Below are 72,089 nucleotides of genomic sequence, written 5' to 3'. Positions count from 1 at the left end.
TCTTGTGTGTTTTGTGTATCTAGTACTAAAGTCTCTACTTGTCTGTCCTATGTAAATTAATTTGCAATCCAATCATGTCAACTGGTAAATACCAGATAAGTTGTTTTCTGCTGTGCTTGTACTGGTTGCCCTTAGTTTCCTATGTATTGAGTTGTCTGTCCTGTAGGTTATTTTTATCCCTTGTTTTTTTAGTGTTTTGCCTGTTTTTCTCAAGGTGGATCGCCTCCAAAAACAAATATATTGACACAGCAAACACAGACAGATGAGCTTCAACATCAAGATGATTATGTTATTCAAAACAAAAATTCCAAGATAAGAACAAGTTATGTTACTGTCTATAGGGGTGCAGAATGCGGCTCAGGCCACTTCCTGATGGGTGCAAAGTTGAGTATCTTCCAAGGGCCAAAGACACATTACAGAGGCAAATATTCCCACGAGAACAGTGGATACTACGAAATACAACTTAGATAGCTTGAAACAAGAATCGGCACAATTTCTTTGTAAATTACTGTTGTCCAACAAACTGAAGCACTTAGAAGAAGGAACGGCGAAGCATACAAATCCAAAAACACAAACTTCATTTTTTTATTTCTTTGTACTGGCTACCGGTTTTAAGTAAAAATTTGTCAATGGAATAGAAGGAGTTGTCCAGGAAACGTGATTTTAAATTAGATTAGAAAATCGCTTTGTTGCCTGTCAGACTTTTATATTATTTGTCAAATGATCAATTTTTTTTGTTATTGCCTATTGGAATCCTGTCTGAACCTCTGACAGCTGTAGCAATGGGTTATGAAGATTATTTTTCCCTCTTGTATTGTATTTTTATTATTTATTTACACGTCAAGTTCCGTCGGACCAAATTAAGGAGCAAATCTTCAAGGTCATGGAACGTGTCAGTATATGAAATTACAACATAAAGGTAATAACAGATAAAAATAAAATGTTTATCAACCTGGAAAAAAATCAGTCCATGAGTTTTAGTGAACGCAATCAACAATACAACAAGAAACAGCTTAAGTTTTCAACGAACTCATCAACAGACTAGGAGTGACCCATGAGGAAACTCTTCAGTTTCGATTTGAAAGTGAGTGGATTACTGCTAAGATTTTGATATCCTGTGGCAGCTTATTGAAAATGGACACAGTAGCATACTGCACACCTTTCTGCACAAGAGTTAAGGAAGTCCGATCCAAAAGCAGGTTTCACTTCTGCCGAGTATTAACTGAGTGAAAGCTGCTTATTCTTGGAAATAAGCTGATATTGTTAACAAGAAACTTTATGTTTTCCTTTATTGCAGCTTGAATATCAATGGGGGTAGGCTGAGCCGTGTCTCATTCCTTTCTCAAGCACTGCTTATTTTTCATATCCTTCATCTCATAGAACTGCAGTCTGGTCTTCTACAAGTTGTAGATAACCTATCGCTCCCTGTAAGGTATCCCTTCTGCCGTCAGAATGTTAAAGAATGTATTCGATTTTCAATTATCAAAACTTTCCAAAATAAACACGGATCTGAATTTCATTTAACCTGGCTCCTAAGATAAGACACACGGCCCACGTCCTTGCTTGTTCTTCTTGGGTTGGTGCAATCGTAGCGTTTTCCCGTAAGTTTAATAAATTTCCAGGCACCAACAGAGATTTAAGTCGTTGATAATATTTTTTCCTTGACTATCTACGACAGTGTGCCAAGGCTGCGATAACTTTTCGATTTCCCGACTGTAGAAATCACTTGGTTTTGAGGCGAAAAAGTCACCGAGCCATGTTCGGAGCTCATTTTCATCCGGAAAGAAAGTACCTAGCAGGTGCTTCGATAGAGAACGGAAAAGGAGAAAATTTGGGGGCGCAAAATCATGTGAATAAGGTGGGTGTGGAACGACTTCCCAACCCAATTCCTGTATAGTGTTTTTTGTCAGTCTAGCAGAATGCAGATGGGCGTTATCACGGAGTAGCATAACTTCACGCAGTCTTCCTGATCATTGTTCTTGGATTGCATTCTAAAGATGTCACAGGTGTTGACAATAAATGCCAGCAGTGATGGTTACACCTCCGGGAAACAATTCGTAGTACACCATACCATCGCTGTTCCGCCAGATGCTTAACATTACCTTTTGTGGATGTGCACACGCATTTGCACAGTGAGTTGCTGCTTTGTTTGGGCTCAATCATTCCTTTCTTTTCCTTATGTTAGCATAAAGACGCCATTTCTCGCCACCTCTAACGATAGAGGATAGAAATGGTCGGTGTTGTTAACGAAGCAATTGATGACGAGCAAGCAGAGATATACATGTCGCCAACTGCTGTTTTTTGTGATTTTGACGTGGAGCATGTGGTACACATATACCCGATTTTTTATCTTTCCATACTGCAAACAAAGGTCGCACGATGGTGGAATGATCACAGTTCATCACATTTGCCACTTCTCGAGTACACTCATGTGGATCATTGTGGATTAATGCGTCTAAATGATCTTCATCAAACCGCAAAGATCTTCCTGAACATGGAGAGTCACTAACGTCAAAACGACCCTCCATAAAACGAGAAAACTATTTTCGTACCGTCCTCCGTGCAGTTGAATTATCCCCATACAATGCGCAAGTATTTCTGCTTGCCTCCGCTGCTATCACCCCTCTAATGCACTCAAGCAGATTAATATGTCGGAAATGTTTCGATTTCTTCACTTGACACGTCGTTTTCTGGGCGTCCACAGCTCCACTCACTGTCTCCAAATCACAAAATGACAATATGTAAACTCAGATAGGAACAGTTCACTACAAATAAAAAAAATTAAAATCGATAAATAAACCCATAGCATCCGGAATACCGACATGTGAAACGAAAACGCTACAAACTTATCCACCAAACAAACATTTCTCTTGAATGCAACTTTATTTTCCCAAAATTTCGGTTTCTATCCTTTTTTTCGTTTTTCTGTAAATAATTCGTGTCAGTACTTTGTAACCATAGCTTATAAACTGGCAATTCGATAATATTCACACCAGTCAGAACTTGCTTTGTTTCGAACTGGGAACTGTTAACACATTCAGATAATTCCGAAATGAAGTTATGGAGTAATAAGAGGACGCCATATACAACAGAAAATTTGTTTTAGCCCTTCAGTAGAAAATAAATTAATAATCATTCTTGCAACTTTTCTATCATTATGTTCAGAGAAAGAGAAAATGGAAGATTTGACTCGTCGCCATTGATCCACACAATTCTCCCTCTAAAGGGGTTGGAGAAGTTCTTTGGAACTGGAGTCATGGCATCGTTTTTGAAATATGTCTGGTTTTTTTTTCACCTGTCGTATATATATTGCAGACCACGTGCAACAGTTTCGTCATTGCTGGCTACCCTAAGGATCTCACAAGCTCTGAGGAAATGTTATCTACGCAGATGATCTATTTTGCCTTAAGCCGTTCAGTTCTCTGTCGGAGTTTCTCGCAGTTTTATAGCTTCTACCTTACCTTCTACTTTCTTTTCACTTTCTAGAATATTGTACTAAAGATCATTTCCATTGTATAGGTCTTCTATAAATATCTTCCGTAATTCAGCTTTCCCTTCTTCGCTTAGAAATGACGTACCTTCTGAGCTCTTGATATCAGTATATATGCTTTTCTTCTCTACAATAGTCTCTTCAGTTTTCCTGTAAGCAGCGTCTATCTTTCAACTAATTATGCATGCATCTATAGCCTTGCATTTGTCCTTTAGACAAGCGTGATTAGCCATTTTGCACTATCTGTCAATCTCATTTTTAGACGCCTATATTGCTTTTCGCCGGTTTCTGTTACTGTATTTGCAGATTTACTCTTTTCGTCAGTTAAATGCAATATCTCCTGTGTTATCCAAGGATTTCTTTCAAGGTGTTGCCTTTTTACCCATTTGATCATCTGTTCACTTCACTATTTCATCTCTTAATGTTGCCCATTCGTCTACTATTGTATTGTTTTTCTTTTTTCAGTCAATCGTTGTTTAGTGGTCCCTAAGAAACTCTCAACATCTTCTGGATCTTTCATTCTATGTAGGTCTTGTCTCTTCAATTTTCTAATTTTTCGTAGTTTCTTCAGTTTCAATCTGCAGTTTATAAAAATAAATTACTTTCAGGATTCTGAAAATCTCTTAGAGTTTAAAATCTTACCATTATGTAATCTGAAACCCACCAGTGTCTCCAGTGATTTTCACGTATAAAAGCTTATTAAATGATTCTTGAACCAAGTGTTAGCAAGAATTAGAATTTGTTCTGTAGATAATTCCAACGGCCCCCTTGCCCATTCGTTCGTTTTTGACAGACTATGTGCTTCAAATATTAATCCTTCTCTTCCTTGTCCTTCTGTCGAATTACACTCATGATTCCCAGGTAAATTGTCGTCTACTTTACCTATTTGAATATTTTCTTTGATGTCATCATAAATTCTTTCACTCTCTTCATCTGGGTAGGTAACTGGCATATAATCTTGTACTACTGTAGCGTGTGTTGGCTTCGTGTGCAATTTGGGTATAATAGTGCGGTCACTAAGTTTTGTTTTTATTCTAATTTTAGACTAGTTCCGAAGCACCAAACCGAGGAGCAAATCTCGATGGCCATGGAACGAGTCAGGACATGAAATTGACAACAGAAAAGAATAGTTAAAATAAAATTCACACGAAGCCTGAGTTTGTATTAGTATTATCAACAATACAACAGAGGAATGAGCTCAATTTTTTTCCCGTGAGTTCTTCGGTGGAATAGAAAGACTGAGCCCTGATGAAATTCTTTATCTCAGAGTTCAAAGTGCGAGGATTACTGGTGTTTTGGAAGCAGGGAGTTGGGTCCAAAATAATTACACGCACTTTCGTTTGACTGAGTGTACAACGCCAGGTCACTTTTATTGCTCATCAGGTTGTAGGGAAGCAGCCTACTCACGCTGTAGTAAATTCACAGCAGTCTTTCTATTGTGTGCCAGCCAGTCTGCTGTAACTAGCTCTGACGTCATAAATGTTGCACAATACTTTAAAAATCAAGCAAATAACCTAAAACTTTTCTAGCATGTCAGGAGTAATACTAAATTAATATGTGTTAAATATCAGTTCGATAACTTTAGCCATTTTCGAAATTTGGACGTTTTTCTGTAAAAATCATTGGCGCAACAGAAAAGAGCTAGAGACTTCAAAATTTATATTTAAATTCATCTTTCATAATAATTTAATAAAAACAGTACTTTGGATTTCACAAATTAAGATTTTAGTGGAAATTCATGATTTTCTGGTTTTCGTCTCAAAACTTAAGGAAGCAAGATAGATTAAGTAGGCTAATAAATAAGGCTAGGATGTTTAGATTTAAATAGGTTGGAGATCCGCTATGACTATGAAGATGTGAAAAGTTTCATTTGAATACCTATAAAATTATAGAGATAGCGTATCTCCAAAGTGCCAGTTCAGAGCTCGTCTACTGCGTGCAGTGTAATTAAATTAATTCTCTCGCTCAAAATATTTAACTTAGCCACGTCAAAATTTTATTATCAATACTTACCTGCGTGCTGAATGCACATTTAAATTAAGAGCTTCATCGGCCATCAGCAAGAGAAGCTATGATTTATTAGGTAACTTAATGTGGTGCATTACTAGCCCAGCGGCTAGTCGGGAGAGCCGATTTGATCAGGCGTTCCCTCAGCCGTCCGCACCGCGGCTTTATATATAAGAACGCTGCGCGAGGAAGCAAGGCCCCAGTTCTCTCCAGACGCCAAATAAAACACGCCGCGCCACATATGGTGCATCGGCCGGGAAATAAACTGAGTAAAAGAGAAAGTGATTTTTAAACATTTGGATTCGCGAGTGAAATGCGACACGCAGCTGAGTATAGAACAGTGAATGTGTTACGTGTGTATGTGGACGACGTAATTGGATTAACAACGCATCTGGATTGACGGAGCTGGCACTGAGTCTAGCGGTGCTGCCGGCATCGCGAGAAACCAGTTTCGCCGCACCGCAGTCGTCCGCTGGAGCAGCTGGAACCGCACCTGCAATTGCGGGCCACGCAAACACACAACAGCCGTCGGAGTGCCGTCTGCAGTTCAACGTGCCACGTCGCATCAGTAATCCTGGTACGCCGCGCAGACAACGTTGTGCAGAAGGAACTAAGTTAAGTGAAAAGCTGTTAAAAATTTTACTAACCTGCACTAAAAGACTGTCGGCGATGGAACCGCCAAAAGGAACTATTAGGTGAATTTGAGGAACCACCTGTACAACCTAGAATAAGCCACCCTATAATAATAGTGAATATGTTGGGTATCAATGTACGTTGTCTCTTAGACAGTGGAAGTGAGGTGAGTGCGATATCTCAGTCCTTCTTTGATGCATTACCTGGTAAAGACCAACTTACAGTAATGAGGGTATCAGGACTAAGAATAATTGGTGCTACTGGCAAGGTGTCAAAAGCGGTAAAGCAAGAAGCTTTGCTGCCCTTTAACATTAATGGTAATTTAATTGATCATCCATGTTTAATTGTAAACAATCTCAGTATTGAGGTTTTAATTGGCATAGATTTCTTGTCAAAATATCAGAGTGTTGTTGACTTTGAATGAAGCCAGTTAACAATGGTCTTGCCAATAACCGGAGTATTTACAGTTCCTTATAGTGATAAACATGTAGTAAGCAATGATGACAATTGGGAGCTGCCTATACGAGTTCTGAAAAACAAGAGATATTGGGACGAAAGTGTTAATCTTAGTAACAGTAAGCTAAACACAGAAGAAGAAGATGCAATTATTTTGGACAAAATAGAATCTAAATTGCAGGAAATCGATAAAATTGCAGCTAATCAGAAGGAAGAACTGAGACAGGTTCTAAAAAGGCATCATAAAGTATTTTCAGATCGTCGTGGCGCGGTCAAAGGTTATGAATGAATGCTGTAGGGAGGAGGTTGTTCTGTAACCTCTACACAGTGTGGCAGCTGTGCAGTCCCAGCTGTGTGAGATCTTCTTTCCTTTTCAGGTCTCACTCACTCATCATCTTTCCTATCTACAAAAATTTCGACCCCTTCTTTCCATTACGAAAATTTTCTGAAACTAATGAATGCTGTAGGGAGGAGGTTGTTCTGTAACCTCTACACAGTGTGGCAGCTGTGCAGTCCCAGCTGTGTGAGATCTTCTTTCCCATTTCAGGTCTCACTCACTCTTCATCTTTTCTATCCACCTAAAATTTCGACCCCTTCTTTCCATTACGAAAATTTGCTGAAACCAATGAATGCTGTAGGGAGGAGGTTGTTCTGTAACCTCTACACAGTGTGGCAGCTGTGCAGTCCCAGCTGTGTAAGATCTTCTTTCCTTTTCAGGTCTCACTCATTCTTCATCTTTCCTATCTACAAAAATTTCGACCCCTTCTTTCCATTATGAAAATTTTCTGAAGCTAATGAATGCTGTAGGGAGGAGGTTGTTCTGTAACCTCTACACAGTGTGGCAGCTGTGCAGTCCCAGCTGTGTGAGATCTTCTTTCCACTTCAGGTCTCACTCATTCTTCATCTTTCCTATCTACAAAAATTTCGACCTCTTCTTTCCAACACATGAAAAATTTCCGTCATGGCTATCAAGCCATGAGTTCTGTAACTATTCTATCCACCGATTAGTGAAGAAAATACCTAATGTGACAAACCTAATAGTGACGTAAACAATAGAGAAGTATGACTTAATTAAGATACAAATGTATTTGAGTAACAAGTATGTATAGAACCCTGGTAATATAGTAAGTATAAAGTGTTGTTTTATTGGAAATGGTCCACCAACAGTATTTTAAAAAGATGTACAAATTCATGTACAAGCAGGATCTGAAATGGTGGTGAAACCTAGTGTATGCATTAGAGCTAACTAATAAATAGTAAGAAAGAGATTGCTTAGTGTTATGGAAAATTATGCAGATAAGTTGTAAGAATAAACTCATCTTTTGTAGCCAGGAATGGCAGTGTAATAGAATTGAGCAGTGTTTGTGGTTGAGACGTGAAGGACACGTCCCTGAAGTATTTATAAGGTTGGAGCTGGCCGTTATTTGGTGTAGTGTGTGACAGGACACACCTACACGTATTGAGGTTATGAGTTGGAGGCGTGAATGCGACCACAGGTACCCTTATGTTAGATGAGACAGAGCAGCTCATGGTGTCCTATAGGTTTAAGGAATTTAGCATTACGCTCGTCCATAATTACTTGATGCACTTTAGTGGTAGGTCGAGAGAGACTACCTGTGGTTTCAGCGTCCGATCGAGTGGAAATGGATTGCCACGTGAGCAAGCTGATCAGCTGCAAAACACTAGAGATATGAAATAAATGTGCTATCCTGTGCTTTAAATTTTAATAGAGTGAGTATTACTTAAGTTCATACACTAGCCAAATAAATAAGTAACATAATGGCAGACGTGAAACATTATTTTAGCTCAGCATAAATACACTTCAAGTAAGTAAGTACCTAATTGCAGATGTGGAACTGACACAACAGCAGAGGACCAATAAGTGGAGTTATTAGTCAACTAAACGTAGTGTGTTTTGAACACTCAGAACTCTACTATTACCACAAGTTACTCACATGTACAAAGAAGCTGAGAATACAACTACTAATCAAATATACTCATACTATCTCTGAGAATAAGGTAATAAAGGATGAGTCAGCTAAGTGAATAAAATACAGATTTGTCAGGAATGTACCGAGCATTGGTTCAGTGTTCCGGCCCAGAAATAATAAATTGATGTTAAATATGATTTATGATTGTATGCCTTGAGCATAAATTTTCTCTATTACGTGACTGACGGCGTTTTGAGCCATTTGTTTACCAATTTTATGACAATTAAGTAACCACGAGAATAAAATTTAAAAAAAAATTCTGTTAACTTTGTTCCAGCAAAATATTGAAAGATAAAATGTATATATCCCCATTTCATTGTGACCCACCCTTAGATATTAAGTGAACAGAGTCTGAGGCACTCTTTTTGTTTGTTCTACAGGACAAAGCAGATAATGGCAGCCTGGTAGTTGCGTGAAAGCGTGGAGTGACTTGGACACAACTCACAGTGACCCCTCCCCTTTCCCCTTGTAATTTAGAGTGAACGTGAAGGACGCACACCATAGCAACTTCCCCTCCTCTACCCTTGTGAATGGAAGTGTAGGACGCCAGCCAAAGCGGCTACAACCACATGTGTAAAAATTATTTGTGAAAATTTTCTTTCAGGTTTAGAAAAGACTGCTAAGAGATAATCATCTGTTTATGTATCATATTATTTTCTTTGAATTTGTGTATGTAAAAATGTATTTAATGGATTTAAGATTTTCATAATTTTACATATTTTTATGTGTTTGTTTGTTTAAGGCAATATGTGTGCCAAAGTGTTTCATGGACTTTGCTTAAAAATTTGAGTAATAATGTTGCTTAAGAGGCAGTGAACATGCCCGCAATTTAAATAATTAATGTAGGTAATCAGTTTTCTTTTAATGTTTCTACATGTTTACATTTCAATTTTTAAATTTTCAGAGGAAGTTAAGCTGTACTCTTGCTTCCCCTTTTGTAATTAATTTTTTTTTCATTCATTAACATTCATAAACAAAAAATTTAAGTAGAGGGTGATGTAGGGAAGCAGCCTACTCACGTTGTAGTAAATTCACACCAGTCTTTCTATTGTGTGCCAGCCAGTCTGCTGTAACTAGCTCTGACGTCATAAATGTTGCGCAATACTTTAAAAATCAAGCAAATAACCTAAAACTTTTCTAGCATGTCAGGAGTAATACTAAATTAATATGTGTTAAATATCAGTTCGATAACTTTAGCCATTTTCGAAATTTGGACGTTTTTCTGTAAAAATCATTGGCGCAACAGAAAAGAGCTAGAGACTTCAAAATTTATATTTAAATTCATCTTTCATAATAATTTAATAAAAACAGTACTTTGGATTTCACAAATTAAGATTTTAGTGGAAATTCATGATTTTCTGGTTTTCGTCTCAAAACTTAAGGAAGCAAGATAGATTAAGTAGGCTAATAAATAAGGCTAGGATGTTTAGATTTAAATAGGTTGGAGATCCGCTATGACTATGAAGATGTGAAAAGTTTCATTTGAATACCTATAAAATTATAGAGATAGCGTATCTCCAAAGTGCCAGTTCAGAGCTCGTCTACTGCGTGCAGTGTAATTAAATTAATTCTCTCGCCCAAAATATTTAACTTAGCCACGTCAAAATTTTATTATCAATACTTACCTGCGTGCTAAATGCACATTTAAATTAAGAGCTTCATCGGCCATCAGCAAGAGAAACTATGATTTATTAGGTAACTTAATGTGGTGCATTACTAGCCCAGCGGCTAGTCGGGAGAGCCGATTTGATCAGGCGTTCCCTCAGCCGTCCGCACCGCGGTTGTATATATAAGAACGCTGCGCGAGGAAGCAAGGCCCCAGTTCTCTCCAGACGCCAAATAAAACACGCCGCCCCACAAGGTTACACAGTAGTAATCAAATGTATAAAAAGTATAAGTAGTACAAAGCACCGACTCACAGGAATAATCTGCTAAAATCTGGATTACCGACATGGCCATTTACGGACCTAGACTTGCTGCAACAAAATCTTATCTAAAAACAGTTTATCCCCAATAACTAAATAAAAGGATTCCAGCCCTTAACTTCCATAGTACAGTTTCTGATAATCAAAGACTTAAGAGGATGTGAGTCTGCAGGCTTTCGTGGCCATTGTCACTAAAGCTAAAATCTTCTGGGTTGTTAGGCCGCGTCATATTTCCTGTAAAATAAACGACGTTTCGACCCCTCTGCTGCAGACTAGAATGTATGTATTCCGTGTTTTTCTTTTGCAGAAGCAGTATTGCATTAGAGTTCTTCGGCACAGACTGTGCCTTCATATTCACATCACTTAGACAGTGGTTTCATTAGCCTGCAACAGGGCTACTTTACACACTAGAAACAATAATATTTTATCAGCTTAACTAATAATATGCAATCACCGGTAAAGAAGTCAGCAGCGACAGGCTGGCACGGAAACTGTAGAAAAACAAGTCTATTAGTCTGGCGCCTCATGAGGATGAAATCTAGTGTTAATTTTAAAATACCACAGACACATTGTGGAAGAGTGTTCACTATTAACTTCAGCATATTGTCTCCGAGCAACAAACAGTACACGGAAATTCACGAGGGAGAGACCGTGGCAAACAGTGGTGAACAGTTCCTGGAGGCTTCTTCAGTAACCTCTCAGCTGTGCGCTATCAGTACCACGTCAGTCCACTTTCAGAAGTTGCAGGCCGCCGCACCGACGAATTCACTATGTCTGTCTTTTCAGTTCTGTCTGCCCTGTTCAATGGCTGTGCCTCGACACTCGCCGTCTTTTACTATTGTGGATATGTGGAATTGCTAACGGGTTTGTATTTCATATTAATCTAGATTTGCATTTGGAATTCAGGTGAAGTGCATTTTATTCTTTTGCTCTCTGCCATCGAGCCCAACTCTTTGGCAATCGCCAGTAAGACGACCAAACAGTACAATTATTTCATTCTTATTGAATATTAGTGAAAATGGAGGCTGTACAATACAGCACCGCTTTCTGCGTAAGAGAGACCAATGCCAGAGTTTGCAGACTCTGAACGGGGATGGACAAGAGACTAATGAACCTACACCACAAATTGCTCGAACTGCTATTTTCCGCGTGAATGGAAATATTCACCCCAGAATATAATGCCGTACGTCATAAGCAAATGAAAAGAAGCAAAGTAAACTAGTTTACTTGTTGGACTATCAATTATTGCAGATACTTTTCTAATAGTAGACAAGCCACATTAAGTTTCTGAAAGAAGTTCTGAACGCCGATTTTCCAATACTGCATACCAACTACCTAGGAACCCAAGAAATTGGGTTGTTCAGATTCACTAATCATGTTTCGATTCTAAGTAATCAAGAGTACTGTGTTTTCACTGAGACAAGATAAGTCACGAACATTTCTCAGGGCTAGTCTAAAATCACTTTTAGCACACAGTAAGATTATTCACGGACCAGGATTGCATTACAAATTATCACCAGGGTCATTTAAGATGAAGTATAGTTCAGAATTGTTTTCTTTTGTCATACATTCCTACTCTTACAGAATGGTATTAAATTTTCGCGTGTGTGCCATTTGCTGTTCGGAATTTTTATTGCTCAGTTTGATAGTAAATTTGCAGGGCATTTTAACAGGAACATTTTGAACGTCTATTCTTCCAAAGTTCAGTTTGTAGTTTTATGCAGGATTTTCAATCTCTTTTAATAATGAAATTCGCCAAACAGCTGAGTAATTGAGATGTTATTTTATTTTGGCTACCAGTTTCGGAAATTCATTATGCCACCATCAGGCTCCAATGTACCTCCCAAAAATAATAGATACTGGCATTGTTGTTGCTGTTGTTGTTGTGATCTTCAGTCCTGAGACTGATTTGATGCAGCTCTCCACGCTAATCTATCCTGTGCAAGCTTCTTCATCTCCCAGTACCTACTCCAACCTATATCCTTCTGAATCTGCTTAGTGTATTCATCTCTTGGTCTCCCTCTACGATTTTTACCCTCCACGCTGCCCTCCAATGCTAAATTTGTGATCCCTTGATGCCTCAGGACATGTCCTACCAACCGATCCCTAGTCAGGTTGTGCCACAAACTTCTCTTCTCCCCAATCCTATTCAATACCTCCTCATTAGTTACGTGATCTACCCACCTACTCCTCAACATTCTTCTGTAGCACCACAATTCGAAAGCTTCTATTCTCTTCTTGTCCAAATTATTTATTGTCCATGTTTCACTTCGATACATGGCTACACTCCAAATACTTCCAGAAACGACTTCCTGACACTTAAATCTATACTCGATGTTAACAAATTTCTCTTCTTCAGAAACGCTTTCCTTGCCATTGCCAGTCTACATTTTATATCCTCTCTACTTCGACCATCATCAGTTATTTTGCTCCCCAAATAGCAAAATTCCTTTACTACTTTAAGTGTCTCATTTCCTAATCTAATTCCCTCGGCATCACCCGACTTAATTCGACTACATTCCATTATCCTCGTTTTGCTTTTGTTGATGTTCATCTTATATCCTCCTTTGAAGACACTGTCCATTCCGTTCAACTGCTCTTCCAAGTCCTTTGCTGTCTCTGACACAATTACAAGATCATTGGCGAACCACAAAGTTTTTATTTCTTCTCCCTGGAATTTAATACCTACTCCAAATTTTTCTTTTCTTTCCTTTACTGCTTCCTCAATATACAGATTGATTTACATCGGGGACAGGCTACAACCCTGTCTCACTCCCTTCCCAACCACTGCTTCCCTTTCATGTCCCTCGACTCTTATAATAGCCATCTGGTTTCTGTGCAAATTGTAAATAGTCCTTCGCTCCCTGTATTTTACCCCTGCCACCTTTGGAATTTGAAAGATAGTATTCCAGTCAACATTCTCTAAGTCTACAAATGCTAGAAACGTATGTTTGCCTTTCCTTCATCTTTCTTCTAAGATAATTCGTAAGGTCAGTATTGCCTCACGTGTTCCAAAATTTCTACGGAATCCAAACTGATCTTCCGCGAGGTCCGCTTCTACCAGTTTTTCCATTCGTCTGTGAAGAATTCGCGTTAGTATTTTGCAGCTGTGACTTATTAAACTGATAGTTCGGTAATTTTCACATCTGTCAACACCTGCTTTCTTTGGGATTGAAATTATTATATTCTTCTTGAAGTCTGAGGGTATTTCGCCTGTCTCATACATCTTGCTCACTACATGATAGAGTTTTGTGATGACTGGCTCTCCCAAGGCCGTCAGTAATTCTAATGGAATGTTGTCTACTCCTGGGGCCTTGTTTCGACTCAAGGCTTTCAGTGCTCTGTCAAACTCTTCACGCAGTATCATATCTCCCATTTCATCTTCATCTACATCCTCTTCCATTTCCATAATATTGTCCTCAAGTACATCGCCCTTGTATAGACCCTCTATATACTCCTTCCACCTTTCTGCTTTACCCTCTTTGCTTAGAACTGGGTTTCCATCTGAGCTCTTGATATTCATACAAGTGGCTCTCTTTTCGCCAAAGGTCTCTTTAATTTTCCTGTAGGCAGTATCTATCTTACCCCTAGTGAGATAAGCCTCTACATCCTTACATTTGTCCTCCAGCCATGCCTGCTTAGCCATTTTGCACTTCCTGTCGATCTCATTTTTGAGACGTTTGTATTCCTTTTTGCCTGCTTCATTTACTGCATTTTTATATTTTCTCCTTTCATCAATTAAATTCAATATTTCTTCTGTTACCTGGGGATTTCTACTAGCCCTCGTCTTTTTACCTACTTGATCGTCTGCTGCCTTCACTACTTCATCCCTCAGAGCTACCCATTCTTCTTCTACTGTATTTCTTTCCCCCATTCCTGTCAATTGTTCCCTTATGCTGTCCCTGAAACTCTGTACAACCTCTGATTTAGTCAGTTAATCCAGGTCCCATCTCTTTAAATTCCCACCTTTTGCTGGCATACTGGGGCCATATGTTTCTGGACGTCGTGGATTCGTAGCTCAAGTGCTTCCTTCGAAGACTTGACTGCAACTCTGTTAGTTCCATGTAATCGTACTGTGACGTCACACGTTTTAACGCTGTTCCTTCCACTGCAAACACAGAGTCGCACAAGATAACTTCTTTAGTAAACAATTTTATGTTTCTTTTAAATTATTTTTGCTGAATGACTATTGGAATGCAGTTACAGAAATTGAGATGGATTTAGCGACGCTTTCTAACAGATATCGTTACTGTAAGCATGCCACCTGCATTGATCAGTTATAAGAACAGCCACATTAGTGTACAATCAAAAACAAAAATGTAGAATGGGATATCTGTATTCAAAATTAAACAAATATAACAGTTACAAAAGGAAATATCAGAAGAATATTTCTAGAGTCGTCACGTAGCAGTGGATCTTGAAATCTTGTAAGTAGATTTTCGGAGAATAATTGGTGCCCATGCCAACGAAGGTTTTTGAACATTTTCGTGACACTTACTCGTGAGTGAAATAAACCTGTGACTGTTCATGCTGCCCTTCTTTGTACCGCTTCAGTGTCTCCACTGCCATGGGTTGCACTTGAGCAATATTCTAAGGTAATAGATGCCTGACATTTGTAAGACGCCCGTGTATACGGACTGTAATCTCCCAGTCAGTGAACTGAAGGCTGCGACCTGCTTTACAACATTTCAGCAAATGTGAGCGTTCCTCTTTATATCCGTACAAATTGTTACATACAGAAAATTAAGTACTAACTCCGGGTTGCAGCCCTACCCTTTCTTTCTTTTCATCACACATGTCCACAATACCACCAGATAAACACCCAGCTTCATAAGCACCAATCATGGTTGTTCAAGTTCTGACAGTACAGCTGATACATGCTTTGGAGGAAGCACATGTCGGTCGCCTCATTCAAGATTGCTGACAAGACATCAGTGTGGGCATCCCATGTAAGCACCACCATGAATAACCACAGCCAGCCAATATGCTGTACGATGTCTACTTTGACACGCACACCTTATTTACCTATTTACATATGCAGTCAATATTAACAATCATTTAGAAGATGTGTTACAAGCTGTAGGTAATGTAATGCACCTATATAGCATTATATAACTATACCAATGTAGTACTGAGGTTAATTTCCTTCAGATAGACCTTCACTGCAATTAGTTCATGGTCTGTGATTTATTACTTTACTTTCATTTTCATGTTAATTACATTTCATTGTTTAAATTTTTTCTATGAAATGTGACATGTAAATCGTAATCTGATATGTAAACGTCTGAAGACCTAAAATCATGTTCGTCTCATCCAAGATGTGGACTCTGTGTGCAAGTTATGAATCGAGGTGTGCGTCGCATTCAGACGTCTCCGTGCACGCTATGAATGGAGGCACGTCACACCTGCATCTGACACAGTGGCTGCTGCCGACCACAAGTTCGTCGCCGATGTTCAGTCTGTGCTCTCCGAAGGAGCACTGGTCGCCTGTAACTGTAAGAGAGAGCAACCATATATGTATTCTTGCTCGCCATTTATAGATCTGTAGTTGGTGTTGCCACCAGCGCGCACGCACTCACACACACACACACACACACACACACACACACACACACACACACACACACAAAGATACAACCACTATGGTTGTCAGGGACACATAATACTTAATACCAACACATAATGCTGGTAAATTAACACTACTGATGACGGTGCGATTGATTTCATGTTATCTAGTGTGCATACTAGTGAATTTAATGGCTGTTATATGAATCGACGTTACCAAGTGCTTATGTAAGTGTAGTTACTGCAAAACTAAAACTGACTTTTTTTGCTGAATGCAGTAAAATTTAAACGTATGAGCAAATCCCAAGAGGAAACAATAAATAAAATCATGTGGTTCTGTTTCTACGACAACTTTTCTATAGTCACTAACTTAAAGAATGTACGACGGGCGTTCAGCTTTCAACGTAACATATCTATATCTACACCTACATAGATACCCTGCAAATCACACTTAAGTGCCTGGCAGAGTGTTCATCAAACCACCTTCACAATAATTGTCTATTATTCCAACCTCGAACAGCGCGTAGAAAGAACGAACACCTATATCTTTCCGCGCTACCTCTGATTTCCCTTATTTTATTATGATGATCGTTTCTCCCTATGAAGGTCGGGGTCAACAGAATATGTTCACGTTCGGAGGAGAAAGTTGGTGATTGAAATTTCGTCAGAAAATACCACCGGAACGAGAAACGCCTTGGTTTTAGTGACGTCCACCCCAAATCCTCTATCATGCCAGTGAAATTCTCTCCCCTATATCACGATAATATAAAACGTGCTGCCTTTCTTTGAACTTTGTCGATGCACTCCGTTAAACCTATGTGGTAGGGCTCCCCGACCGCGCATCAGCATTCCAGAAAAGGACGGGCAAGCGTAGTGCAGGCAGTCTCTTTAGTAGATCTGTTACATTTTCTAAGTGTTCTCCTGATAAAACGCAGTCTTCGGTTTGCTTCGCCACAACATTGGTATGTGTTCTTTCCAATTTCAGTTGATCGTAATTTTGATTCCTACATATGTAGTTGAATTTACTGCCATAGAATTTGAATGATTTATCGTGTAAGCTATGATTAACGGTTTCCTTTTAGCACTCACGTGGATAATGTCACTGTTTTCATTATTTAGGGTGAAAAAAATGGTTTAAATGGCTCTGAGCACTATGGGACTTAACATCTGAGGTCATCAGTCCCCTAGACTTAGAACTACTTGAACCTAACTAACCTAAGGACATCACACACATCCATGCCCGAGGCAGAATTCGGAACTGCGACCGTAGCAGCAGCGCGGTTCCGGACTGAAGCGCCTAGAACTGCTCGGCCACAACGGCCGGCTATTTAGGGTCAACTGCCAATATTCGCACCATACAAATATCTTTTCTGAATCGTTTTGTAATTTGGTTTGATCTTCTCATGATTTTACTAGACGATAAACGGCAGCATCATCTGCAAACGAACTACGACGGCTGCTCAGATTGTCTCCCAAATCGTTTATGTAGACGAGGGACAGCAGACGGTCCGTAACATTACCCTCGGGAACGTCAGGAATCAGTTCTGTTTTACTCGATGAGGTTTCGTCAATTACTACGAACTGTGACCTCTAAAGGAACCAGTGTACCACCTCGAATTATTCTTCGTTTACATGAAATCCGTCTAACAAGAACAACGTTTCTAATCCTGTTTTGGTGCAGTATTACGTACGGAAAACTTGTGCAGTGGAGGAAAGGGTTTCTGGAGAGGAAAGTTTTTCTGAGTTTTACAAATACAGACAAATATTCTCACACTTGCTGCAAACACGTCTTCTACAACTAAGATCGAAGTACGCTACCCAATCACGTAAATGTGAGCACCTTCCAAAAGCCCTTTACACCGTGGACCTCTGATAGACGAGCATTAAGAGTCGGTGAGGTTCTGGAAGGTACCGACGGAGTTGTGGAGCGACGTCGATTCCAGGGCCGTGAGCAGCTGCGCTAGGTTCCTCGATTGCGGATCGCTCCCTGTACAGCCCGATCGTGGTGGTCCCACAGATTCCCGATTGGGTTTAAATCCGGGGAGTACGGTGGCCAGAGGAGTAGAGTAAACTCATCCTGATGCTCTTCGAGCCACGGACTTACACTGTGGGAGTCTCGACACGTTGCATTATCCTGCTGGCAGAAGTGACCGTGCCATCGCTCAACTACCCCAAAGATAGATACACTACTGGCCATTAACAATGCAACACCAAGAAGAAACGCAAATGATACACGCGTATTCATTGGACAAATATATTATACTAGAACTGACATGTCATTACATTTTCACGCATTTTGGCTGCATAGATCCTGAGAAATCAGTACCCAGAACAACCACCTCTGGCCGTAACAACGGCCTTGATACGCCTGGGCTTTGAGTCAAACAGAGCTCGGATGGCGTGTACAAGTACAGTTGCCCACGCAGCTTCAACACGATACCACAGTTCGTCAATAGTAGTGTTTGGCGTATTGTGACGAGCCAGTTGCTCGGCCACCATTGACCAGACGTTTTCAGTTGGTGAGAGATCTGGAGAATGTGCTGGCCAGGGCAGCAGTCGAACATTTTCTGTATCCAGAAAGGCCCGTACAGGACCTGCAACATGCGGACTTGCATTATCCTGCTTAAATGTAGGGTTTCGCAGGGATCGAATGAAGGGTAGAGCCACGGGTCGTAACACATTTGAAATGTAACGTCCACTGTTCAAAGTGCCGTCAATGTGAACAAGAGGTGACCGAGACGTGTAACCAGTGACACCCCATACCATCACGCCGGGTGATACGCCAGTATGGCGATGACGAATACACGCTTCCAATGTGCGTTCACCGCGATGTCGCCAAACACGGATGCGACCATCATGATGCTGTAAACAGAACCTGGATTCATCCGAAAAAATGACATTTTGCCATTCTTGCACCCATGTTCGTCGTCGAGTACACCATCGCAAGCGCTCCTGTCTGTAATGAAGCGTCAAGGGTAATCGCAGCCATGGTCTCCGAGTTGATAGTCCATGCTGCTGCAAACGTCGTCGAACTGTTCGTCCAGATGGTTGTTGTCTTGTAAACGTCCCTACCTGTTGACTCAGGGATCGAGACGTGGCTGCACGAACCGTTACAGCCATGCGGATAAGATGCCTGTCATCTCGACTGATAGTGATATGAGGCCGTTGGGATCCAGCACGGCGCTCCGTATTACCCTCCTGAACCCACCGATTCCATATTCTGCTAACAGTCATTGGATCTCGACCAACGCGAGCAGCATTGTCGCGATACGATAAACCTCAATCGTCATAGGATACAATCCGACCTTTATCAAAGTCTGAAACTTGATGGTACGCATTTCTCCTCCTTACACGAGACATCACAACAACGTTTCACCAGGCAACGCCGGTCAACTGCTGTTTGTGTATAAGAAATCGGTTGGAAACTTTCCTCATGTCAGCACGTTGTAGGTGTCGCCACCGGCGCCAACCTTGTGTGAATGCTCTGAGAAGCTAATCATTTGCATATCACAGTATCTTCTTCCTGTCGGTTAAATTTCGCGTCTGTAGCACGTCATCTTCGTGGTGTAACAATTTTAATGGCCAGTAGTGTACATACTCGTGGTGGTCCACTGTGCCTTTCAGGATAACGAAATCATCCAGACAGTTCCAATTATACCTTCCTCAGACCATAAAGGTCCCTCCTGGTTGCTCGATGTTTGCTTTCAGCTGTTTCAGGCTGTACAAGCCGATGGAGCAAAAAATGTGATTCATCTGAAAAGACCTCCTGTCGCCGCTCAGTGGACGTCCAGCTGTGGAACTGGCGTGCAAATTCGGGCCTTCGTCGCCCATTGACAGCAGTGAGCCATGGAGCGTGAACCGGGCGCCTGCTAGAGTGGGCCACAGGCAGCAACGCTGGCTGACCGGTCGTTGAGGAGACACTGTTCGCAGCCCCTTCGTTCAGCTGGACAGTCTGTTGCTCCATACTGGCACGTGTGTTCGCCCGTACACGTCCGCCCAGCCGTCGTTCATCTCCGTCCAGAGCGCTCCACAGTTACCTCGGCGGCAGTCCTTGGTAGCGCCATATCGCCGTACACGGTACGCTTTAACCATGGCGGCACGCGATCAGTTTACATACAAAGCCGTTCCGGAAATGCTTTCACCCCTGCCCCGAATCTAATGATCATGGTATTTTGGACGTAGATGAATCGCTCCATTCCCGCATTACGATAACGACTGCACCGTTTTCCGGCTTGCCCCCAGCACACTTTACGTATCCTCCACTGCTAGTACTACCAACTTCCACGTCTGAGCTTTTATTGCACGCTGACGTCGAAAATTGGTGGAGGTAACATTAATGTGAATGGACCCTGAATGTCGTTGACAGAGTAATTTCTTTTTTTTTTTTTCAGTGAGAGTTTCAATTACTTACTGTTTTTGGCAACATTAAGCAACACATAACAATCATTGAGAACAAACGGTAAGATCACACGAAGAAGGAAGATTGGATTTTAACGTCCCGCTGACGACAAGATTAGTGATACGGCAGAACCTCCGATTGGCGAAGGGTGAGGAGGGAAGTGGAACCATGGTGGCGTTTCCCTACAGATATTCAGGTGATGATTATGATGATGATTTGAGTTGGGTGGCGCTTATAATGTATTAAAGTCGGCCTCTCTTCCCCACCAATTTAGGGATGAGGCCTGACAGTTCACAAAACGTCGCCACTCTCGTAACACGGGAATCAGTGTCTGCAAGGATGGTGTCCATATCTCCATCGAGACTGAGGGCTGCCCTAATATCATTATATAGGCTGCACGTTCCCAAAATATGCTGAGCTGAAAGTGCGACGACACAAGCTTTACAGAGTGGTGTATCCTCCCACTGGAGGAGGAAGACATGTGTTAAAGGGCTATGCCCGATGCGCAGTCTGGTAAGCAGAACCTCTTTCCAGCGACGAGGCTGACATGACGTCCGCTATGCCTGTGTAGTCGATTTGAGCGACCGCTGTTTGTTTTCTGTCACCAGCAACCATTCAGTCTCCCACTCACGTATGATGTGTCTGTCAGAAAATGATACGATGGCGTGTAATGGGATGGATCACTGATGGACAGCGCCATCCCGACATGCTCCCTTGACGGCTTTGTCGACCATCTCGCTTCTCTGTATCCCGGTGTGGCCAAGTACCCAGAAGAAGCTCATCTCCTTGCCACGATGTTGGAGCCGCTGTAAGGAGTCATGGGTGAGCTGAATCAATGGGTCTGCCAGATACATTTAGTGAAGTGCTTGCAGTGCACTAAGCGAGTCGGAAAAGACAAGAAACCTTGTACGGTGATGTCTGTCATCCCTCTCCAGTGCCGTCAGAATACCATATAATTACGCATCATAATTTGTAAATTGGTCCGGAAGACGCGCATGGAAAAGTATGTCAGGGATAACAGCAGATATTTAGTTGAATTTCCGGGTTTTGTGTCCCATCTCTCGTTCCCTGACATTAACACCATGTTCAAACTCACATGCATCTTTATAACCTACCATTGTAGCAGCAGTAACCGATCTAACCACTCCGCCAGACACTTGTCTCATACAGGCGTTGTTGATCGCAGTGCCGTATTTTGCCTGTTTACATATCTCTGTATTTGAATACGCATGCCTATACCAGTTTCTTTGGCGCTTCAGTTTATAACATTCTTTGAGAACAAACTGTAAGATCAGAGGAAGCAGAAATATTGGATTTTAATGTCCAGTGATGACAAGATCATTAGTGACATGGCACATGCTTCGATTGGGGAAGGGTGAGGAGGGAAACGGAACCGTGGCGGCGTTTGCCTACAGATATTTCTGGATGGCTGGACGGGTATTTCAGCCTCTGCACTACCTCGCTCGGTAAACTGAACTGAATACTGTAGCAGGAACTTTGAATAAAATAAAAAATAGTGTCATCGGGACCCGTCTTTGCAGAATGTATATTGGAGAGTGGTTTGTCTGATAAGAATGAAAGGCCATAACCCGTCAGCAGAAGTAAATGACGGCCAAACGTAAATATTCAGAGCTATTTAAGCTAGAATTTTGACAATTAGAAAGCTGACTCACTCGTATATTATCCAACCATAAGAGATAATCAGGTCACATTCATATCTAAGTACGTACGCCAAGTGTCACCAGTGAACACTAAGTTGCGTGATCAGTAACGCGTCTGACCGAATTTCGTGGATTGGCTGCTAAGCAATGGATCCAGACGTTGTAACCGAACGACATATGGCAGTTTAGATTAGATTAGATTAGTACTTGTTCCATAGATCATGAATACGACACTTCGTAATGAAGTGGAACGTGTCAGGTTAATAAAAGGTTTCTATACAAGATATTACATTACACAAAATATTACATGACACTTAATATTTTTAATTTTTTTGGTGGGGGTTGGGGAAATTACCCACTTACTATATCCAAAAATTCATCTAATGTGTAGAAGGAGTTGCCATTAAGAAACTCTTTTAATTTCCTTTTAAATGCTATATGGCTATCTGTCAGACTTTTCATGCTATTAGTTAAGTGACCAAAGACTTTTGTGGCAGCATAATTTACCCCATTCTGGGCCAAAGTTAGATTTAACTTTGAGTAGTGAATATCATCGATTCTCCTAGTGTCGTAGCCATGTACATTGCTATTACTTTTGAATTCGTTCGGATTGTTAATAACAAAATTTATAAGTGAATATATATATATATATATATATATATATATATATATATATATATATATATATATATATATATATATATATATATTGTGAGGCTACGGTGAAGATCTCTAGCTCTTCAAATAAGTGTCTGCAGGATGATCTTGGATGAGCTCCAGCAATTATTCTGATTACGTAGTCAACCAGCTGGATTCGCTTTCGGGAGGACGTCGGTTCAGTTCTCTGTCCGGTTTCTCCGTTCTTCCCGTAAGTCGCATAACGCAAATTCGGGTAGGGTTGCAAAACGGCCAACTTCTTTTCCCAACCTTCCCTGATCCTATCCGCTATCCTCTCTCTCATGGAATAGACTTCGACATGACGTTAAGCCCAAACATCAGTATTCTCAGGTGTTGTACTCCTCAAAAGATGGCAGTAACCGTTATCCAATATTGTCTGGCGAAAGTGTTTCCAAACGGAGAGTATGTCACTAAAGAGGAAATTCAAAGTAAATTTTCAGTGTCCCCTGTAGTAAAATATTACCACATGCTCACTCATAATATCCACGGAGGCAATAGTGATCATTGTCTCCTCATCTAGATACAGACTACCCTTCGAGTGCTGCAGTTAGTGTAAATAAACTAAGAAAATTTCAGCTGAAGGATGATGGTTGGTGATAATTAATTATGAAGCACTAGCTGTAGAATCCAAATGGTGTAAAAGCTGACGGAAAGTCTCAAATTTGTAAAGTTGGCTACTGAAGTTATCAGTTGATGATTATTAGTTGCAGCCACAATGACCGATGATACTTGGCTAAGACATAATGTGAAGTATTATGAAAGCGCAATTCGAAGCATTACAGGAAATTCTGAATGAGAGATACTAACCTTCATTCTGTGTTGTAGACTCTGAATGTCTCACCACACTATCGTCCGCAGAAGCTGTAATGAAAAAAAAAATCCAGTAATAAGAATAAAAAAATTATTTTCGACACACTTCTACTTTTTAACTGATTCATCTGTATATTCTTGGTGAAGTGCTGAGCAGTGTATATGCTTTTTTAAGAAAACATGTTTTTTCGTACGACATAGGTTTCGTGTTGTATGCCCATTTTCCAGTACACAACTCATTGCAAAAATTGGATGGATGGTTGACGTCATGGCTTTACATATACAATTTTAACTCACAAAAACAACTGAGCACATACAATACCATGGAAGGTAGTTTAAATCAAAATTATTTCTCCTCTTAAGGGAGTTACTACAAGCAATCTGATGGGCTGGCAGTGGGCTCGCCCATTTTCCATTACTCCCAGAAATGTTCACGAATAATTTCTTAATTCTGGTCCTCTGGTAAAACATGCAGTGTATTGGTACAGATATGTTGATGACAATCGTTGTTTGTGGAAAATTTCCACTAGGCAACTCCGTAAGTTATTGGAAATTGTGAACATGTAGCGTACGTCAGTATGGAGTTAGGTGTTTCTACCAGTATCTTTCTAGTTGTCAACCAACAGATTAAAAATACTAATCATAAATTTAAAATTCATGGGAAAGATTATTTTATGTACACATTCATCACAGCTTCCTCTCTACACTCAATACATTACAGACATGTTCAGCTCCAGCACGTGGTACGTCATCTCTTTTCCGTCATCTCTTTTCCACCACAAGGTCCCAAGAAGATTATGACCAGGACCTTAACACAGCAACAAGAATAGTTACAAATATTGAAGTTAAATTCAACATTACTGATAACATTATCGAGAAGAAGCTTAAGAAGCAAGCCACTTCTCAATTTTACCCAGAGTACACCACAGATAGATCGGAAAGAATTTCTCTGTGTTCTTCAGTGTCCTTTAGAATTAAGTGTGCAGGCTTTAGCGGCCGTTGCGATGGATGTTAAAGCAGTGTGCGTCCTGAGACTGCTTCATACTCCAGACTTCTTCACTTTTCAGCGTTCTGACATTTTCGTTGGTATATTCTGTATTCTTCGCAGTTCCTTTTGTGCACCTTGATGTGGACACAATCGAAAGACAGAGTCCATCCGGTTACGAAAGGCTATTTGCCAGCGCTTTTTCGAATAACTGGAGTTACTGGGTAAAAGACGTCCGGCTGCTCTTGATCGCCCTTCGTCACTATTCAAATAATGAAAGCAGATACTGACAGAGAGAAAATTAAAAATATTATTGTTCTTGTTGTTGTGCCGCGTCGCTTGTCTGCTGGTGCTGTTTATCCTCCCCTCTCACCTTGCTGGGCGTTTGCTTCCATGAGAGCCATGAAGGCGAAAGCCTGTAGATGTCTTCTACACTGAGATTAAGGATGTCGTGGGATGCCCTCTAATGTCATGTCGAACCTCATTTTGCCCGGTATAGTGCAGCATCACGAGGTGGTATGGACTCAACAAGATGATTTTATATTACACTTAAATAAAATGAAAGATGATAATGTTAATGTTGCTATCTTATAATGATAATGTTGATGCTACATGAAAATGGTAATGTACATGATGGAGGTGGAACGATGTGTATGATTATATGGGCTTTTGTAGAACTGCAGGTAGCGACTAAAGTTCATTGAAAGGATGGAGAAAAATGGGAAGGATTGGCGAGGTGGGGCATTGTGACTGTGGCTGGAAACAGTGTAAATCTTAAGATGGATTTGATCGTTGCAGTACTAGCAAGAAATGATGAGTAGCGCGTGAAAGTGTGTGGAATATGTGATAAGGATATACGGGCGCAGAACGGTACCTGTATTGGTGAGTAGTGGATACATCATTGCATACCAGGAATTGCTTTCACGATTAAAATATTGAGTCCGAAGATAGTACTGGAAGAGAAGGTGAGGAAGGAGTATTAGTTAGTTTCGGATGCGGGTTGAAAAGGCAGATGTGTAAGATGAGGCGAAGTGCATGTCCCTCCACGATTTAAAGCGATTTGTAGAATTTAGGAGAGACAGATACCCAGACAATGCAGGAATATATTAGGGTGACGCAGATGCAGGTTTTAAGGTGAGGATAACGGTAGTTGGATGTAAATTCCATATAGGACCTGTAAGTAGTTTTAGATCCTTTTTTGATTTTGGGCTTTGTGTTGGATAATAGGAATATTTTATGTTGGGGCAGATCCAGACTGTATAGTGGAGGTTAATGGTAGTAGGATGTAGATTCCAGATAGGACCTGAGGAACTGTTAGTATTTTTAACTGCTTTTATCGATTTCGGCTTTCTGTTGCATTGCAACGGGATGTACATTCCTTGTTAGCTTTCTAGCACAAGTTAGTCCTACATATTTTACTAGTTACTCGAATGGTTGGGTTGGTTGTAGAAAGAGAAGTAGTATATGGATTTGCTCATAGCTTCCATGGATTGTAATAATCGATCAGAAGATTCAAGTGACGTTGGAGGGATGCATTGGTGAGTTGGAGCATGTTGAGGGGCCTTGTCAGGACATTACAGAATGTGGGTAGGGAAATGGTGTCTAGGAATGTCTGAGGTGAGCGTGAGGTAAAAGATGAAGGCAGACGACAGAGCCTTGAGAGACGCCTGTAGTTGGTTGAAAAATGGGGCAGTGGGGTTGGTTGATGAACGAAGACTTTCCCAGTCCTACAGTCTGTCATTGCTCCATGTACATTCCGGACATGCACAAGGATCCTGCTGATGGACTATCCACACTATCCGGAGGGGCAATGATGTCAGTGGTGGGTTGGCACAACTCAGCTGTCCTCAGAGTTCCAGCCTGTCTTGGGGTTACAGCTTACGGGCTGTCCACACTGTCCAACGGGCAATGCCGTCAGTCCTGGATTGGCACAACTCTTGGACGTCAGCGTACCCCGCTGTAACTCGTGTAGAGTAACTCGTGGGATTGATAAGTTTCCCACAGTTATCCAATAAACTGAAGAATAGTCATGGATTGTGCTAGCTTGTTCTGTTCTTGGCCCCCTTGCTGATTTTCGGCTTCAACTAATAAGTGACACATTAATGTGCCAGGTATAATTTCCATTTTCTCTTCACACTGTCCTTAATTGGGCGAATTATTTACGCAAACTCCCTGGATCCGAGACTATGTCGTTAAAAATCAAGTGAAGGCTAGCAGTAGCGAATGACAGCAAAAAAGATAACGCCAGTGGTAGCAACGGAACTACAACCAAACCTAGTCAGAGCAGTAGAACTGTTGAGGTGTTTCAAGCTTCCGATTGGCTTTTGGGATGAGACAAACGAATAATTTTTTTTGCTGAAAGAATTTAACTCACGGTTTATGTTAAGGCCATGCACCACGAGTGTCAGTACAGTTGTTACCTATTCCAAGACTGCACTACCGTTTCTTCCAAACGTCTTGCGTTCACACTATCAAGACGGTTTTTTTTCCTAGTCTGCAGTCTTCTTAGTGTTTTGATGCGGCCTTCCACGAATTTCTCTTCGTGCCACCCATTTCATCTCAGAACAGCAATTGCAACTCCGTCTTCAATTATCTGCTGGAAGCATTCAATTCTCTTCTTCCTCTATAGTTTCTACCCTCTACAACTCCCTCTTGTAAGGTGGAAGTCACTCTCTTATGCCTTAACAGATCTCCATTAATCCTGTCCCTTCGTCTATCCAGTGTTTTCCATATATTCCTTACCTCGTCGATTTTGCGGAGAATCTCCTCATTCTTTCTGTCAGTTCAATTTTTCAACATTCTTCTGCAGCATCGCTTCGCAAATCCTTCGGTTTTCTTCTGTTCCAGCTTTTCCACAGTCCATGTTTCATTACCAGACAGTGCTGTGCTCCAAACACATATCGCCAGAAATTTCTTTCTCAAATTAAGGCCTATGTTCGGTATTATTAGACTTCTATTGGCCAGATATGTCCTTTTTGGGTGTTAGTCTGGTTTTTATGTCCTCCCTCCCCCATCCATCATAGGTTATTTTACTGCCCAGGTAGCAGACTCTGTGAACTTCGTCTACTTCTTGATCCCAAATTTTGTTGTTATGTTTCTCTTTGTTCTCATTTCTGCTACTTCTCATCACTTTCTACCTTCTTCGATTTACTCTCAATCCACATTCTGTATTCATTAGACTTCTCACGCTGTTCGGCAGATACTGCAATTTGTCTTCACTTTCACTGAGGAAAGCAGTATTATCAGCGGTTCTTATCATTCGTATACTTTCACCCTTAATTTCAATCCCATTCTGAACTTTCATTACCGTCATAGCTTTCTTGATGTATAGACTGGTGAATGGGGACGAAAGCCTTCATCCCTGTCTCATACCCTTTTGAATCCTAATTCGCTCTTTGTCTTACAGTGACTATTTTTAGTAAATGCGTTTCTATCTCAGCACCATTATCTTGGTTACAGTAAAATTTTCATATTAAAATAATTACGAAACATTTTCAGCGGTCACTCCCAGGTGGAGACATAATGCCACTTTGGTCACGGACACATATTAGAATGCGCTTCATGTAGACAGGTGTATTAAGTGGCACTTGGAATGTATTGGTTAGTTTTTATTAGAGGTAATTACGATAACCTAAGTAGTAATACTTACGGCAGTGAAATCGGGAAGCACAACAGTTCTCGCCCTCGCGGAATACCGGCGCACATCCCCTTAGTTCAGAAGCCCTGTGATCCAGGGAGTACTCACACGTCTGTCTCCTACACCAGGGTCCATCCAAGGTTCCTGCAACAGTGGAGCGTTCGTAAAACTGTTGCAAATTTAATGACGCAGGAAAAAATATTTCAAACTGAAAAATTATTGCTTTCATCTTAGAAATCACACACCCAACCGATTACAAATAACTGTTTGGTACATCGACCCAGGTTCAACACCTCTAATGTTGTCTTCATGAGGATGAAATTTTGAGAAACCATAAAAATACATTGCCAGAAAAGATGGGCGGTCGGAATTAAGAGCAGATATGCTAAAGCTAAAAAATAAAATAAAACAATAATGCCAGTCAGATGTTGTGCTTAGCTAGGCATACGTGCTAAAGGCTGGAACCAGTTTTACTTATTTATTTATTTATTTTTGACTTTGAGCATATCTGTTCTTAATTCTGACCATTGCTTTCTCGCATTGTAATTTTACGGTTTCTCAAAATTTCTTTCTGAAGAAGACATCCATAGAGGTGTCGAAACCTAGGTCAACGTACCAAACGTTATTTGCAACCGGTTCGCTGTGTGATTGCACTGCTGAAACTACTATACGGTTGCTGAGAAACAGCCATGTTTAAAACTACATGAGAAACTTTTATTTGCAGTACAAGCAAGTTCATATTTATGTCACAACCTTCTGGGATGACTAACTTTCAGTTCACTTAAGACATTCTCGGCTGCTGCATAGGGGACACTGTATTTTTTTGTATTGGCTTAACTGCAGTGAATACTGTGTGTTCACAATAAGAGTATTCGAGGTTCCGTGATGTAGGAATTAGTCATCGATCCTCGAATTTAGCTCTATACTCATATTTTCTGCTGGATTAAGTGTACAAGAAACGTTCAATGGATCGGCTAGCTGCTTCCAAGCACAGGAAACCATATCGTCATTCGCCTCAACTGGTTGGGGCGGGGGCGGGGGGGGGGGGGGGGGGACAGGATAGCACACGGCAAAATATCGTGACCACTATCTGAAACTCGTCTCCATTAATTTGATTAATATAGCATCTTAATTAATTTTGACTGGAATACTCTCTTTCAAATTCTGAAGGTGGCAGGTGTAAAATATAGGGAGCGAAAGCCTATTTACAATTTGTGCAGAAAGAAGATGGCAATTATAAGAGTCGTTGGACATGAAAGGAAAGCACTGGTTGAGAATGGAGTGGCCAAGCGGTTCTAGGCGCTTCAGTCTGGAGCCGCGCTGCTGCTACGGTCGCAGGTCCGAATCCTGCCTCGGGCATGGATGTGTGTGATGTCCTTAGGTTAGTCAGGTTTAAGTAGTTCTAAGTTCTAGGGGACTGATGACCTCAGATGTTAAGTCCCATAGTGCTCAGAGCCATTTGAGAATGGAGTGAGACACGGCTGTAGCCTGTCACCAATGTTATTCAATCTACCTTGTATATAGTGAGCAAGCAGTAAAGGAAACGAAAGAAAAATTTGGAGTACGAATTAAAATCCATAAAAACGAAATAAGAACTTTGAGCTTTGTCGACGACACTGTAATGCTGTCAGAGACAGCAAAGGATCTGGAAGAGCAACTGAACCGAATGGACAGCGTCTTGAAAGGATATAAGATGAACATCAACAAAAGAAAAACGAGGATAATGGAATGTAGTCGAATTAAATCGGGTGGTGCTGAGGGAATTAGATTAGGAAATGAGACACTTAATGTAGTAAATGAGTTTGCTCTTTTGGGAGCAAAATAACTGATGATGGTCGAAGCAGGGAGGATATGAAAAGTAGACTGGCAATGGCAAGGAAAGCGTTTCTGAAGAAGAGAAATTTGTTAACATCTAGTATAGATGTAAGTGTCAGAAAGTCATTTCTGAAAGTATTTGTATGGAGTGTAGCCATGTATGGAAGTGAAACATGGACGATAAACAGTGTAGACAAGAAGAGAATAGAAGCTTTCGAAATGTGGTTCTACAGAAGAATGATGGAGATTAGATGGGTAGATTACATAACTAATGAGGAGGTACCGAATAGAGTTGGGGGAAAGAGGAATTTGTTACACAACTTGACTAGAAGGAGAGATCGGTTGGTGGGACACGTTGCAGGGCATCAAGGGATCACCAATTTAGTACTGGAGGGAAGCGTGGAGGGTAAAAACCGTAGAGGGAGATCAAGAGATGAATACACTAAGTAGATTCAGAAGGATGTAGATTGCTGCAGTTATTCGGAGATGAAGAGGCGTGCACAGGTTCAAATGGCTCTGAGCACTATGGGACTCAACTGCTGTGGTCATAAGTCCCCTAGAACTTAGAACTATTTAAACGTAACTAACCTAAGGACAGCACACAACACCCAGCCATCACGAGGCAGAGAAAATCCCTGACCCCGCCGGGAATCGAACCCGGGAAGCGTGCACAGGATAGAGTAGCATGGAGAGCTGCATTATACTTATTTTTGGACTGAAGACAGCAGCAACAACAACAACAAAAACAGCATCTTAACTACTGTACACTGTCTCCGAAAATCGAGTTCAATTCTTGAGAATCCCTGAAAATGCTATTAATAAGTTGAGCAAGAGCGCTTCTAAATGTCTACAAAAATCGATACACAATCGGGCTAGAATATGTTCCAATAGACTCTTCAGCACGAACCGAGGTAGAAGGCCATAGCAGCGGTGGGATAATGAACTATCATTTGGGCGCCCAAGTTTATTGTAAGTTCCATAAATCACAGAAGACAAATGCCAGGATGTTTTCTTTGAAGAGAATACAGTCGATTTCATTCCCCATACACCATCAATGCGAGCTTGGACTCCATCACTAATGGTGTCAACGTTCGTGCAATGTTTACCACTAACTTCCGTTCTTTCAGCTCTGAAATTTTAATTCATAACATTCTTGAAAATTTAAGATTGTAACACAATAATTTTATTTAAAATTAACGCTAAAAGTATTAATTCTCCACGTATATGAACGAAACGTCATATTTTAATCACATTGCTATGCAGTATACCATATTGTGTCTCATAGTGCTATACAATAGTTACGGTCAAATATTAAATAAAAAAGAAACAGAAAAGAAGGCGATAGTCTTAATTTAATAACTGCTGCTTCTTTAACAATTAAACCCATACAATGACATATTTCGTACCTCTAGCTTACTGGCACTCAAAGCAAAGGAGAAAACCCTGAAAACTTTGAGTGAGTTTAAACTTTACGATCACATTCACAAATGATCATATTTCATTATTTTCTAGAAGTTGATTGTTGCAGTGCATAATATTTCTTTCATCGTATTAATATTTTGAGTGAAGTGTCTTAAAAAAGTCAAATTGTATATATATATATATATATATATATATATATATATATATATTGCTATCATCCCAGTTTCTCGAAGAATTATTATAAGGTCGTACCATATCAGATGGGAAAATCGGTTTTTAATTCTCATGAGGAGAAAAACCGCATAAAAAGCATAATGAAACCGGCTTTCAATTTTTAGAAACCATTCAAAAGCTAAGATCGCACAAAATATTTGTTATTCAAGACAACCGATTTCAACGGTCTTAGCTGTCAACTTTAGAACATTTTTTGAAGTAAAACTTGTTCATTCTCCGCTGAACCTCAACGACAAGATGTCAAGTGGATAAAACTCAGCACATGAATAACTATTTGTCATCGCTAAAATATTTGTATAATGTAACAAGCATCTGTGAACAATACGTGTATGTACATACCCTTTTGGACAAGGTGCTACATGTTTTTAAATATTTTAGCGATGACAAAAGTTCATAATGTGCTGAGTTTTGAAACAGGGACTTATGGATACCCTCTATTCGCTTATGGAAATAATACTTCTTAATGAGGAGAGTGTGATTACCAGAGAATTGGAAAACAATTTTTTCTAGTATACCTTGAAACAGAATCAACATGTCACATCTACAGTACATAACGTCGTAGCATTTATGTATTGGCTGGATGTGTTTAATCAATGTTTATATCGTCGATATGAATTCAGACGATATGTCTGCAGGGGGGTGAGTCACTTACCGTCAAATCCTTTTTGGCAGATGCACAGCTTGCACTCTGAGGAAGTTCCATCTATTTTCTGATCTTCGAAGTATGTCTTCCCCTTGTATGAACACTCGGTCGGAGGAATTTCGGTATCATTCACTGCAAAAGATTTTTTATTTTAAGAAAATGATACAACAACGTTTCTCAGTGGAGTAAAACGCTGCTCAGTGTAGTCATATTTTTTGGCTGTGAGCACAGTATAACACCCTTCCTTTACGACACTCCTGCTCGTTTTTGTTATCCACTGCGACAGCAGTGCGTCAAGCGGAGAGATAGTTAAACTGTTGGGTTCGTTATCTGGCGAATGCGTTCAGCATGGTTTTACAGTATTGTAAAATGGTCTCAACGATGGGAACTATTTATAGCAATAAATCACGTCATAACAAGAACAAGGCACCACAACTGTCTGGCTTCTGGATTGATATGGACCTCTAGACGCCACCAGGGGACAGTAAATATATGCAAAACCGACACAAGCATAAAAAATCGCCATTCACGCACCTAGGAAAGAGAGGTGAGGTGGCCTGCAAGCCTAAACGACACAACTGTAACATACGGGTATCAGTCGAGAGACGAGACTAACCCGTGGTTTCGCAAGAGGGGCAGCAGCCTTTTCAGTAGCTGCAGGATGCAACACTCTCAATGTCCGACTGATCTGGCTCTGTAACATTATCCAGTACGGCCGTGATGTGTCGTACTGCGAACGGCGGATAGCAAGGGAACTACATATGTTGTTTTTCCCGAAGGTATTCAGCTCTAACGTAACGCTTAATGACTGACTCGAATTAGAAAGAAAAGTGTATTTATGGTACAACTGGACTTGAAGAAGCTATAGGTTGACGGGACACATGCTGACCTGTCAAGGAAATGTTAATTTGGTAATGGACAGAAACTGTGTGGGGGAGGAGAGATAAAATTGCAGAAGGAGTCCAAATCATGAACATAGTAAGCACCTTAAAATGCATGTAGATTGCGGTAGTTATCCAGAGCGGGTTGCACAGGACAGCGTGGAGAGTTGCATCATACCAGTATTCGGCTGAAGACCATAGTAGGAAGAAAAAAAAAATCATCACGATAAGTGAAATCATGGCTGGCACAGAAAAATTTAAGGGCTCGTTTTCCCCGCGCGCCGTTCAAAAGTGGATCTGTAGAGACAGCTTGAATGTGGTTCATTGAACTCTCCGCCAGACACTTACTTGTGAATAGCAGAGTAATCACGTAGATGTAGAGGAATACTATGGAAAGAAGAACTGTAACTGGTTGACGAGTCAGGAAGCCTGATCTTCAGAAATCTATTTTCTTCAAAACATATAATTCTGTAGCAAGTTTATTTTACGTATCAATACGAAATCTTCCTTTACGCCGTTACTTAACTTCAGTGTCTTTACGTGCAATTTACTTCCTAGCAACATAACAACTATACTATCGATTACAAAGCTGTTTTTACGACAGTATCTATCGTAGTTTATGATACATTATTCTTGTCTAAAATAATTTTTAATATTAAAGAGGAAACGTTTCCTAATGTTTTGCAAAATTATGTTTATTTGGTCACGAGCCCGCTTCCGCCTTCTGAGGGCATGTGAATGCCGCAAACGCAGGTAAAAGAACGTGCATGACACAAAGTTATTATTTATACAAAAGATAAAAAATGGTATGTAGTGTGTATACATAGGAAAACATTAAGTAAAGTTTTTTGTATGGAGAGTCATTTAACAAACTCATGAAAAGCGGAGTTGAATTTATAACATTTAAGCTGAGGCCGTGAGCCCGCTCGTGGCCTTACGAATATATGTAGAGTAATAAGAAGTGTTACCTAGTTAATATTATTAGCATCTTCTGTCAAGCTCCGGCGGGAAATACTGTTAATGTTAAAATAATTTTTTCTATGGTATGTTCTGTGTAATGGCTGTGCCGCAAACTTCTGCTCGCTTGCATTCATAGAATTAAATTTCTTACCTTTCTCATTCTCAGGTTGGACCCACTACACGGATATTTGTTTAATGCGGTTCAGATTACGGCACATAAAGTTTCTTGTTCTTACAGACTATTTTCGCTGTTCTCTCTGTGTCAACAGGCGGCCCTTTACTGCGACGGATTGAAAAAATGTCTGCGATACACTGCAAATTTGTCCCGCTCCATTCTCAACTGCTTCTTCCCTTTCGTGTATTTCGATTTGCAGCTACAACCTTGTTTCTGTACCAGCTGTAGATAACCATTCGCTCTCTATATTTCATCCCTCCCACTTTCACGTTTTGCAGGAGTGTACTGAATTCAACACACTCAAAAGATTTCTGTCAGCCCTTAAATACTGTAACTTATGTTTGCCTTTCTTTAACGACCTTTCTAGGATAAGTAGTAGGGTAAGCCAGAGGTCGGCTTACACGAGTTTCTTCCATTATTTTGTAAATAATTCGTGACAGTATGTCCCAATCATGACTAATGAAACAAATTGTCCGGTAACATTCACACCTGTCAGCACCTTCTTCCTTTACAATTATAATTATTAAATTCTTCTCGAACAGGCATGGTATTACACCTGTTTCACAAATTTTACACATGGTGGGAAGTCTTCTGTCATGTCTAGCTCTTGCAACGACTTCAGTGATACTGAGCGGATTTCATCCACTCACGGGCTTTGTTACCAAAAAATGGTTCAAATGGCTCTGAGCACTATGGGACTTAACATCTATGGTCATCAGTCCCCTAGAACTTTGAACTACTTAAACCTAACTAACCTAAGGACATCACACAACACGCTTTGTTACCATTTACTTCTTTCAGTGGCCTATTGAGTTCCCCTCACTTATGTTTTGTAAGATTGTTTTGAAGTCCAATTGTCTTCCGTAGCTCCTCTGCATATTGCTTCCATCTTTCAGCTTTTCCTTCTTTGCTTAGTACAGGGTTGCCACCTAAGCTCTTGACATACTGGAGCTTCCCTTTAATCCAAATGCCATTTTAATTTTGCTATTGGATTTACTTACCCTTTTCTCCTAGTTCTTCTACAGTTTTGCGTATCTCCTCAAACCATTCCTGCTTACGCCTTTTTCCTCTGTCACCCCTTTTGCGTGCTTTATTTGTCGTATTTTCATATTTTCTCCTTTTGTCAGTGAACTCATCGTCTCTTGAGTTACTGAAGAACATCCATTGGAACTTGACTTTTTGCGTAATTTATCCTCTACTGACTTCTCAATTTCTCAGAGTTACTCATTCGACTTATATCAAGTTATTTACCTCCGTTTCAGTCAAGCATACTCTAACGCTCCCTCTGGAACTCTAAACAACCTCTGTTGCTTTCAATCTATCCAGGTCTCATCTCCTTAATTTCCAACATTTCTCTAGTTTTAATCTATATTTTATAACTAGTAAATTATGCTCAGAGCCGATATCTGCCAATGGCGGTCTTACCATTATATAATCAAGATGAATGTTTTTCACTGTCGTCCAGCACTTATACAACTTGGGAAACTTATTTTTCACACAGCAACTGCAATAGCAGAAACACAGTAGACTTCAACATGAAGAATGTCTGTTTACGCATCAACCCCTATGCTTAGATACTGTGCTACAAGTACGTAAGATAGGATTTTCCTAAAACCCTTCCTAGGAGACAATAGAGGTGATGGTTCATATCTCCAGGAACTTATCTGGATTGGTCTAGCATCATTTATGCATTTTTTGTCCATCCTACATTCTTATTCTAAATAAAACGTCTTAAAAACAGCAATATATGTTAATTTGTAGGACATTTTATTTAATGAGTGTAATGAATCTATTTAACTTTTGTTACTCACCACAGCGCACTCCAGTGGGGCAGCACCCATCTAGATTATCTGTCTGGTAGCACTCTGCCTCTCGACCTAGAGGAACGCCGAGTAATACACAGTCATACCCATAACAGTTGAAGGCTGATTCTCCCCTGTGGTGAAAATAAGATATTTTTTTACACAGTTTTGACTGGTTTCCTTGCATGTAGTGTTTTTAAAGGAACAGGCTTGGTATTTATCCACGAATTTTATAGATACACTCTGTTCTTAGAGGCGAAAAGGACTCAGAATCAAAACTAATGAAGCCCTAAGTCTTCTTAATGTACCTGTCTGATACAGTATATTTAAACATTTTGTCATTTCGTATCCTTTACAAATGTAGAAGCCTATTTTTCGGTACAATAAAATATATTTTCTTCCCTTCTCAAGTGTTAGCGAATACATTTGAACGATCGCATTATAGAACTTTTAAATATAAATATCTTTCTATAATTCTGTCGTTGTATTTGCGAATAAAATTATAGGTCATAACAGTACTACATATTCCTTTTGCTTTGCCAATTCTGCGGCTTTTACGAGGAACGGTCACTATTTGCTGCTAGCTGAGAAAGCGAGAAGATAACCATCAAGTAAAACTATCATTCCGAGATTCGCCACTAGGTGGGAATCACTGTATATTTTTCTAATCGAATGCAAGGAGTGTCAATTGAAACAGTTAAAGAATCTGTACCCGTAGGACAATAATACTGTATTAAACTCTAACAGACCAATACTGTTTTTGAATGCGACAGCTGTTGTTACTTGTAGTAACTGAAAGTAATTCTAAATAAAGTAGAAGTTCTTCAATTGAATGAGTTATGAGGCTCAGATAAGCGTCTGTTACTTCCTTTGTGATAGAGCAAATAGCCGTTATTGCGTGGTGACGAATTCACATTCACGGAGTATAGGCTACATTAGTACCAAAACTAATCGGTTGAGTTTGTACGAGTATGAAGCAAAGCCTTATTTAATGATGTCAAGTTGACAAAACTCATGCACCGTTCATAACTGCAGGGAACAAAAGGTACAGAAAATTTCCCTTTTAAAATTCTGAAAGGTTTTGGAAGTTAAGGCGTTTTGAGCATAATTCGCTAGGCTCATACAGCTTAAAGAACAGTCTCACAAAACCGTTAGAGATCAAAAACAGTTTACACTGATTAATGAAAGAAATACTGTATTTGGGAACTTTATTAAAATATCGTCTTATGACATTTCTCGTTTGCGAACTTTCCACCAACTTCGCACTTCACAACTTTCCTGAACACCACAATCTGTCAAGTATTCTGCCCTCAGTCTACCCCATCTCAAGCACTCCAATTTTCAGCACTGGAAAGTTACGGAAACCTCCCGCCTCTAAGACTGTCTCCACCTCGTTTAATCATCATTTTGTAGAACCTCCATCTCATTAAGACTCCAGCACTTCCGCGTCATCATTTTTTTTTCTTTTTAAGTCATCGGTGTTCTGACTGATTTGATACGGCACAACACTTGCAACATACTTCCTCAATTATTTGCTGCATGTATTCCAATCTCTGCTTTCCTCTGCAAATTGCACCTTACACAGATCGCTATAGTACCATGGAATATATTCTATGATGTCTTAACAAATGTCCTGCCCTTCTGCCCCTTCTTCCTGGCAGGTTTCCCATATATTTTTTCCCCTCCCGAATCTCCGGAGATCCTCTTTATTCCTTACGTGATCATTCCACCTAATTTTCAACATTCTTCTGTATCACCAAATCTCAAATGCTTCGATTATCTTCCTTCTTCACACTGTCCTTGTTACATTACCTTACAATGCTCTCGTCCAAACGCACACACTCCGAAATTTCTTCACAAAATTAAGTCCAATGTTTGATGCTAGTATCCTTCTCATGGCCAGAAATGCCCTTTTTTGCAGACAAAGCCTGAATTTTATATCCTCCTTGTTCCGTATGTCATGGGTTACCTTGCTAGCTAGCTAGGAGAATACCGAAACTTCATCTACTTACTGATGTTAAGTTTCTTGTTGTTCTCGATTCTGCTACTTATCATTACTTTCGTCTTTCTTCTGTTTGCTCTCAATTCATATTCTTTACTCACTACCTGTACATTCCACTCAGAAGGTCCCGTAATTCATTTCCACTGAGGGTAGCAATATCATCGGGTAATCTTATCATTGACATCTTTTGACACTGAACATTAATTCCACTCTTGAAACTTTCTTTTGTTTCTATCACTGCTTCTTCGAGGTAATAGACTGAACAGTAAGAGTGAGGACCTCACTCCTTTCTTACACCCTTTTCAATCCGAGCACTCCGTTCTTGATCTTCCCGTTTTATTGTGACCTCATATCTCTTGTACATATTATACACTGAAGAGCCAAGGAAACTGGTACACCTGCCTAATATTGTGCAGGGCCCCCGCGATCGCGCAGAAGTGCCGCAACACGACGTGACATGGATTCGACTAATGTCTGAAGTCTTCGTTGATCCATTATGGATCGTGGGACGACGGCTGGCATGAACTTCCTGATGCAATACGGCTGTTGGTAAATTGTTGCATCAAGAATGTCTGGAGTAGTGCTGGAGAGAACGGACACCATGAATCCTGCAGGGCTGTCCATAAATCAGTGAGAGTATGGCGGAGAGGGGGGGCGGTTGGATATCTCTTTTGAACGGCACGTTGCAAGGCATCCAGATCATTCTTAATAATGTTCATATCTTGGAAGTTTGATGGCCAGCGGAAGTGTTTAAACTCAGAAGAGTGTTCCTGGAGCCAATCTGTAGCAATTCTGGACGTATAGGGTGTCGCATTGTCCTGCTGGAATCATCCAAGTCCATCGGGAAGCACAATTGACATGAATGGATGCAGGGTGATCAGAATGCTTACGTACTCGTCACCTGTGAGAGTCGTATCTAAACGTATCAGGGATCCCATACCACTCCAACTGCACACGCCCCACACCATCAAAGAGTCTCCACCAGTTTGAGTAGTTCCGTGCTGACATGCAGGGTCCATGGATTCATGAGGTTGTCTCTATACCCGCACACGTCCATCCGCTCGATACAATTTGAAATGAGACTCATCCGACCAAGCAACATGTTTCCAGTCATCAAATGTCCAATGTCGGTGTTAACGTGCCCAGGCCAGACTAAATCTTTATGTCGTGCAGTCATCAAGGGTACACGAGTGGGCCTTCGGCTCCGAATGCCCATATCGATGATGTTTTGTTGAATGATTAGCACGCTGATACTTGTTGATGGCCCAGCACTGATATCTGCAGCACTTTGTGGAAGGGTTGCACTTCTGTCACACTGAGCGATTCTCTTCAGTCGCCGTTTGTCCTATTCTCGCAGGAGCTTTTTCTGGCCACAGCGACGTCGGAGATTTGTTTTTTTACCGGACTGCTGACATTTACGTAACACTCGTGAAATGGTCGTACGGGAATATCCCCACTTGAACGAGCTCGTAGACTCTGCCTCATTGACATTAGTCGAGTCCATGTCACTTCGCGTTGCGGCACTTCCGTGCGCTCGCGGGGGCCCTACGCGATATTAGGCTGGTATAGCACTTTCTTTGGCTCTTTAGTTTATGATGTAGTTGTGATGACAGCAAATGGTAGGGGTCCAACATCCGAGCGACGTAACTGTGGATGGGCGTAAAACTCCTGCAGGGCCTTGTTCTCACAGGAACAGTTCACCGACAACTAACAGAGGAAGATGTAGGACCAGGACCCACTGCTGGAAATTGCGCTGTGGGGAGCACATCTGCCACTTCTAATACCTGGTGTATACATTCACCTAATTATGTTTTTTTTTTCTGCAGAAGCTTGTATAAATGTGCTATACTTGTCAGTCTTTTAAGACTGAAATGTTTCAGAGTCATGTGATAATTACGCACTGCGTCAACAATGAGACAAATACTGAATATTTTCACACACATTACTAACTTTTGCAGATAACGTGTGATAGCACTGCTTGTTACACTCTATGTTTTTAATTCATCTCATATTTTAGAAACCTAATTTCAAACGTTTTCGGCTAATAAGTTGACTGTACACACCTGTTGGTTAACTTGGTTAGCTTGTTTCGCGATCCTGAAATTACTGTAAAACATATAGTTTTATTTACGTACAAATGACTACTGTGAGTATTCTTGAAAGAATTGTTACAAACGCCCGAACAGGAGTGAACTGACATGATTCGATACTATGAAATAATGCATTGACAATGGCTAGGCACTAGCCGAAATCTAGATTTGACAAAAAAGGACGACTGGTTACTGTGCTCTGTCATGTGTAAACCATAAGACAGTTGCCGGGTGCACCCACGCTTCTAATGGAAGGTAACCTGATGTAATTATAGGTTATACAGATTCAGAGCAGATAGGAAACTTGACTTACCCATTCGTTCCGTCCGTATCGCTACTGCATTCACAACTCGGTATGCACTTGAAGTCTAGTTCTTCCCCTGTTTCTACGCCAGGTTCGTAAGTTTTCCCTTTGTAATAGCACTTTGTCTTGTCCAACGACAGAAGTGTACCTAGAAAAATAATTTTTTTAAGTATTAATATGGCATACGACTACATGGTCTTTCCTGAACACAATAACATTTTTTAAACAGAAACGTCTTCTGTCTTTGTGAATTGATTACGATTTGTTGTCACAAATATAATAAATAGAAACGAAAAATCACTGCACCGAATGGTGGTTCAGTTGTAGGAAGCCCACGTGGGGAACGTTTCGAGGAAGTGCGCTGATTATTGGAAGCGGCAAGGAGGACAATTATTTATTTGAGCATATTGTGTGAACATACCGGTTGACGAAAACACCTATGATGTTTCAGCGTCCTACGATGTATATCAGTCGATACTCTAGTGTTCTGAAGACCGTCAATTTAATTATAACCAACCGTTGGCTTTGGCCGTCAAACGACAGTAAATTTTGCCGAATACCGAAGCGCAGCTCGGTGCACTTTTGCTGTCTGTCAGTGAAAAAGGTGGTATCACCCCAGCATTACGCTCAGATTGTAAGAGATCAAAAACTACATTTTCATTGTTGTCATGGATGCGGAATGGAAGTGGTTGTTGTGGCACTGAAGGCACCCAGCTGTAGACTAGAAAACAATTTGTTCCCATTGTGAAAGGTATGACATGTTTCTAGTTTATACTTTCTAGTTTATTCTCAAGGTACGCATTATGGATCGAAGTCATAACTTCCAGATAGGATACTTACTGCAGTCGAAGCGGCTGGGGCAGCATTCTCTGGAGCCGTCACTTGGAACGCAGCCCAGCTCCTCGTAGTACCGTATGGCTCTGAAGTTGGGGCAGTCCTCTACTCTACATCTTGTGGCCCTGGCATCTGTAACAAACAAATGTGTATATTAATTAGAACCAGTGGCTGCTTTCTCACAGAATTCCTAAGAGGCAGACAAAATGTAGGTAGGGTAATAGTAAACCAAACAGAGCACAGCAATGTAAGACTGCTAGAAATTATTGCATGGTTGGTTGCTTGTTTGGGGGAAGAGACCAAACAGCGAGGTTATCGGTCTCGTAGGATTAGGGAAGGATGGGGAAGGAAGTCGGCCGTGCCCTTTCAAAGGAACCATCCCGGCATTTGCCTGGAGCGATTTAGGGAAATCACGGAAAACCTAAATCTGGATGGCCGGACGCGGGATTGAACCGTCGTCCTTCCGAATGCGAGTCCAGTGTGCTAACCACTAATGATTGCTTGCATATTGCTCTTATAACTGTTCCCGAACCCTATTCATCATAACGACTTACCTTTAAATATTCTTCAGTGATTTGCGTTTCGTATAGTTTTTAAATTAGAAATCAGTGATAGCGGCTTTTTTCGGCTCAAAATTCAAAAAATCTCACAACGTACATACTTTATGAAATCTTGGAACGGTGTTTGTTTGATAGTGTAGGACCCAGAAAGTGACAACGGCAAATGCTGCATACAGCAGTCGTAAAAACGCTAAAGCAAGAGGCCAACACAGAGTCATGGAAATTTTTGCTACTCGAGTGAATGTGTTTTGTAGATTTACGTCAATAACACTAGTAGTAACAGGCGGAACTTGCACAAAACGCCACCCATCGTTTGATGATGTTGTCTGTCACATTGTTTATCCAAACATTAACGTAAGCCAACTGTCCATGCATAAAGTAACAGTACAGTTTGTTACAAAGCCACTGACACATTTCTCTTTTTCTCAGCATTTGTTAATATTGTTTCAGCCTCGTAATAGGCGATCGTAAGCATAAGTGGCTTCAAATGGTATAAGAAAAAGGAAGAAATCGGTTGTTGATACAATACAGTTCTCCCATAATTTCAGAATAATTCTGGTTAGAATAAAACACCAATGAGAAAATTCCTACTGAACTTTCAAAATGTGGTTAAAAGAGTTTAGTCTTCTTCTCTAGACACGTGTAGAAACAAGGTGGTGATTTGCAATACATTTTCGCTCGCTCTAAAAATGTAACTTCTTCATCGAGAGAGACGGCGCGTTGTTCTAAGGATTGGACCCACATTCGAAATCCCTCACTAATCATTTTGGTCAAGTTCCACATGACCTTATACGAACGCTAGCATAGTTCCTTCAATCTGGATACAGCTTATTCTTTCCCTTGTTCTCGTGTGTTGATTTCGTCCCTAATGATCACGATATTGACGAAGCGTGAACATCTAAGACTACCGAATACGCTCTCACACTACCGTATTCTGATATTATTGTAAAACACTCGTCTTCGTTTTTCGTGCTTGTTTCATATGTCTGTGACTGAGAAACACACGCCCACTACAGGGATAGTATTGAGAAACTGTTTCCATCTCATTCGTGTTTGTTGCTGACACAGATTCTCTTTAATGGTAATGGCTGTTGAGTTTTTGTTAATTTGTTTCTAGCATAAATATCACCATAATTACAAGTCAACAGGTTGAAATTACTCGCCCATTGCACTACCTGACAGTTCATGGTTTACCTTATTTTTTTCTGGCGTGATTCCCGCTTTGTTCGCAAGGTCCACACGCTCTGATGACCATCCGCCATTTCCCTTTCCGGTTACGTGACGTTCATGTGACAGTTATATGAGCTTCTCGTATATTACCGGAAATGTTATGTAGGCCTTCTGTGCGCGGGTCACACATAGTTTTTGGTCACTAGTTCTTCTGTCGTAACTGCTTTGTTTCTTACACTGGACGTAAAGGAGTTTTAATGAAATATGTGGTCAAGTAGGAGTTGCCTGATGGTCCAGAGGTAAAATATTTGGTTCTAAGGATTGCAGTAATTTATTATACAGGGAGGCTAAAGTTTATTTCCTGCATTCCTTCTTCTCTATCTTGCCTACACTGCTGGTAGGCCTCGTGAACTGGCCCGATCAATCTGCTCCAGTATGCCAAAGACACTTCCATCCTTGCCATCCCCTCATCGTACTAACTACAGCAATATCATTTCCTTACTTCAGCGACCAAATATCTCTTTCAGTTTCCTGTTCACCTGACTACCATAATCATACCTTCGCTCCTCCCTTTTCCAGCTCACACCTTCCGATCCAACACTTGCAAGCCCTGCATCATGTCCCCGTTACTGCTCCGTTTCATGCGTTGATTCGAGTTACTCATTCCGGTTTTCTTCATGAAATATGGACGACTGACGCAGCCGTCTTGCTCAGGTGCTGCGTGCTGTGTTATTATAGTAAAATCAACAGCCTGACTGAACATCGGAAAGTACGCCACTAATCAACGATGCCGAGGAAACCTGAGAAATCCATTCTGCCCCTGCCTTCTCTCACTTCGTTCCCAGATTCATTCGCGCTCCTCTTCATCCCACCTATTCACCCCATACTTACTGGGAGCTGACCTCCATGGTCTCTCCAGAAGCAGCAAGGCGGAAGTCACACCATCGTCCTTTACAGTTTTATAGTATTACTACTTCTTCTTTTATCGAGTAGGCCGTTCACCTGTTCTGGCCACAAAAAAGCTACTTGCGATCATTTCCTTTGGCAATGCTACGTCTCTACTGCATTTCCGTATATAAGATAAATATTCTTTTTATATCCTTCCTTCTTAGCTCTGTTTTGTTGTGAGGCTCGTCGTTTTATAAGTTCATCGATTCTGTTTTAAATACACTCAGATCAGTCCACACATCGTCATTATTAAATCCATCTAATCTCGAGAAGTGTTTCGTGGATATCAGGAATCCCTGTGTTAAGGAAAAGCTTTTAGTATTCGTCATCTATGCCTGAACAGTACAGGCAAACTGGTATAGCCACAGCTACCACTTCGTAAAATATCACTCGTTTGCTCATAGTTAATGAACTGTTCAAGCTTGAATAATTGACATGTGTGCTAGTCGGTCTGCTTGAAATCGCTTCCTGATTATTCGAAACGTGTATCATAAAGATAATTACATTAACGAGGCAAGGTGCGTCGTTTTCTTGGATAAAATATGCCTTTAAGGTCAAGTAAATATCTGAAAAAGCCTTCCTGACTCAGCGTTATTCACGAAAGCACTGTAATATCTGCTATTTAAAATAACTGTTGGGTGCACATGACAGAAATGAAGAACAAGTAACAAGGGTAAACATTTGTGTGCTAATGTTTAGGGCAAACTAACATGAAAGCACTGTACAGTGCCACCTCCCCTTAACATATCTCCATGACGTACAGTGGAACCTTGATTTCTAATGCATGGAAACCTCAGCATTCGGCTTGTACTCTCTCCGTTTCGAATCACTGCTTCTCACTATACCCAGGTTTACAGATCGCTTTGTCAAGTAACAAATTGGCTCACCTCACGCTATCGTTCGCTACATCCCATAAAACAACTTTCAGTGGCATAAAGTCATGATACCCGTGTGCGGTAGCCCTTCCTCTTACATGAAATTCGACTCACCGGCTGCAGCTGTGAAGACCGCCAACAGCAGCACGGAGATGACAGAAACACAGCGAGCGTCCATATCAGCGTCTCCAAACTTGAGGTGGGCGTCAGATGCCGTTCGTGCTATATATACAGGCAGGGAAGAGAGACGGGAGCTGAACACACCTACGTCATCAGCAATAGACGTCACTGTAGGAGTCTGGGAGGGGTGGTGGAGGTGGGGAGGGGGAGGGCAGGAGTCAAGGTCGGCTGTTCCGCTTCCTCGCCTCCTACTCCTCTTACGGGCTGACGCTCCCGAGCCATGTAATTAAACTTGTTGAGTTCAATCTGCATGTCCGGGAACTACTGACTATAATCTGACGAAAGTGTTTCGAATGCAATGGCGACAAAGTACTTTGTCTTTCTACTAATATTTCTTCGAATCGGGAGTCAAGATAGGCGATATTGGCACACCAACGATGTCGATTTCGTTTTCATCGTCGGCATCTAAACACCATTGGCGGGTAATAATCGTTTCCAATTTTCACACCAATGTTATCTGACATACAAATACGTATACTATCATATTTATTAATCAACTAGCTTAGCAATCACTGTTTCGCTCGCGTAGACTGTGTGGCGTGCAGAGACTTATTTATTTATTTATTCTAATTTTTATGTTATTCACAAATTGCAACACCTTCTAAGCTTTTCAAGCTAATCAAGCGATATAAGCATGGTTTCTTCCGAATGTACTTCTGACCAAATAGCGATTCTGCTTGCTGGAGTCCATAGTTTTTGTTAATCATGTCTTTTGGATTCTTGTGAATATGTTTCCATAACAACTTTCATCCTCTAACAAATATTTCTTTATATCTAATCGAGAAGTGAAATACGAATTTTCACAAATTTAACTTTAAATTGTTTTAATGTACTGAAATAGTTTCTTAAAAGTTTTCATCCCCTATTGTACTCCCTTAGGGGAGTATTTGTACGTATTTTAATGGGTTGTACAGACAATTTACATGAGGCAATATTTGATTTGTGCTCGTAAAATGTGGAACATCTCACATAATATGGAAAATCTTTTATTTATTTTCCTAGAAATCGACTCTGATATCGTCTTTGGAAATGTCGCATCTCTCACTGTTACCGTCTTTGGTCATGTGCTTACAAGCACTTCATGTCCCACTGCAGTTTAAGTGATTCTTGAAATAAAAGTATCTTACTCGTTCCTTCCCTCATATAACAATTGCGATGGCGTATTTTTATTTTCGCAAGACATAGTTTCCGAAAATACAAATGCACAGATTGAATACACACCTTAAGCATGTCGATACCGCTGCAACGTGAACATCGTACCTCTCATATTTCTGACGTATTTTTAGAATATTGTGGCCAATAACATTGGAAAAATACAGTATGTAAGATTTTAGGGAGTCTTTTAATTGCAAACTTTTCTTTTTGTACATAACCTCCAGTGGGCCTGTTCCATTTTTAACAATAGCAGTAACTGGGAATCAACAACATCTTATGTATTTTTTTCTAGTCAAAAACATGATGTCTTAGCTTTGTACCTCCTAAGATGCTGCTTGAGAACAATTGAGTGTGGAAATATTCGATATGAACCTCCATTCAGCTAGTGTAGGACAGGCCTGTGCTTCAAAACTGTCAATTGGAAACTTCTTCGCAACGTTGTATTGGTCCGACGTATCGAACAGGGAACTGCTCGACTTGCCACTCTGGCCGTGGCTCGAGGCGAACGCTACTCTGCTTTTCCATTTAGAGTAAGTGCTCGCACATAGTACCTCCAACTTCAAGACACTTAGTGATTCGCTTACAAATGACTATACACTGGACACATCCGTATCTGCGGGAAAGCACAGGCGTTTCTGAAGAGGTTGAGCATGTCTTCACGGCCTGTTGGCACTTTTTGGCACAGCTTACATTTTAGATATGACCACAGAAAGAAGCTCGTCTAAGTCTGGCGACCTAGCGGGCCACCTCGTCGACTCACCAACCAGAGTAAACACAGTCTAAGACTTCCCGTGCTTCAATTGTGTAATGCGCTGGGCGGCCGTCATGTTGAAATCATATTATGCTGTCGAACGTCCAGGGAAACATCCTGCAGCAGTATCGGTAGTCCCTGTTCCGAAATCGTTCGATATTTGCATCCATTCAACGCGCCGTTGATGAAGTATGGACCAATAAATTTGTTCCCATGATGCCACACCATACGTTAAACACTCAAGGACGCTGATGGTCAATATGCCGTAAACAGGTGGGATTGTCTACACTCCAGTAATGCGTGTTATGCTGGTTAACGCAACAATGGTTTGTGAATGTAGACTCATCGGAAAACAGTACCTCGGCAAAGAACGATGGAGTAATTTGCATTTGTTGACGTGCTCATTCACAATACACTATCCGGTTATGGAAATAGGGGACATGAAGTTCTTGATGCAGTGACACGTGGTATGGATGATCCTTATGAGGATGCAGTATTGTGGCAATACTACCTACGGACATACCGGAATCACGGTGTAAGTGCCGGGCGCTTATGCGTGGGTTCTGGTGCACTTCCACCAGTACAGGTACTTCATTAGTTTCTCCTAACACGTTTGCTTCCTTTCCTTTTGCCGACGTGTACGCTGTCATCAGACATAAAGGCGTTCACAACCTTGTAATGGAACGAACGAGTGCGATTTGTCTCTGCAAAACGCTCGGCATACGATGCAACAGCAGTCTGAAAATTTCTTCTACAACCTCTGTAAATCAGGATCATGTCAGTTTTTTCATCTGTGGTTGCAACATTCATAAAGATAAAACGTATGTATGTTTTTCCTTAGAGTTGTAATGTGCAATGAGAAACGGGGGTTCCCATTGAAGATTCCAAAGTTGCACCCCGCCACCCACACACGGGGTAGGTCAGTGGGTTGAAAGTGGTAATCGTTGTTTCTCCCCTCCAAGTCAAGAAAATTGGAATTATAACTTTTTTGATCCGATGCGTAGTTTTCCAGATGTTACAGTGTCTGATGCTAAAATGAACATCCTAGATACGTGAATACAGCGCGGGTGAGCTGCCGCTACCCACGGATTTTAAGCAGTCTGCAGTGTCTTCATATAGAAATTTGTGGTAAGGACTATGGGACCAAACTGCTGAGGTCATCGGTCCCAAGGCTTACGGACTAATTAATTTAACTTAAACTAACTTACGCTAAGCACAACACACACACTCATGCCCGAGGGAGGTTCAAATGGTTCAAATGGCTCTGAGCACTTTGGGACTTAAAATCGGAGGTCATCAGTCCCCTAGAACGTAGAACTACTTAAACCTAACTAACCCAGGGACATCACACACATCCTTGCCCGAGGCAGGATTCAAACCTGCGACCGTAGCAGTCGCGCGGTTCCGGACTGAAGGGCCTAGAACCGCTCTCTGCTGTCCAGACTATACGAATCAGAGGTGATTGTGTGATGCAGCGGTATCGCATATCATTACGGCAGTTCCTGGTCCCTCCACATTATGACGAATGCAGTCTAGTAACGACCGTTCTCCTCGGACCCTTCACACAGGGAATTGTTCATCGAATTGCTGAGGTGGTCACTGGGATTTGCCTGAACATTACTTGGTACAGAACTTGGTACCATTCCTGTGTTCATTGTTATACGCACTACAGTCGGTGCGACTGCCTTCTGCAGCGCCAAGGGAAGCCGCAACAATGGCCACCTTACTGGCAAACCGCGGTGCTTGAGACATCGTCGCAGTGACCGAATGAGGATACTTGCCTTGCTCCAAGTAGGCTCGAAATTTCCGCAGTTTACATGAAATGTATTCGCATTCGCGAATAAGGACAGCTGTATAACGCAATGATGACAATAAAAATTATGCTGGACCGGGACTCGAAACCGGATTTTCTGCCAATCGCGAGCGGTTGCCTTCATCTGACTATAATTGCACGACCCACGGCCCGACCCAAATTTTCCTATGTTGTCAACCAATGTGTCTACAACCTGTACTCATAGATTCGCTATGTACGGGGGAGACATTTTACTTTTATGTCACTGGCGATAAGCGAGAAATTCGGGTTTGGGTCCCGATACGGCACAAATTTTCATTGTCTTCATTCCTTTATACAGCTGCTGGTTGTCCAAATTCGCAATTGCGAATACATGTATTTCATAACAGCTGTAGTCTCCGCAGTACCTGTTTCTTTGGACTTGCATGCATGTCCAAACGGAGCATTGCGTCGAAATTCGGAGTAACACAGGTCACAACGGTACGCATCCAGCACCTGGAAAATTCAGACTATCTTCACCGCATGCTGCCCCAAGCTGCCTTACGACGCCTTCCCCGCCATTTAAATTCCACTCTCTAAACGCTGTGCTCACAACGGTTTGCTGTCTCATATCAGCAGAGGCAGTCTGCAGTCGCATTCGTGAGCCTAGCGGCTGTCAATCAGAGGGGTGTGGTTTCAGCGACCTACAAAACAGGTGCTCTTCGTTCGTCCATTTATGACTGCCGCCGTAAAAGTGCAGTCTCAGACGTCAAGATCTGCTGACAAACTCATCCTTCTTTGTATGTTTGTGGCTACACTGACAGATATAAGCTGACAAGTATGCGAGAGACGTATCAACTAGGGAAACACGTCACGATTATTGCGAGGGAATTATTGATGGTGTACTTGAGAGGAAAGGTCTTGATGGGACAAACAGTATTATATACCCTTTCTTCGTGACAGAAAATTTGCACAGACGTAGTACAGCGATTTAAGTTATTTAATTACATAAAGGTATAATACTGCGAAACACTGTAAAACGTTCAACGCTTTTGTTGATGGTCACAGCGTATAGTGTGAAGAAAGGTCTATGTGACCGTTGTATTCGCTCTGGATTCAACTGTCTACAGCCTTTTCAGTCGATGTAATATACGTACCTGCATCACTTCCTAAGATCTTCTAGTGAATGATTCGTGTATATACTCACCAATTTTTTTCTCTCATGGTGCAGCGATTCAACACATTAAAGCTTTAATTTATGCTACACAAACGTAAAATAATCTCCAGTCCATTGTCTGTAGAAATAAGGAGTATAAAAACATCCTTTTTTTAAAAAAAAGTTACTAAATATACTAATATCAATTAGTTTAATAGCATACATAAATTATTTGCACTGATGCTAGCCTCCCACTTTGTGGAATAATACAAGTCTTGTATTTTACTATTTCTTTCATGTGAAGACTGTTTCTGCTGCTGCTTGTCTGTTTTGATGTTTTCAAGCAGTTGCGTTCCCAGGAAGCTGGCGAAGACCAAGAATAACTGACGTGTGTCACTTGTGTCAATATATTTTGTGCGTGTTTGTGTGTATGTGTTTATGTGCACAAAGGGCCCATGTGAGAAATACATTAAACATTTTAAAATGTGTGAATTTAAGAAAGGGGATTTGAAGTTCATAGAAGCTGCAGTTTGTCACTCGCTGAATACCCTGTTCTCTGTTGGAAAGCATATGGTTTCTGCCTCACATCTCTCCCTGCAATTTTTCTGTTAACCTGTAATACAGTAATCATACATGCTCACATTCCTTCAGTGAATATGACACGTTTCGCTGCTTCTGATTCCTTATACAATGAATAATGTAAATTCTGAATCGGGCAGATGTGCAAAACGCCGCATTGTGGCTTGGGTGTAAACCTATCATAAATGCGTTTTGTTCTGATTGATTGAGAACTGCAGCAAACATTGTATTCAAAGCTGACAACTGGTATACATGTGTTCAGGCTTGTTTGTTTAAAACGTTGCGCAAGTTGCGTGCATTTTGCAAGCGTTTTTCTGGAAACAGACATGTACCGCATGTAAATTCACAATATTTAAGCACAATATTTAATAGACACCGAGGAATATGGTAAACCAGAGTACTGGCGATTATCGCTAACTGACTAGTGTGAAGTTTCCCTTCATTTACAACTGATTTGGATTTGCATGCCTTACGTGAATGAGCTTGAAAGCCTTTTGGATGATGCAGAAGCGCCCGGGATGCCGGGGAAGTAAAAGTAAGCGACCACACTTAGAGCAGTTTTGTGCGAGGACACGCAAGGGTGCTGCAGGTCAGTAGCCCGTGCGCTGGACAGCTCTCTGTAATGCCGCACTGGGACGCCTAAGGTATCACGTAAAAATCAGATAGGATCTCCAATGGCGATAGCCCCATGCTGCAAAACAATTTAGATCCCAGGACACTGGAAAGAGCAGTAACGTTTTCACCAGAAGGCACTTTTTTACACAAAAGTAGAAGGCTGAGTTACTCTCCATAAAGCACTTGAGGCCACAGATAAACCTCGAAAATGAAATGAAGGCCCGCAGTTCTTGCGGCTTTTTAAATTGTGAGACACCACTGGGCGTAATAGCTTCACAAAAACCAATCGTTTAGGCTGTATAAGAACCACAGGGATTGGCTACCATAAGTTAAGAAGAGACTAAACAAAGAAGTTCAGCTGTGATGACGATGGCTGCCTCATTGATTACCGTTTTTTGTGTATAAATCAGTAGAACGCACATTACTGCTTTACCAAATGGAAAATGACCCGTGAAATGGGGCTAGCATGTTCTAAGGAGCGATTTGATCAGTCAGCGCTCGGAAGATCCAAAGTCCAGCCAACGTCAATACAGTAACAGACACGAAACAGGCAATGTGAGTTTTCCTTTTAAAATATATATTCAATCAGAATTTACTTTGTCTTCGGTAGTCTTGACCGTCAGACTCCATCGCTGGTAGACATCGCCAGCCATTCACCGCCACGGTTGATGTATCGAAGGAGTTACAGAAATTCTGGGCTGCTTTGCACTTTGTCGTTGGCGAGGGTCGTTGGTGATGCCGATGTCTGATTCTACAGCCACAGCAACCTCCACCTAAGGAACTATGGTGACATCCGAATGCAACTGCGAGACGATGCGTACCTAAATTTAAGTCACTTCATACCATTTTGATTACTGCAAGCTTCACTTTGAAGACTTGTATCTTGATTCAATGAACAGTATGCTTTCAACGCCAACCACAGGTGTGACGCATTCCCTTGTGTATTACTCTCTGCCTTTCAGATAACATCACGAGTATCGATGTACACATCGTCTTTGCAAGTAATTCACTTGGACGATTGTTATTGTCCTTCCCCCCAAACCATTTGTCAGATGTGCAATGATCGTAATATATTAATACTGACATTGTAACTCTTCAGGCTTTCCCGGCGATCTAATGACATCTTGGGTTGTCGGGTGTTCTGCCGGATATCAGCAGATATCGCCAGCTGATATCCGGCAGAACACCCGACAACCCAAGATGTCAATACTGACATTGTCTCTCAGTTTTTTGTGAATAACTTCATCAGAGTAAACTAAAATATTGTGTTTCTTGTCTCATTTGCAGTCATGGGACTCCGCGTTCATTATTTTGGAGGGACCTTAATAGACGTGCATCAGATGCAGGGCACACTTCGACATTCTTATATAAATTGACAACCCCGAACCAATGCCAACCTGCACATGGATCAGGTACAAAAGTATACTTCAAGTGACTGAGTGCATTTTTGGATAAATGCAATAATTTAACAACATCTGTATACTTTTCAGAACTACACTAATCAGCCATAACACTGTATTATTATAACGGCAGTAGAGAGACAGAGTACTTTAGAGGAATACAGTGCTGAGTGACCCCCCCCCCCCCCGCACAACTGGCCAGATATGAACTGATGGAGAACATCCGGTATGCTATTGAACGTGACGTCAAGGCTTATAGCTCCTCTCCCCGGAAATTACGGGAATTAGGAGAGAGCGAACAGATGTAAAGACAACGTAGAAAGCCTCCATGAGGGGGAAGATTTGTCGATGTGCTAGAAGGAGAAACAGGCGTCGATTTAGAACAGATAGAGGATCCAGTATTAGAATCCGAATTTAAGAGAGTTTTGGAGGACTTAAGATCAAATAAGGTAGAAGGAATGGGTAACATTCCATCAGGAATCCTAAAATCATTCAGGGAAATGGCGACAAAACGATTATTCACGTAGGTGTGTAGAATGTGTGAGTCTGGAGACATACCATCTGACTTTCGGAAAAAGTATCATCTACACAATTCCGAAGAGTGCGAGAGCTTACAAATGTGAGAATTATCGCACGATCAGCTTAACACCTCATGCATCCAAGTTGCTGACAAGAATAATATACAGATGAATGAAAACGAAAATTGAGAATGTGCTAGATGACGATCAGTTTGGCTTTACGAAAGCTAAAGGCACCAGAGAGGGAATTCTGACTTCGCGGCTGAGGATGGAAGCAAGATGAAAGAAAAATCAAGATACGTTCATAGGATTTTTCGACCTGGATAAAGCGTTGGACAATGTAAAATAGTTCAAGATGTTCGAAATTCTGAGAAAAAGAAGGGTAAGCTATAGAGGGTGACCGATATTATACAATGTTTACAAGAGCCAAGAGGTAATAATAATGTGGACGACCAAGAATGAAGCGCTCGGATTAGAAAGGGTGTAAGACAGGGATTTAGTTCTTCGCCCCTACTGTTCGATATAGATGTCGAAAAAGCAATGATGGAAGTAAAGAAAGGGTCAGGTGTGGGATTCAAGGCGAAAGGACATCAATGATACGATTCGCTTATGACATTGCTATCGTGAGTGAAAGTGAAGAAGAATTGCATGATCTGCTGAATGGAATGAACAGTCTAATGAGTGGAGAATACGGGTTGACAGTAAATTGAAGAAAAATGAAAGTAATGAGAAAAAGCAGAAATTAGAATGGCGAGAAACTTATCATCAGGAATGATGGTCACGAAGTAGATGAAGTTAAGGAATAAATAACTACGGACAGAGCAAGGAGGACATCAAAAACAGAATAGTACTAGCAAGAAGGGCTTTCCTGGCAAGGAGAAGTCTACTAATATCAAACATAGACCTTAATTTGAGGAAGAAATTTCTGAGACAGGGCCAACACTTTGATTGTACCATCATTTCTACTATTTAAATTGAAGTAGACCAACCAGCTGTGTCATAGAGTCTCAACGCAAGCTCTCAGTATACCTTAACTATTTCCACATTCGTGAATGGACCACTTCGAAAGTATCTACGGAACACGATGGAAATGATCAAACAATTTGACAAACATCATTACTTTTGTCCTTTGTTGGGTTGTGTGCCACATTACTAGACGTGTTTGTCGTACACTGATGTAACTGGACGTGTTTGTGAGAAATTCTGATTGAGGGCCGATTTGACGAAATGAAGGACGCTGTGTTTCATGTTCCGCCGCACATGTCTAGCGAGAAAGTGTTTGTATTACAATTCATCTCGCTGTATCGTTACTTTCCACAACTGTGGAAATTACGCAAGAGGATAGAAACGAAAGAGTACTGATACTTACCCAAATGGTAGCTGTGCTTAGGGTTTCCCTGTCATATAAGAGTATCGCGCAGGAAGACGTTAAGGACAAGTTGAATGTTCTACGCAAAACGTATGAAAGGGAATCGACTAAAATGAAAAAAACTAATTAAAGTCTTCTAATCATCGCGTTCTGAGAGTAATATATTTTTAGTCGTTTTTCATGGGTTTATTTATCTCTCAATTTCTGGCATTCCCTCTACAAGTGTCTTGTTTTTATTTGCTTTTTTGCACACAGCGCTGCAGGCAGTGCAACAAATGCTTGTAACTGGTAGCCACTCCCACTAGTATTAAAATACACCCGAAGAGCCAAAGAAACTGTTACATCTGCCCGATACCGCTTAAGGCCCCCACGAGCACGCTGAAGTACCGCAACACGGCATGGCATGGAGTCGACTAATGTCTGAAGTGGTGCTGGAGGGAATTGACACCATAAGTCCTGCAGAGCTGTCCATAAACCCGTAAGAGTACAGGGGGGTGTAGATCTCTTCTGAACAGCTCATTGCAAGGCATCCAAAGTGCTCAATAATGCTCATGCCTGGGCAGTTTGATGGCCAGCGGGAGTTCTTAAAATCAGAAGAGTGTTCCTAGAGCCACTCAGTAGCAATTCCGGTCGTGTGGGTTGTCGCATTGTCCTGCTGGAATTATCCAAGTCCGTCGGAATGCAGAATGGGCATGAATGGATGCAGGTGATCAGACAGGATAGTTACGTACGTGTCACATGTCACAGTCGTATCTAGAGGTATCATGGGTCCCAAATTACTCCAACTGCACACGCCCCACACCATTACAGAGCCTCCACCAGCATTAACAGTACCCTGCTGAGCTGTAGGATCCATGGTTTCATGAGGTTGTCTTCTTACATAGACATGTCCATTCGCTCGATACAATTTGAAACGATAATCGTCCGACGAGGCAACATGTTTCAAGTCATCAACTGTCCAATGTCGGTGTTGACGGGCCCAGGAGAGGCGCAAAACGTTGTGTCGTGCAGTCAAAGTGGTTGAAATGGCTCTGAGCACTATGGGACTCAACTGCTGTGGTTATCAGTCCCCTAGAACTTAGAACTACTTAAACCTAACTAACCTAAGGACATCACACACATCTATGACCGAGGCAGGATTCGAACCTGCGACCGTAGCAGTCCCACGGTTCCGGACTCGTGCAGTCATGAAGGATACACAAGTGCCTCTTGGCTCTGAAAGCCCATATCGATGATGTTTCGTCGAATGGTCCGCACGCTGACACTTGTTGATGGCCCAGCATTGAAATCTGCAACAATTCGCGGAAGGGTTGCACTTCTGTCACGTTCAACGATTCACTTCAATCGTCGTTGGTCCAGTTCTTGCGGGATCTTTTTCCGGCGGCAGCGACGTCAGAGATTTGATGTTATACCGGATTCCTGATATTCACGGTGCGCTCGTGAAATGGTCGTACGGGAAAATCCCCATTTCGTCGCTACGTCGGAGATGCCGTGTCCCACCGCTCGTGCGCCGCCTATAACACGCGTTCAAACTCACTTAAATCTTGATGACCTACCATTGTAGCCGCAGTAACCGATCTAACAACTGGGCCAGACATTTGTTGTCTGACACAGGAGTTGCCGACCGCAGCGCCGCATTCTGCCTGTGTACATATATTTGTGTTTGAATACGTATGCCTGTACGAGTTTCTTTGTCGCTTCGTGAACTTAGTGACAAAGACACACAGTGTGAAAAGTGTTTCAAAATTGAGATTAAATTTGACAAGCTTTGTCGTTATGTCTGCGCTCTTGTTTACAAACCATGCATGGAACGCAACAAATTTGACAAGTTGGATGGTTACCAGATTCCTAAGAGTCTGTTGACTGCGCCCTGGCAAGTGCGGACAGCCAGAGCGAACGACATTCGCCAGCTTACCTGTACCCCTGCGTCATCATGAGGTAGCTGCCCGCAAGCTTCCGGATACCGCTGTGCCCTAATTCGCACCTGCCGTGCTGCGCGTCACACTACCGGATCTGACGCGCTACCCAGCCGCTCTCACGGCGTCGCTTTTTTTTTTTTTTAACTGCTCAGCCCCCACATCCCAACTGAACCAGGCCGCGGTCGGCTCTGCTCTCGTTGGCGCTTCCCTGGTGTGGCTGCGTGTGTGCACTTCACACGCCTCCGTTCCTTCCTTCTGAGAAAAACTGTCCTTACATGTTGGCAACGATCTCTTCGTTGCCAAGAGTACTCTTGGAACATCTAGCGTTTGGAAGTAATTTGTGATTAAGAGTTTAAACTCACAGATGTGGTGTCAAGCTTGTATCTGCTCTTCTCTTGATTCAGGGTGTAGCACAAGTGTGGGGCACCGTTTGTTGGGCTAGTCATTGACTTAACATTGTTACACACGTTAAGTTACTAACATATGCACTTAGTAGTCCTTTACATGATTGGTTGGGAGACGTATTCCTAGAAACAAACTAACCATAACCCACATCCATCACTTCCGACTAAGGTTTACGGGATTCTACCCTTGGCTGTAGGAAACAAGCTGGCACTGCCCATTTCTTCCCAAATGTTTCCGATTAAGAAATCCTTTGCCCCACTCCCGGTTCTCCAGCACTAGACTGAAACAAATACATCTCTACAGAAGCCCACCCTGCTTTCTTCACTATGAAATAAGACATACTTCTCTGTACAAAGACTGTAGGCAGCTTCTCTTCAGTAAATGACGTACATGTCATCAACACTATATACTGAAGCATACGAACAGCTACAGGCAGTTAGTTTAATTAAACAAAGTTTTGGTACAAACAGTTTCAGTAAAAAATAAACACAATCGCAGAGCCCCTCCCCCCCCCCCCCCCCATCCCCTCCAGTCCTCGCCATCTGGAGATTTTCGTGCGCTGTAAACCAATAACAGAAATTAAAATCCACTGACGAATATTACCAGTTCGGTTCTCTCCTGCTCCCAAATCCTGTTCGATGCTGTCTGGCTCATCAAATATGAGCTCTTCAGATGATTAGGACTTCAGAGAGCCTCACTTTCACTATTTGCTTAGAAAAGATAAAGAATTTCTACCTTTCAAAGAGCGACTCACAATAGCACCACTGGTGTACCATTATACCATTTTCTGCTGCTGTAGATATTACCCAATACTCATCTGACGTTTCGAGCAGTGGAATCGTACCCTTTCCATGGTTATTCAGTCTTTTTATCATGGTCACCTCCCCTTTGGCAGGTCCTTCCCAGAGATCCGAATGGAGGAATATTCCGGAATTTTTTGCCAATGGAGAGATCATCATGACACTTTTTCAATTACAGGCCACATGTGCTGTAGCTGCACATTATGTGTTTTTAATTGAGTTGTTTCTATTGCCATCTGCATCCTCATGCCGTTGATCATTGCTGATTTTTCCGGCTTTAGGTGCAGTTTGCCATCCTAAACACAGCAGAGTGCCTGAACCTCTGTCCGTTCTTCCGCCTCTTTTACCAGTCCGATGGCAGAACGAGTGTGACTTCTCATGCAGGAAGTCTTCGACCGCCAATGCTGATTATTAATCAAAATTTAAGCGGTAGTGGCTTTCGAATCCGGGACAGAGGACATTTTGATTCTAGTCAAACATCCTACACATAGACCATGGGTGCTCAGAGAGATATTAGGTACTAGAACTAGGTAGCAAAGAATTATAATACGAAAATATTTGAAGATTAAGTAATATAATGACATTTCACTGTAAGCAGCATTTAAGAGCAAAATTTCCAACGGACAGGAAACTGCTAGAAAGAATAAGTACTTTTAAGTACCTGTAATGTGAGGTCTCGTATATTACATCCAATGATCAAGAATACAAACTGCAAAACTTTCAACAGCAGGTACTCTCCTCAAAAAGCTAGCAGATAGGCAAAACAAAAATTTTATAATGTGGTTCAAAAATGGCTCTGAGCACTATGGGACTTAACTGCTGAGGTCATCAGTCCCCTAGAACTTAGAACTACTTAAACCTAACTAACCTAAGGACATCACACACATCCATGCCCGAGGCAGGATTCGAACCTGCGACCGTAGAGGTCGCGCGGTTCCAGACTGAAGCGCCTAGAATCGCTCGGCCACTCCGGCCGGCTTGTATAATGTGATGGCAGTACCAGTTCCAGTGTATGGGTCGGAGACGTGGACTCTAACCGCCTGCAAAGGAGGAGGATGAAACAGCAGAGATGGGAGTACTAAGACCTTCAACTGGTTACAAACTCCTAGATTGGGTAGAAAAATAGTGAAACTAGGAATGAAATGGTTGTCAAAAGCATACTTTAGAAAACAGAGGACTCCAGAAAGATATGGCATGAGTACATTCAAAGGACATCAGATGAACGAATATCTGAATTAATGCACAAATATACACATCAAGGGAAGGGAGATGTGTCCTAAGAAGAGATGGAAAGATTAGCTTTAGTCTACTTGAAACTAGGACCGGCAAAATTGCCTAAACCAAAAGGATGTGATGATAATAATGTGACGGAATTCTGTGTGAATTTACAACAACTGGAAGTAGAAGTTCAATAGCTCGAATAAGAAACAGTTACAAGCTGACGAGGGTGGCCTCTTATTCACTACACAACAAGAAGATAAATAATAGTATACAAAACTCAGTGAACGTTTTCAATATAGTGATAGAATACAAGACAATAAACAGAAGTGAAAAATGCATATTGAACAAATGAAAACACAAGAATCCCAAATGTCTGACCGGAGTAAAAGTCATGAGATGACCTACTGAAGGAAGACCGTGTGTGAGGACGATTTCCTTTGAAGAAGTCGACAGTCAGACAGCCTACACGTTAAAGATCGTTGCGATGGTGATGGCACCTAGTCAGAGCAGCCGCAATGCGAAAGAGGAAAAAATCTAGGTTCACCATAATAATTAATTACACTGAAGTGTCAAAAGTAATTGGATATCGTTATGCACATACACAGATGGTGGTAGTATCGAGTACTCAAGGTATAAGAGGGCAGTGCATTGGCGGAGATGTTATCTGTATTCAAGTGATTCGTGTGAAAAGATTTCCGACGTGATTAGGGCAGCGCGATGAGACTAACAGATTCTGAACGTGGAATGGTAGTTGCAGTTACACGCATGGAGCTTTACATTCCGGAAATCATTGAGGAATTCAACATTCTCAGATCCACAGCGTCAAGAGTGTGCCGAGAATACCACGCATTTCACGCATTACCTCTCATCACGGACCACGCAATGGCCTTGGCCTTCGCTTAACAACCGAGAGCAGCTGCGTTTCCGTAGAGTTGTTAGTCCTAACAGATGGCAACACTGTGTCAAGTAACTCAACGTGGGACGTACGACGAACGTATTTGTTAGGACAGCGCTGCGATATTTGGCGTAATAGGCTATGGAAGCAGATTCGGCTTTGCTAAGAACACGACATCGCCTGCAACGCCTCTCCTGGGCTGTGGCCATATCGGTTGGACCCAAGACTACTGGAAAACCATGACTTGGTCAGTTCACAAAATATATAATAATCTTTTGTATGTTGCTCGTCCTTCTTTCTGTGCTTGCTTCGAAAAATTACTGCGCCTTCTGCAAAACACTGTTCGTTTAATTTCTCTTTATCCAAACAGGTTTCAAAATTTTTTGTGCTATCTGCTGCGGTATATTTTATTAGTCACTGACAATTTATTATAAAATTTTCACATCTGAATTCTGCTTAAAGGTTGGTTGATTTGGGGGAAGGGACCAAAGAGCGAGGTCAACGGACTCTGCTTGAAGTAATTTATATATGTGAAAGTGTGATATGTGGTCATCAAATTACTTGGAGTCGAGAAGATAATTTAGTTTAAATTTCATGAAACAGATGCACTGCTTCAACGATAAGCGCAAGCTACTCACACTTGTTGGCTCACAGCCTTCTATGGACCAACCACATGATCCATAGTATTTTTCTCACAATTCAGAAAATATCTCGTTAGTTTGTAGTAATAACCAGAGATTGGACATAGATGTCTGAATGCTAAGATACTACGTATTACTTTAGTGCAATATGGGTGTCACGTCAACCACGAAAAGGTCAGCTCTGGCTTAACAACACCATCAAACTTCCGTTTCGAGAAATTTATATTGCTGTATTTCCGCCATAGACTGTACAGTTGCATCCAGAATATTATGCAGATTTAGATCCAGAAGACAAAGCTATGTCACACAAGAAATGAAATGCAAGCACAAGGGACATGTGTGAGATGTTAAGTCCCATAGTGCTTAGAGCCATTTGATCGTTGGTAGCCCAATGAGGTCAAGCGTCGGAATGGGAGTGATAACAAATGTCAACCAAAAGTTAGCTGAGAAGGTGAGAACACCTGGGGCAAAATGAATTTGTACGGATGAACGTAGCACTTGGAGAAGTCTCGAGGAAGCCTTTTTTCTAGAAATGTTTGTCAGACAGCTAATGATAATGACAAAGGACTGCGACGATGGTGATGATGATGAGGACCTCTCCCAAAGGATCATCATTATACCCTATCTGATCGAAAGTATCGCAAACGACTTGCCGCACTGGTAACATCAGTTTCCGTCAGATCACCGAAGTTAAACGCTGTTAGGCTTGGATAGCACTTGGATGGGTGACCGTCCGGTCTGCCGAGCGCTGTTGGCAAGCGGGGTGCACTCAGCCCTTGCGAGACAAACTGAGGAGCTACTTGATTCAGAAGTAGCGGTTCCGGTCGCTAACAGGAGAGCGGTGTGCTGAACACCCCCTCCCCATATCCGAAACCAGAGACACCTATGGGCTGAAAATGACACGACGGTCGATCAGTACGGTTGGCACTTGCGAGGCCTGTTCGGACGGAGCTTCTTTTAGATCGAAACTATCCGAATACCCATTTATAATGGGTAATTGACCAGCATGTGTCACCAGAAGCGGACCCGCCACTGTAAAATTAGGCAAGAAGTGTTCCGTTGTCACTACAGACGCAGTGACGCCAGAATGGGTAGGTCAGGAGAGCTCCCTGACTTCCGGGGGGTGAACTAGTCATGGAATTTCATATAAGTAATAAATACAACACGGACACTTGGAAGCTGCTTAAGTCGACTCTTGGTGATGTGATTGTGAAGTGTGAATGTGAAAGAACAACCACACTTACACCACGATCAGGCAGATTTCATATACAGACGAACATTGAGTGTAGAACAGTGAGTTGCAAATACTACCAGCAGTCCAGCTGTCACAGTAACTGCGCGGAGAGAGTCAAAAAGAAGGGGAAAAATGGTCGAACTGCTTCTCATTATCCACACATTCTGTATTCAGTACCAAGCGACGCTTGAGGTGGCCAAAGAGAATCACCACAGTGGATGACTGGAAACGAGTGATTTGAACTGATGACTCAAGCTATACTCTCTGGCAATCCGATGGAAAGGTGTAGGCTGAATGTCTGGAGAACGTTACCTGTCATAATTTCTTGTCCCAACACTGAACTACAGAGGAGGAGGTGTAGTGATATGGGGATGTTTCTCGTTCTTAGGGTGCGTACAGTAGAGGAAGGATTCAGAGGCTATGGTTTCTGAAAATACACTACTGGCCATTAAAATTGCTACATCAAAAAGAAATACAAATGATAAACGGGTATTCATTGGACAAATATATTATACTAGAACTGACATGTGATTACATTTTCACGCAATTTGGGTGCATAGATCCTGAGACATCAGTACCCAGAACAACCGCCTCTGGCCGTAATAACGGCCTTGATACGCCTGGGCATTGAGTCAAACAAAGCTTGGATGGCGTGTACAGGTAAAGCTGCCCATGCAGCTTCAACACGATACCACAGTTCATCAAGAGTAGTGACTGGCGTATTGTGACGAGCCAGTTGCTCGGCCACCATGGACCAGAAGTTTCCAGTTGGTGAGAGATCTGGAGAATGTGCTGGCCAGGGCAGCAGTCGAACATTTTCTGTATCCAGAAAGGCCCGTACAGCACCTGCAACATACGGTCGTGCATTAACCTGCTGGAATGTAGGGTTTCGCAGGGATCGAATGAAGGGTAGAGCCACGGATCGTAACACAGCTGAAATGTAACGTCCACTGTTCAAAGTGCCGTTAATGCGAACAAGAGGTGACCGAGACGTGTAACCAATGGCAGCCCAAACCATCACGCCGGGTGATACGCCAGCATGGCGATGACGAACACACACTTCCAATGTGCGTTGACCGCGATGTCACCAAACACGGATGCGACCATCTGATGCTGTAAACAGAACCTGGATTCACCCGAAAGAGTGACGTTTTGCCATTCGTGCACCCAGGTACGTCGTTGAGTACACAATCCCAGGCGCTCTTGTCTATGATGCACCGTCAAGGGTAACCGCAGCCATGGTCACTGAGCTGATAGTCCATGCTGCTGCAAACGTCGTCGAACTGTTCTTGCAGATGGTTGTTGTCTTGCAAACGTCACCATCTGTTGACTTAGGGATCGAGACGTGGCTGCACGATCCGTTACAGCCATGCGGATAAGATGTCTGTCATCTCGATTGCTAGTGATACGAAGCCGTTGGGATCCAGCACGGTGTTCCGTATTACCCTCCTGAACCCACCGATTCCATATTCTGCTAACAGTCATTGGATCTCGACCAACGCGAGCAGTAATGTCGCGATACGATAAACCGCAATCGCGATAGGCTACAATCCGACCTTTATCAAAGTCGGAAACGCGATGGTACGCATTTCTCCTTCTTACACGAGGCATCACAACAACGTTTCAGCACGCAACGCCGGTCAACTGCTGTTTGTGTATGAGAAATCGGTTGGAAACTTTCCTCATGTCAGCACGTTGTAGGTGTCGCCACCGGGGCCAACCTCGTGTGAATGCTCAGAGAAGCTAATCATTTGCATATCACAGTATCTTCTTCCTGTCGGTTAAATTTCGCGTCTGTTGCACATCATCTTCGTGGTGTAGCAATTTTAATGGGCAGTAGTGTAGTATTCCTGAAATAGACAACCCAGCCTGGTGTCCTGACCTGAACCGTATGCAACACCTTTGGTATGAGTCAGAACATCGACTTTGCTCCCCAAGCCAACATCACTGCCAACCCCGGTTTCCGCCTTTGGAATTCCTCCACATACATTTTGACAACCCACGTAAAGTACACCCAGCAAAGTTGAAGCCGCCATAAAGGCTAAGGATCGACATAGCGCATCTTAATGTCCACGAGCCGTATATCAAATGGTATATTTGTGCAATTCTCTAAAAATACTAGCTATGGAGTAATGAAAGAAGTTTTGCTATATAAAAATGATTTAGCAATAATGTGCTAGCATCTACCACAGATAAATATTGTATAGCCTTAATGAAATAACTGTTAATGTAATCAGAGCTACAAATTACTGTAATAAATTCGTTACTCTAGTTCGCCTTTGCAGCCATTTCCATATACGGTAATGATTGAAGATGATGAAATGTATTAAAATTTGTTCTACGACCAAGACTTGAACCCAGGCGTCGTCTTCCGAGGCCTGTCCTCAATGTCCTGTTCTCGCCCTGCTAGAGCTAAGGAAGCAAAGGGTTAGACAGGATCAAGAGAACTTCGCATGTATTTATTTATTTCCATATATTTGGTTTTTTAATTTTTTTATTTTTGTTTTTGTTATTTTTCACTGGATCCTACAACCGTCACCAGAAGCTTCCGAGTCTTCTTCGTGTAATGAATGTAAGGGGGACTACCTCTAAATCGTTTTCTCTAAGGATCAGTCGTGTGCCGTGAATCGTTTTCAAGTGTGCCGTGAGTCGTTTTCAAGTGTGCCTTCTGGTACTGGGAACGCCCCAATGGGCAGGACGATCCTCGAATAATGCGCCTAAATAATTCGATAGTCGTGTTCGGTACAATGCATGTTGGTGAAACGCCTCATGAGTCGTCGTCAGGTGGACCCAAAAATCCAGAGCGTTTTCGGGCGCGGCTTGCAAAATGTAATACAGCACCATGCCCTTCAGCCAGTCGACGGCGTTCGTTCTCGTAGTGGGAAAGTAAGCGGTAGCTGGATGTAGGAGACCGTCCGGCGTGATAGACTCTGGCAACAGGAGCGACAGCATAAGTTGTACAAGATCCCAGCATCTGCCTGTCACCGCACATGTCAGGCGGTGCGCGTCCGAATCGACGACGGCACAGTGCGGACACAAAGGGTCGTCAGTGAGATGAATGGAATGGAGTCGCTGGCATGTGGCTAATTTGCCGTTCACCACCACATACCACAGGTACGAGAGTACGTGGGCAGGTATGGGGTGTGGACGGCCCGCCACATCCTGGTCCAGCGGATGGTTGGTGTTGTTGTTCGACGTTGGTACGGGGTTGTCGTGACTGATAGATGCGGTAGTAATCTCTCGTGCTCGGTGCCCTCGTCGCCGGTAGATCACGGTTATGTAGCTCAGTTCGATCAGCTTATTAATCAGATGTGCTAGCCATTACACCACGATAGCAGTGCAGTTAACACCCCTCAGCAGACTACTCTAAAACAATGCCCACGTTAACACAAACTTCAATTAACTTCTTCCACTTATTTTCCCTTCTTAATTCGTCACTATTGCTGATGCTCTGTATTATTGGAATATCACCCCAGCTTTGGGTATAATGGAGAAATCCCGCCTGTGCATCAGACATATATGATCTATAGATCTTATATAATTACTTTTTCCTTGAGACATTTGCGGCTTCTCGCTTCCCGCGCCCGGGATTTTTCTCTGCCTCGTGATGACTGGGTGTTGTGTGCTGTCCTTACGTTAGTTAGGTTTAAGTAGTTCTAAGTCCTAGGGGACTGATGACCATAGATGTTAAGTCCCATAGTGCTCAGAGCCATTTGAACCATTTGAACATTTGCGGCTCAGATTTATTTGTGCTAAGGATAGAAGCTGAAGAAATGAATTAAAATTTGTGCCACAGCCAGAACTTGAACCCGTAGCACCTTGCTTACTAGGCAGGTGTGTTCGCCATTACACTACCATTGCAACCAAAGTATCACAGCTGTATGGACTACGAAAGTCCAGTGGCCTTCCTAACACAAACTTCATTTTACATTTTCAGCTATTTCATCGAGAATGACATTAGTTCTGTTGTACCTTATCTATCTAATTTGTTTTCTTGCGGGAATGGAATTTCCCTCCCTGGAGGTCCGGTGACTTAAATTTTGCTGATTTGTTGCTTGAGCTCCTGTGTGATCCTACAGGCTGGGAGACTGTTACCTGGACGTATAGAGAGCTACTTGCTTTTCTAAGACACGTATTTCCTGGAGAGATCTGTAAGAGCAGGCTAGAGAAAGGGGATAGCACGAAGAGAGCAGGGCCAGTGACGTCCACGGTTGAAGTTACCACTGACGAAGCAGGCAGCTGGTCCCTGGTGTTTCTAGGCAGCAACTGCCTTACTGACGCGCGTCCGACATGTAGGTCATATTCTGAGATTGGTCATGTTCGAGTGCTTAACCTATAAAAGAACAGTATATTGTCTAACGTCAACAACTTGGCGGCTGAGAGATACTGAGTGTACCAGTATGAAAAAAATTCTACTGAGTGAATGCAGAGCGTGGGTTTCCATAGCAGCTTATATAAAAAAATGATTTTATGCATTAAAATGTTCCATAAACTGATTCTGTGACTATGCGCGTATTATGAAACGATAAATAGGTGTGAACAATGTGAATAATCACTAAATATTTCTTTTTAATTACGACGAGTTTTAAAGCTTTTCACCATTATCAAGCGACTACTTTTACATGATTTACGTGCATTCTGGGTGTAAGTGAGGCCACGTCATTGTGAAACACAGAAAGAGCTATAGCGCAGGCGTTTCGACAGTCTTGGCTACATGTATCACACACACACCAAAAAAAGTTTTGCATCACCCCGGTTCCCAGAACTTCTGAAGGTAGACGTTGACTGCGGATATTTTAACACACACAGTCCCTTTAACTGTTCAGAGATGTCACTAAACCCGCCCAAATATTTAAACAACCATGCCTGAGCAGCGCCTATTAGACGGAGGGGATCCGACAACCGATCAGTTCCAGTCATTCCACCAGGAAGGAGTTACACGGCTCGTGTTATCTGTAGTTCAACCATGCCTAGATGATCAATACAGCAATTCGATAGCGTCCGCATTGTTACTTTGTGTGAGGAAAGGCTCTCAACAACGGAAGTGTCTAGGCGTCTCGGAGAGAACCAAAGCGATGTTGTTCGGACTTGGAGGAGATACAGAGAGACTGGAACTGTCGATGACATGCCTCGCTCAGGCCGCCGAAGGGCTACTACTGAAGTGGATGACCGCTGCCTACGGATTATGGCCCGGAGGAACCTTGACAGCAACGCCACCATGTTGAACAATACTTTTCGTCCATCCACGGGACGACGTATTACGATTCAAACTGTACTCAGAAGGCTGCTGATACGCAACTTCACTCCCGACGTCCAAGCAGAGGTCCATCTTTGCAACAACAACACCATGCAGCGCGGTACAGATGAGCCCAAAAACAAGCCGAATGGACCGCTCAGGATTGGCAACACGTTCTCTTCACCGATGAATGTCGCATATGCCTTCAACCATACAACCGTCGGAGATGTGTTTGGAGGCAACCCGGTCGGGTTGAACGCCTTAGACACACTGCCCAGTTAGTGCAGCAAGGTGGAGGTTTCCTGCTGTTTTGGGGTGGCATTATGTGGGGCCGACGTATGCCGCTGGTGGTCATGGAAGGTGCCGTAACGGCTGTATGATATGTGAATGCCATCCTCCGACCGATAAGGCAACCATATCGGCAGCATATTGGGGAGGCAATCGTCTTCATGGACGACAGTTGCAGCCCCCATCGTGCACATCTTGTTAATGACTTCCTTCAGGATAACGACATCGCTCGACTAGAGTGGCTAGCATGTTCTCCATACATGATCCCTATCGAACACGCCTGGGATAGATTGAAAAGGGCTGTTTATGGACGACGTGCCCCATCAACCACTCTGAGGGATCTACGCCGTATCACCGTTGAAGAGTGGGACGGTATGGAAAATGGCTCTGAGCACTATGGGACTTAACATCTATGGTTATCAGTCCCCTAGAACTTAGAACTACTTAAACCTAACTAACCTAAGGACATCACACAACACATCACGAGGCAGAGAAAATCCCTGACCCCGCCGGGAATCAAACCCGGGAACCCGGGGACGGTATGGACCAACAGTACCTTGACGAACTTGTGGATAGTATACCAAGACAAATACAGGCATGCATCAATGCAGGAGGACTTGCTACTGGGTATTAGAATTACCGATGTGTACAGCAGTGTCTATCACCACCTCTGAAGGTCTCGCTTTGTGATGGTACAACATGCAATATGTGGTTTTAATGAGCAATAAAAGGGTGGAAATGACGTTTATGTTGATCTATACTCCAGTTTTCTGTATGGCTTCCGGAACTGTAGGAAACGAGGTGATGCAATACTTTTTTTGATGTGTGTATAACGTGGCGAAACACCCAAAATATTTTATTCTGATGCTGGCCGGGCTGCGAAGTTACACGACTGTTTTAGCGTGATGCGCTTCAGCGTTCATTTTGGAAAAACCAAAAAAAATGTCGAAATAACAGCAATGACGATGCATCTTCGTTGCGAAATTTCGTCGAGAGCACTGAATGCGAGCGTAAAAGTACTACTTTCAAATAGTAAATGACTGAAGCAAAGAAGATATCACAAGGAAAAAGACGAATAAAGATTTATTCGATTCAAGTGCGCTACTGGTATGAGATATCTTCTGTAATGATACACTGAGACGCCAATGAAGCTGGTGTAGACATGCGTATTCAAATACAGAGGTATACAAACAGGCAGAATACGGCGCTGCGGTCGGCAGCGCCTACATAATACAACAAATGTCTGGTGCAGTTGTCAGATCGGTTACTGCTGCTACATTGGCAGGTTATCGAGATTTAAGTAAGTTTGAACGTGGTGTTATAGTCGGCGCACGAGCGATGGGACACACCATATCCGAGGTAGCTATGAAGTTGGGATTTCCCGTTCGACAATTTCACGAGTGTACCTTGAATATCAGGAATCCAGTGAAACATCAAATCTCCGACAACCCTTCGGGACGAAAAAGATCCCGCTGGAACGAGACTAACGACGACTGAAGAGAATCGTTCAACGTGACAGAAGTGCAATCCTTCCGCAAATTGCTGCAGATTTCAGTGCTGTGACGTCAACAAGTGTCAGTGTGAGAACCATTCAACGAAACATCGATATGGGCTTTCGGAGACGAAGGTCTATTGGTGTACCATTGATGACTGTACGACACAAAACTTTACGCCTCGCCTAAGCCCGTCAACACCGACATTGGACCGTTGATGACTGGAAACATGTTGTCTGGTCAGACGAGCCCGGTTTCAAATTGTATCGATGGACGTGTACGGGTATGGAGACAACATCATGAATCCTATGGCACTGAATGTCGACTGGGGACTGTTCAAGCTGGTGGAGGCTCTGTAATGGTGTGGAGTGTGAGCTTTTGGAGTGATATGGTACCCCTGATACGTCTAGAAACGACTCTGACAGGTGACACGCACGTAAGCATCCTGTATGATCACCTGCATCCATTCATGTCCACTGTGGATTCCGATGGACTTCTGCAATTCCAGTAGGACACGTTGCGAATTGCTACAGAGTAGCTCCAGGAACAGTCTTCTGAGTTTAAACACTGCCGCTGGCCACCAAACTCCCCAGACATGAACATTATTGAGCATATATGAGATGCCTTGCAACGTGCTGTTCAAAAGAGACCTCTTTCCCCTTGTTCTCGTACGGATTTATGTGCAGACCTGCAGGTGTCAGTTCCCTCCAGCACTGCTTCAGACATTAGTCGAGTCGATGCCACGTCGTGTTGCGGCACTTCTGCGAGCTCGCGGCGGTCCTACACGATATTAGGCAGGTATACCAGTTTCTTTGGCTCTTCAGTGTAATGCAACAATGAAAAGTAAATATTATTGTTCAATGTTAGTATATGATGAATACATAATAAGGAAACTACAGAGTCATAATGTTTCGAATGACGTGGAAATTCTTTTGCTCTTTCGTCTGGGAAAGATCGTGTAATTCCTCTAGCATTATTGGAACAACTGTGAGCAGACAGTGTAAACGAAAGCACGTGTCATTTATTTGACAGGATTCTGGCGTCACCTTTGTACTGGCAGGGCAGTATATGAGGGGAAAATGGGGTCCCCGCATCGGCATCGTGGCCGATCCCTGAAGACCCTTCCTTGGTGTTGGATAACGAGGAACAGCAGGACCGTCGACACGGTGTCCTCACCTGCCACCTCTGCAACTACCACCTGCAACACCAGAACCATCACTGTAACCACCACGACGACGTCTACATCTGCCATCACTACAATCACGACGACCAACATCTTTACGATCACCGCGACCAACGTCATGATGATTACCATCATCACAACGATGACCTTCATGACGATCACCAAGATCGTAACGATCACGAAAGATCACTCCTACCATTACTTCCCTCCTAGCTGATTACGCACGGTGAACAGTAATACGAATCGTCTTCATTGAAGAGCATAGTAGACGTTACGTGCCGTGACCTGCTCAGTGTGTCATGAATTTTTTCAGATGGCTCAACAGTTCATTTGTTGTTGCGCACTTCATTTATTAATTTGAAGTCTGTTTGACGTCAATAGACAATCTAAAGGACTATTTATACATCATTCTGCATTTTGATTACATTTATTTTCGCGTGCCTTTCCCTTGCAATCAGTCATATCTACGAAATGAAGCAGTATCAACTGAAAAACACTTTCTAAAAGTAATGAATGACGCCTGGTGCTTAGCAAAAATACGTGAAAAACAGAAAGTTGTTAAAACCATTGGTAGATTCAAGGTAAGTCACTGAAAAAGTATCAAAATTTCAACAACAAATCACAGCTCCAAACCCAAAGCCATCTTGGAATTCGCGATTTAGAGAAACCAAGGATAATCTGGATGGTAGGTTGGGGATTAGAACAGAAGTTCTGCCGTATGGGAGTCAACAATTTTTAAAATTTTATTTTCGGATTTCAGTATTTGGATAGGTGTCCACCCATTACATGCAACGCATGGTACGCGTTAATTGACTTAATAGCAGAGGTTGTCGTACTGTAATTTCTGTAACATTATTGGTTTGCCATGACACGACAGACAGCTACGCGTCGTGTTGCGGAAGTAATAAATTTAAGCCTGCCTCTCCGTGCCAGTGCAATATGGTTAGCGCCGTTGCAGCTTGAAGGTGTTTTTAATTACACTACGACGTGTGGAGCAGTGGGGGTGAGAGAAGCCGTTCGTGAACGGCCTGCAAGTTCCTCCCACCTGCATTACGAGCACTCAGCAGATTAGTTCCGCTTCCCGGGTTTCCTCTCCTGCGTCGCTTCACCTCAGAAAGTAGCAGTCAGATAAGTACAGTGCTGTCGTACTGTAAAGGATGAGGTTTATGTCGACAGAATCTCCACCGTTCCCATTCAGAGTATGAATTTGGCACAGAAGGCGGCCGTGGTTATTGTAAATGCCCCACGCCAAAGAGAACATCATGTAATAAACTATTAAGAAGTAAGTCGTATTTGCAGTTTGATAAGAACAGTGAACATTTCGTAAGGGAGTGCTGAGAAAAACGTACGTAGTTTGTGCCACAGTACTGATCAGAGGTGTGGAGTTGCAAAGGGGAGGAAGGTGTCGAAGATAAGTGACTGTAGGTTGACACAAGATGACCTAGACAAGATTTCTAGTTGGTGTGTTGAATGACAACTGCCTCTTAATGTAGAAAAATGTAACTCAATGCGGATGAGTAGGAAAATGAAATCCATAATATTCGGATACAGCATTAGCAGTGTTCTGCTTCACACAGTCACGTCGTTTAAATATCTGTGTGTAATGTTGCGAAGCGATATGAAATCAACGAGCATGTGAGGATTGTGGTATGGAATGCGAATGGTCGACGTTGGTTTATTGGGAAGATTTTGCGAGGTTGAGAAACCAACTGTAAAGGTGACCGCATTTATAACGATAGTGCGACCTGTTCTTGAGTACTGCTGATGCGTTTGGGATACCCACCAGATCGTACTGAAAGAAGACATCGAAGCAACTCAGAAGCGAGGTGATACATTTGTTATAGGTAGGTTCGATCAGCATGCAAGTGTTAGGATATGCTTCGGGAGCTCTAGCGGGGATCCCTAGAGGGAAGAAGACATTCATTTCGAAGAATACTACTGAAAACGTTTAGAGAACTGGCATCTGGAGTTGACTGCAGAACGATCGTACTGCCGCCAACATACATTTCGCGTAGGATGCACGAATACGAGATACAGGGAATTAGGGCTCAACGGAAGCACATGGACAGTCGTTTTCCCTCGCTCCATCTGGGGCAGGAACGGGAAAGGTAACGACTATTTCGTACAGAATACTTTACACCACGCACCTTACGTTGGGTTGTTGAGTATGTGTGTAGGTGTAGATGTTAAGTGTTAGAGAGCAACAGTACTTTGTCGTTTATTAGAAAAAACTGAGGAGTTGGGTGGACAGTTGTTTGTTGTTCTTCTTGTGGTCTGGAGTCCGAACACTTGTTTGGTGCTCTCAACTCTAGTCCGTCTTGTGCGAGC

General features: G+C 42.0%; 1 protein-coding gene across 1 annotated transcript; it reads right to left on the bottom strand.

Moving 5' to 3' along the window:
• Window positions 1-15,643: 15,643 nt before the first annotated feature.
• Window positions 15,644-45,170, bottom strand: LOC126236028 (uncharacterized). Its single transcript, XM_049945049.1, has 8 exons — window positions 45,067-45,170; window positions 41,406-41,531; window positions 40,575-40,713; window positions 36,179-36,303; window positions 32,361-32,483; window positions 28,250-28,381; window positions 23,613-23,666; window positions 15,644-15,995 (listed from the first exon to the last, which is right to left on the bottom strand). The coding sequence occupies exons 1-8, from the start codon at window positions 45,128-45,130 to the stop codon at window positions 15,841-15,843; spliced, it is 918 nt and encodes a 305-aa protein (XP_049801006.1). The 5' UTR covers window positions 45,131-45,170; the 3' UTR covers window positions 15,644-15,840.
• Window positions 45,171-72,089: the final 26,919 nt, after the last annotated feature.

The sequence above is a fragment of the Schistocerca nitens genome, chromosome 2 (assembly GCF_023898315.1).
Source record: "Schistocerca nitens isolate TAMUIC-IGC-003100 chromosome 2, iqSchNite1.1, whole genome shotgun sequence".
Taxonomy (NCBI): domain Eukaryota; kingdom Metazoa; phylum Arthropoda; class Insecta; order Orthoptera; family Acrididae; genus Schistocerca; species Schistocerca nitens.
Note: the sequence above shows the minus strand (reverse complement) of the source record. Positions and strands in the feature narration are given on the sequence as shown.

What these genes read in the sequence shown, in the direction of transcription:
- LOC126236028 (XM_049945049.1), bottom strand. Translation starts at nt 45,130, where the DNA reads ATGGACGCTCGCTGTGTTTCTGTCATCTCCGTGCTGCTGTTGGCGGTC. An exon ending in GGTCTTCACAGCTGCAGCCG is followed by an intron (nt 41,532 to 45,066) that starts GTGAGTCGAATT and finishes TGTTTGTTACAG; the next exon opens with ATGCCAGGGCCACAAGATGT. An exon ending in CCCCACTGGAGTGCGCTGTG is followed by an intron (nt 32,484 to 36,178) that starts GTGAGTAACAAA and finishes AATCTTTTGCAG; the next exon opens with TGAATGATACCGAAATTCCT.